The sequence below is a fragment of the Miscanthus floridulus genome, chromosome 7 (genome assembly GCF_019320115.1).
Source record: "Miscanthus floridulus cultivar M001 chromosome 7, ASM1932011v1, whole genome shotgun sequence".
Lineage (NCBI taxonomy): Eukaryota > Viridiplantae > Streptophyta > Magnoliopsida > Poales > Poaceae > Miscanthus > Miscanthus floridulus.
Genome location: NC_089586.1, coordinates 92,947,459 through 93,019,346, shown reverse-complemented (window position 1 = coordinate 93,019,346; position 71,888 = coordinate 92,947,459). Strand labels below are relative to the sequence as shown.

The window sequence follows — 71,888 nt, the reverse complement described above, 5'->3', positions numbered from 1 at the left end:
TCAAGTTCGACCGCATGCTAGAGGATCACAAGAAATTGCTATACCCAACTTGTGATGTGGGGCAGAAAAAGTTAGGTACCACATTGGAATTGCTGCAATGGATGACAAAGAATGGTGTATCTGACAAGGGATTCGCGGAGTTACTAAAAATCCAAAAGAAGATGCTTCCGAAGGATAACGAATTGCCCAGCACTACGTACGAAGCAAAACAGGTAGTCTGCCCTTTAGGATTAGAAATCCAGAAGATGCATGCATGTCCTAATGACTGCATCCTCTACCATGGCATGGAGTACAAGAAGTTGGATGCATGCCCTGTATGTCACGCGTCGCGGTATAAGATCAGGCAAGATGACCCTAGTGATGTTGAGGGCGAACGTCCTAAGAAGAAAATCCCTGCCAAGGTTATGTGGTATGCTCCTATAATACCACGCTTGAAACATCTTTTTAGAAACAGAGACCATGCAAAGTTGTTGCGATAGCACAAAGAAGACTGTAAGGTAGACAATATGTTGAGACACCCTGCTGATGGGTCCCAGTGGAGAGCAATCGATAGAGAATTCCCTGAGTTTGCAAGTGACGCAAGAAACTTAAGGTTTGCTTTAAGTACGGATGGTATGAATCCTTTCGGGGAGCAGAGCAGTAGTCATAGCACTTGGCCTGTTACTCTATGTATCTACAACCTTCCTCCCTGGTTATGCATGAAGCGTAAGTTTATTATGATGCTGGTGCTCATCCAAGGCCCAAAGCAACCTGGCAATGACATCGATGTGTACCTGAGGCCACTAGTTGAAGAACTTCTACTTTTGTGGAACAAGCCAGGTGTACGTGTGTGGGATGAGCACAAGCAGGAGCACTTTGACCTACGAGCATTGTTGTTCGTAACAATCAATGATTGGCTAGCTCTAAGTAATCTTTCAAGACAATCAAACAAGGGATATAATGCATGCACGCACTGTTTCGGTGACATGAAAGGTATATTCTTGAAAAGGTGTCACAAGGTCGTGTACCTTGGGCATCGATGATTTCTTCCTACAAATCACCTAGTAAGAAAGAAAGGCAAGCATTTTAAAGGTAAGGCAGACCACTAGACCAAGCCTCGCAACCGAACTGGTGAGGACATCGTCGATATGGTCAATGATGTGAAAGTAATATTTGGAAAGGGACCTGGCAGCCAACCTATTTCGAAGGACGCCAACGGTCACGCACCCATGTGGAAGAAGAAGTCCATATTTTGGGAGCTACCCTATTGGCAAGTCCTAGAGGTCCACAGCGCGATCGACGTGATGCACCTAATGAAGAATCTTTGTGTGAACCTGCTAGGCTTCATGGGCATGTATGGGAAGCCTAAGGACACAATTGAAGCACGACAGGACCTACGGTGTTTGAAAGAATGAGACAACCTGCATCCAGAGAAGACAGATGATGGATGCCAGTACTTAAGTCCTGCCAGCTACACTCTTAGCAAAGAAGAGAAGGACAGCTTGTTTGAATGCCTAGATAGCATTAAGGTACCATCTGGATTCTCCTCAAATATAAAGGGTATAATAAATATGCTAGAGAAGAAATTTGGACACTTAAAGTCCCATGACTGCCACGTGCTCATGACTCAATTGCTTCCAGTTGCATTAAGAGGAATTCTACCGCCAAATGTACGTCTAGCCACCGTGAAGCTATGTGCATTCCTCAATGCAATTTCTCAAAAGGCAATCGATCCAACGGATCTAGCGAAACTACAGAATGATGTGGTTCAATGTCTTGTTAGCTTTGAGTTGGTGTTCCCTCCTTCCTTCTTTGATATCATGACACACCTCCTAGTTCATCTGGTCAAGGAGATTACTATTCTCGGTCCTGTGTTCCTACACAACATGTTCCCCTTTGAGAGGTTTATGGGAATCCTAAAAAAATATGTTCACAACCGTGCTCAGCCAGAAGGAAGCATCACCAAGGGCTACGGAAAAGAGGAGGTCATTGAGTTCTGTGTTGACTTCATTCCCGATATTAACCCGATTGGTGTTCCTAAATCACGACACGAGGGGAGACTAAGTGGAAAGGGGACACTAGGGAAGAAAACATATATTGGTAAGGGTGATGATTATTTCAATAAAGCATGCTACACAGTTCGACAGAACTCCTCCTTGGTAGATCCGTATATCGAGATACACAAGAACCTCCTCCGATCTGAGTTCTTAGGGAAGTCTGAAGCATGGATTACGCGTCAGCATGTGGAAACTTTCAGCGACTGGTTGCAAAAAGAATATCAGGGTGACGAGAGTATTGATGAGGAGCTGTATTTGTTGGCTAGGCAACCATCATGGCATATCCTCACATACAAAGGGTACGAGATAAATGGGAATACATTTTACATAGTAGCACAAGATAAAAGGAGCACCAACCAGAACAGTGGTGTCCGCATAGATGCCACCGACCCTAGTGGGAACAAGCAAACATACTATAGCCGCATAGAGGAGATATGGGAACTAGACTATGCATCTCATTTTAAGGTACCTTTGTTCAAGTGCCAGTGGGTAAAGATGACTGGAGGCGGCATAGCAGTCGACAACCAATATGGAATGACAACAGTGGACCTCAATAATATTGGGTACAAAGGCGAACCGTTTGTCCTTGCGAAGGATGTGACTCAGGTGTTCTATGTCAAGGACATGTCTACAAAACCGAAGAGAGGGAAAAATGACAACCACCCAATCAATGATGAGCCAAAGCGCCACATAGTTCTTTCAGGAAAAAGAAACATCGTCGGAATCGAAGACAAGTCAGACATGTCAGAAGATTATGAAAAGGATGACCGAATTTCACCCTTCACAGTGAACAAAGACCCTAGCATCTAGCTAAACGATGAGGACACTCCATGGTTACAGCGCGATCATAACCAAGGGACATACGTCAAGAAGAAGTTCATTACTGTGCCCGCCTAATATATATATTGATGTTCAATAGTGTGTATTAGAGATATTATGTAATAATTGTGAATTTATGTTTGATGTTGAATTATGTCACGTTGAAATGATGTGAAAACAAATTTATGTTTGATGGTGGGATTATGTCACGTTCAAATGATGTGAAAACAAATTTCCAGTCGAAACACAAGAGTTTTTCTGAATTTAATTAAACACTATATTTTTGCATTATCGAAATAGTAATTTAAACACTATATTGTGTTTTAAAACTTGTTCAAAAAATTAAAACTTTAGGTCACATAATTTTCCTGTGTGCAATAAAGCAAAATATAATCTATATTTTTTAAAAATATTTTTATGTCTTTTATTTAATTTTCTATGCAATTAACTATCCTCTTATCATTTGTGTAAAAAGAAATATATTAAAATTCTAATGAATTGGCGGGCAGCGAAACTGCAGTTCGGCTGCCCGCCAAAAACCTTTAGTCCCGGGCGCCACCACCAGCCGGGACTAAAGGTTACCATTAGTCCCGGACGCCACCACCAGCCGGGACTAAAGGTGTGACCTTTAGTCCCGGGCGTTCACAGGACCCGGGACTAAAGGGCCTTTAGTCCCGGCTGGTGGTGGCGCCCGGGACTAAAGGTCCTCTCCCTTATATAGCCTCTGCGCCCACCCCGGCCCCTCTTCTTCCTCCTCCCCACTGCCGAGCCAAGCCCTAACAGACCGCCGCCGCTCGTCCGATCCGCCACCGACGCCGCACCTCGCGAGCGTCCGCACGCACACCGGTGCCCCACCGCCCGACGTCGCGCGCTCGCCGACGCACCGCCCCCTGACCACCCCAGCCCATCCCTGCTCCACCACGGGTCATCCCCGCCCTGGCCCCGCTCCGCCGCGGCCGTCCCCGCCCTGGCCCCGCTTCGGCGAGGCCGTCCCTGGCCCAGCCTCGCTCCGCCGCAGGGCAGTAGAGGAGAGAAGGGAGGTGGAGGAGAGAAGGGAGAAGGAAGAAGAAGGGAGGAGAAGGAGAAGGGAGAAGGAAGAAGGAGAAGGGAGGAGGAAGGAGAAGGGAGGAGGAGGAGCCTCGGTCACCGGCCACGCCCCTCGCCGCCTCGTCATCACCGCCTCCGGATGCCCATCACCGCCGACCCCTACGTACATCGATCGTCACCGCCAACCCCTACATACGTCGATATGTGTTTGTATGTGATATATGCAGAGGAATGCCTCGTTGTGTTGTATGCAGAGCAACGCCGCCTCGTTGTGTTGTATGCGGAGCAACGCCGCCTCGTTGTGTTGTATGCAGAGCAACGCCGCCTTGTTGTGTTGTATGCGGAGCAACGTCACCCCGTTGTTGTATATGCGGAGCAACGCCGCCCCGTTGTTGTATATGCGGAGCAACGCCGCCTCGTTGTGTTGTATGCGGAGCAACACCGTCGTTGTGTTGTATGCGGAGCAATGCCGCTTCGTTGTGTTGTATGCGGAGCAACACCGCCTCGTTGTGTTGTATGCGGAGCAACACCGCCTCGTTGTGTTGTATGCGGAGCAACGCCGCCTCGTTGTGTTGTATGTGGAGCAACGCCGCCTCGTTGTGTTGTATGCGGAGCAACGTCGCCCCGTTGTTGTATATGCGGAGCAACGCCGCCCTGTTGTTGTATATGCGGAGCAACGCCGCCCCGTTGTTGTATACCCTAGCGAGAACGACGATTCGCCCTAGCGAGAACGACGATTCGCCCTAGCGAGAACAACGAATTCGCCCTAGCGAGAACGACGATTCGCCCTAGCGAGAACGACGAATTCGCCCTAGCGAGAATGATGAATTCGCCCTAGCGAGAACAACGAATTCGCCCTGTCGTTCTCGCTAGAGCGAATTGTCGTTCTCGCTAGGGCGAATTCGTCGTTCTCGCTAGGGTGGATTCGTCGTTTATATGACTTCTTTACATATATGACTTGTTTATATATATGACTTGTTTACATATATGACTTGTTTACATATATGACTTGTTGACATATATGATTGTTTACATATATGAATTGTTTATATATATGACTTGTTTATATGACTTGTTTATATATGTGACTTAGATTTATTTTGTTTATGACTTATTGTACATATATGACTTGTTTACATATATGACTTGTTTATATATATGTGACTTAGATAAATTTGTATATGACTTATTGTATATATATGACTTGTTTATATATGTGACTTAAATTTTGTTAAATTTGTTAGATATGGCTGCCCCGGGAGACAACATGGAGGAAGAAATGATTTGAAGGAGCTAGTTTGATCGTGGGCTATGAAGAAGATGGCCACACAATTTTAGACTTGGAAGAAACACCTATACAACACATACATCAAGAAGAACGAAACGCCGAATTTCAATACTGCTACGGGCCCGATCTCGAAACAGAGGCCCTATTGGAATGATTTCGTAGAGTACAAGACATCAGCAGAGGGTGAGGCACGGGTGAGAAGGAACCAAAAGAATGCCCGAAAAAAGGTATACCACCATGACATGGGATCAAGTGGCTATGATACTGCCATTCCGAAGTGGCAAAAAATGGAAGCGAACATTATTGCCAAGGGGATCGAACCAGAATCAGCCAAGTGGCCCCTACGCTCGAAGAATTGGTTTTTCGGTCATGGGGGAAGACTCGACCCACAGACCGGCCTGGCAGTGTATGGGCAAAAACTCGAAACAGTAGCACACCGATTGGCTTTTGCTATAGAAGCTAAAGAGATTGGTGTGTTCAAGCCCAATAGAGAGAAGGATGAGCTGACGTATGCCATCGGGACTGCTGAACACACTGGCCGAACCAGAGGCTTAGGACGCAACACTCCATGGGTTCATGGTTTCCCTAATGATAGGGAAACCTACCGAAGCCGCCAGAGAAGCAAGGAGGAGCAAGCAGCACGGGTGACAATGTTGGAGGAAATGGTGCTTGAAGCAAAGGAGCGAGAAAAAGCAATGGAAGCAAGAATGCAGGAAGAAATTAGAAAGCAAGTGCAGATAACAATGAGTGCCCAAAGGTAGGCATCAGAGCTAGGAATGAATGTTAATATTAGCCCCCTGGTCAGTTGAAAAGCAGCTGCGCTTCCACTGAGCTGCCAAAGCAAGATGACGCGGCGCTGCGCTTCCCCATGGATGATGTCACTACTCCAATGACATCAATTGAGCTACATGTTCCAAGGGGGAATGACACAATCAAGGTCGCTGTCAGTGTTTTTACTCCTCCAGACCCTACCAAGACACCAAGAATCCATGGGGCACCAATACAACCTGGATATGCTAGGGTCGCAATGGATAAAGTGAACAAAGGTTATGAGGATCTAGCTCTTGACATTCCTGGAGGTGATGGAGAGAAGACTCTAGGAAAAGCAGAGAAGGCATATATACTATGGCGCAAGCGCTACATCATTATCCCTAGGGCGTCTGCTCCACCGCCAGCAGACATTAGGTGCGGACAAAAGTTAACAAAACAATTTTTTGATAATTTTCTATGGGCATGACTAATAATAAGCATTTACTTATATCTCATTATTTTTTGTACTCACAAAGCAGGGCCTCCGCCAACCAAAGTCCAGTTGTTGCTTCTCCCAACCATCATAGTGCTCAGGGCAATGATGACGCCTTCGAAGGCACTGCTGCATCCTCACCATCTCCAACTCCTCCGCCGCCTCCAAGGAAGTTCACAACTCCTCCACCGAGGTCTCCAACGCCTCCACCGCCTCCAAAGTCTGCACTACCTCCAAGGCGGTCTCCAACGCCTCCCCCGCCTCCAAGGAAGCCAGCCCCTAAGAGGTCCGCCCCGTAAACGAAGCCGTTGCCCTGCCCACCGGTAAAGAAGCAGAAAGCAAATACTCATCCAGTTATTCCCCAAAAACTATCTTATGAGAAAAGTGAACAGGAATTAAAGGATGCAGTACAAAAAGAAGTGATAGATTTCTTTGAAGGTGCAAAACAGGCACGACGAGCGAGGGAGAACCCGGAGCCATCATACTTCTTCCTACCTCCAGATCAGCTAAGAAAGAAGTTGGAACAAAAAAAACGGGATTCTCTTAAGAGCGCCACGAAACAACCGATATCGGACTATGACCGCTCTCTCACCAAGTCATATGAGGTGGTGCAAAAAAAGAAGAGAGTAGGGAAAGGTGTTGCACAACTCGTACAACAAACGCAACAATCAATCCCCCCCTTGTCGTTCCTAACGAATATGGTTCAAACTTAAACTTAGTGGTGGAGGTAGGCGGCTATGAGTCGTTTCTTCGGTTTTATGAGGAAACTGGTTTGAACCTTGCCGAAGTGCTCACTGAAGGACCATCTGCTCTGAAAGTGGATCCTTACAAGAAATTTGTACCAGGCCAGAGTCTATACAACCTAGAGAAATTAGGTGAACTGGGTACGCAAATGTACCTGCTAAACGGGTGGTACATGTCGGCGTCTGATGTGGGACAAATCTATCTTTCTGTCGGAATTAGAAACCACCATTACTTCTGTGGCAATGACATTATCTATGTCAAGCTTTCAGAATTACACCAACTATGCCACCTGGACTCTCTCGACAAAAGTCTCATTAGCTGCTATTGTCTGTAAGTGTGATTATTTTCTACTATATTCACAATTTCTTTATTATATCTTCACAATATATATATTCACAATTTTCATGTATGCAGATATGAGATGACAGAACTTAGAAAGAGAAAGGATAATGATGTTGGGTTCGTTGATTCGTATGTCGTATACAAACACCCTAACCCCCCGAAGGATTATAAGCCTCAACCTGAGAGAAATCTCATGAATTTCTTAGTGAACCAACACGACAAGAAGGAGATACTCTTCCCCTACAACTTCAAGTGAGTGTTATTATAAGTAATTAATGTCGATCATATATATGGGACATCAATATTTCCTTACTAGCTAGTTACCTCTCTCTCTCTCTCTCTCTCTCACACACACACACACACACACACACACACATATATATATATATATATATATATATATATATATATATATATATATATATATATATGTTTATGCAGCAATCACTGGATATTGATGGTCATCGATATGGCCAATAGTAGATTGAAAATCTTAGACTCGTTGAGAAAACCGCAAACGGAGTATCAAGACATGATAGATATTATACAAGGGTAATTAATTTAGTTTCTCTATAACAACATATATATATAATGGCGCCGATCTCTCAACAATTATTAAAGGTTAAATTATTTTTTTATTTTATTGGGAGCAGGGTTTGGAAAAGGTTCATTGAGGAACAAAAAATGAAACATTGCAAAGCGCCACTGGGTGTAATCGCACACAAAGTAAGTACTATAACTACACATTTATATTCAATTAACACCATATGATGATTTCAATTCACCCTAATTGATTTTTTTGTCGTAAAAGTGGGTTCTAAGGCAGGAGCAAGGTAACAACTACTGCGGATACTATGTTTACGAGTTCATCATGGCGTACTCAAAGAGAACTCCTGAAGAATAACTCAAAGTACGTATATAAATACTTTTTCCTTTATATTATTTCGATCGTATATTTACAATTTCTTTATTGCTCTCATTTGTATAAGTAATTACATGAGCAATAATACACATACATATATATATATATATTAATACTTTTTCCTTTAACTTTTATTGAAGACTGAATGGTTGAGGAAAAGAGTCATACGACTTGACCAACTTAAAGCAATTCGAGAGACTATAGCAGGATTTCTAAATGACCAGGTCATCAACCCCAATGGCGAGTTCTACAATGACCCGAATGAAACGTGGATGCCAAATCTGGAGGAGTGAATTGCTAAGGACATAAACAATTTATATATCAAACCTTTGTAATATATATATATATGTACATAAAATAATGTGTGTATATATATGATCATCATATATATTTGCATGTACACGTATATTCGTTTGTTATTTATGTACAAAGTGTGAACGAAAACTTACGTGTGCGAAGTACACATATATATTACTATTAGCAGCGTATTCGAAAATGTATTTTAATATCAAAACTAATCATTAAATGAAAAAATAAACCAAAAATAGAAACCAGAAAAAGGAAAAAAAAAGAGGGACATTTAGTCCTAGTTGGTGTTTCCAACCGGGACTAAAGGTCCTGCCCCATGGCGATCCCTGGCCAGGCCTGGAGGCCCCCTTTACTCCTGGTTGGTGTTTCCAACCGGGACTAAAGGTCCCCCTTTAGTCCCGGGCGTCAAGCCGGGACTAAAGGAGGGTACCTTTAGTCCTGGATTGGTGCTCCCGGTTGGGAAATCGGGACTAAAGGGGTTTCCCAACCGGGAGCAAAAAGCCTTGCTGCACCAGTGCCTACCACCAGTCATCTCCACACTGGGCCACCACGAGCACTCATGCAAGGAGCCGATACATCATGATAGGGGATAGGGGCTACCATGATTGGTTAGCGTATGGCTCCTCATTCACTTCTCCTTGATCTGTTGTGGTGGTAGCAGGAGGTCGCCCTCCCTCTCCCTTGGCAGCGGCAACAGAAGGTCACCCTTTGGATGGATCCTCCTCACCTCTCCTTCAAGCTGTTGTGGGGGCCTTGAAGCAAAACATATTGTTAGAATAATATCAAGAAAACATAAGAGCAGGGCACAATACAACTACGAATCGCCTGTAGTGCATTCTAATATAGTGATTTACCTACAATGGTTGCTCCTACTGCATCATCTGGTTGTCTGGCACAAGATCACATTGGCTTGATGGAGATAGTCTAGTATCTAACTCTTTGATGACTAGAATTCAACAAATTTACACATCAGATCAATTTAACGCACTGCACCAATGTGTAACTGCACTGGGCTCCTACAATTCACACATATATCCCTAAATTCATAACCAAATTATTCCAATGTTGACGTAACGCAAAGGTCGTAAATCTTGTTTGCCATCTCCTTTTCAACATTCTTGATGCTGGTGGAATATGGTAACTAGTGATGTTGTGCTTGGTGGATGGCTTCCAACTTGTGCAAAGGCTTGTGCGTGAGTAGCAGCAACTGCGCTAACGTGTGTCAGACCGAGAAGTTCCCCGGCGGTGAGTGCAAGGCGGAGGGCGCCATGCGCAAGTGCTTCTACAAGAAGATATGCTAGCCTTTGGGCCCTAGCGGTACGGTGGCGGATAGGCAGGCCGTCGGCATGTAATTCAAGCTAGCCAGCCACTGTTGTTAGTTATTGGTCCTATCCTACGTTGCTATTTTTGTTTACTACCATTTCTCTACTGGGCGTTGGCTACGTTGTTACGTTGTAGCGCGTCGCTGTTTCTTGTTGCTTCCTTTCTGTTCCCACAAATAAAACTCCGGGCCATGCATGTCCCGGGATATGATGATGCCTGCGCATGCGGAATGACACCTATCTCAATTCTCACCGCAGTTAATCCGCATCCGTGGGTAGTCAAGATGATGTTGTTGCATGTCACGTGTAAGCTCATGGTTTCAAAATGGATGTAATGCAACTGTCGTTGGTTCTTCCAAATCTGCTTTGGTGCTAGCTAGCTAGGGATCTCGATGATCAAGGGGTGTTTGGATGGACTAAACTGAAGTTTACTCCATATTTTGGTTCTTCCCCCGTGCCACGACTCCAACGCGCAGAGCTTGTCCAGGGATTGCTTCATCATGTCCTGAAAGCCCTCGAATTGTCAGGACAACTCCTCCAATGTAGTCATCACCTTCTCGAGTTTGGTCGGCTTCTGTGAAGGCGCCAGCACGAGCAGAACCTGGATTGAGCAAAAAAAAATTTGGATCTCTCAGAACCAAAGGCTCCTAATTCCAATTTGTTATGAACCTGGATGACTAAGTGGAATTGAGACTGAAATAGCAAGAACTTTTTTCCACGCGGGAACCACCCATTTCCATTACGATGAACAAAAACACAAAACCATTCAGAGAGATTACCGATAGTACCAGAACCAAGGGTTTGACGATGCAGAAAACCACGCAGGGTATCTAAGCATCGAAACATGATCAAGGACCTAACAGAAACAATGACCTATTCAGCAAGAGGGAACCTCTAACCTAAGGGAGAAACTAAAAATGCTAATCCAAGATCCCAGCTAGAACTATCCACAGGCAGCAAAAGCATCCTTGCTTAGACTATCCTGAACACCACCAGATAAGGTGCCAACTTCTCACATAGGATCATCTTCATGCTCTGAGCATTCACCGTCTTGGAGTAGAAGATGATTCACCTGTCTTGTAGTCATAGCAGCTACGACCTCCATAGCCACCCAGAGCATTGTGTTTGCCCCCTGCACCAGCTATTCTTGGTCTAGTTCTGCATAAAGACCTAAACAATAAGACATGAGTGCACAAGCATGGTAGATAATCTCAAGAGGATTTTTATTAGTTTCCTGTCAAAAACTGCTCTGTTTCTACATTTCCAAATTGCCCAACAAATGGCTGCAACCCCCATGGGTGGTATTTCTTTCCAAAAGGCAACCATTTCTCACACCATAACCAACACTATTGCAAGTTCATGGGAATGTTATGTGTGGCAAAGCATTTAGCTACAATACCCCAGATCACTTTGGCTACAGGACACTGGAAAAACATATGTGAAATGATTTCCTCACAGTCACAAAAAAAACACAATTCGGGTCGCCTTGCCATTTTCTTTTCTTTAAGTTATCTCTGGTTAAAATTGCATTGTTAGTCATTAGCCAAAGGAAAATTTGATTTTTTTAGGAATTGTACCTTTCCAAATTCTCTTATGACACGCCCTAGATGAAGATTTAGTAAGAGCATTGTAAAGAGACTTTACAGAGAACTTGCCACTTTTTCCTATCAACCAGATAACAGAATCATCATTCGTTGTTAATTGAAATTTCAAAGCATCCTGCCAAATAACATTCCATGCAATCCTAAGATCATCAAATAGCCATCTCCTAAAGGAGATCTGTGTACCCTTCAAGGTTTATGCAACAGGGATGTTCTTATTATCACACAGTTCAAACAGAATAGGAGCAATCACAGATAAAGGTTCCTTATACACCCATGGATCAAGCCAAAATTTAGTCATCATTCCATTACCAATAGAGACACTTCTCCCCTGTAAGTAAATGTGTTTGATTTTCAAAACGTCAGACCACATTGGAGAGTCATTAAGTTTATGTCCAACCTCATGAATTGATTGATTCTTCAAATATTTAAATTTCACTATCTCCTGCCAGAGGCCTATCTCCTTCTCTAGCTTCCACCACCATTTGCATAACAAACTAATATATATTTTTCTCAAATCCTCAATCCCCAAACCTCCATATTTCTTACTTTTACAAATAGTTTCCCATTTAACAAGATGATATTTCTTTTTTGTCCCACCACCTTGCCAGAAAAAGGATCTTCTAATTTTATCCATATTCTTAATGATAGTCTTAGGAAGTAGGTAGACAGACATGTGATACATAGGGGAATTGTTCAGACTAGCACTTATAAAGACATGTGATAGGGTCCACCCTTTCCAAACATCTAACCTTTTATTCCCTTTCCCAACTAAAGGAAGTCAATCAATCACTTTTAACCTACTTGGATTAACATGTACCCCTAGGTACTTAATTGGAAACAAGCCCACTTGGCAGTAAAAAATGTCAGCATACTGAGTCCCCCGACTTTCATCATCATTGATCATCAAGATTTCACTCATGTTGAAATTAATCTTCAAACCAGCAAGCATCTCAAATAGATATAAGAGTAACTTCATATGTATTGCTCCAGTCAGATCATGTTTCAAGAAAATAAAGGTATCGTCCACATACTGTAAAATAGCCACACCATTAGGGATGATATGACTAATTAGACCAGTTATCAGACCATATTCTTGAGCCCTATGCACCATTCTGGTTAAACAGTCCGCGACAAAATTGAATAGGATTGGCAATAATGGATCACCTTGCCTAACACCTTTAAAGCTTTTAATGTATGAACCAATTTTGTTGTTAACATTCACACTGACAGTCCCCCAGAAACCACTTTTTTTATCCACTCACACCATTTCTTATCAAAACCTCTTTTTTCTAGACAAGTAAACAATAGGTTCCAGTTTATCTTGTCATATGCCTTTTCAAAATCTATTTTCAAGATAACTCCTATTTCTTTCCTTCTTTTGGTCTCATGTAAAATTTCATGCAAGCACATCATACCAGAAACAATATTTCTTTTTTCATAAAGGCAATTTGGGTATTATGAATTAACTTGTCAGCAACAGCTTCCAGCCTGATAGTCAGAGTTTTAGTGATCAGTTTATACAGGCAATTCAATAAACAGATGGGTCGAAATTGTTGAATCTTACTAGCATCTTTCACTTTTGGTAACAGGGTTATAATGCCATAATTCATCCTGCTAACATCTACTTTATGGTTGTAAAAATCATCATACAGCTGAATAATATCCAATCTAACTATCTCCTAGCAACTTTGAAAAACTCAATGGGAATTTTATCAGGTCCAGCTGCTTTATTGTATCCATTTGCCACAAAGCTTCTTTGATTTCAGTTTCCGTAAAAGGCCTACATAAGATGCTGTTATCATTTGAAGAGACTTTTGGAGCATCCTCCTAGATAGAGGGATCCATTTGAACTTCATATTCAATGGGTGTGCCAAATAGCTCAGAATAATATTCAGTTGCATGTTCTAATAGTTTATCATCACCTTCAATTACCTGACCATCTTTTTCTAAACTAATAATATTATTTTTTTTCTTTTTCTCCCATTTGCACACTTATGAAAGTAGGAGGTGTTGTTGTCTCCTTTGAGAAGCCAAGTCTGGTGACTTCTTTCAAACCAATACATTTCTTCTTGTCCAAGACACTTAAGATTTTCACAAGACAACAAAGTTTTTCTATCCAATTGATCATTAGATAGTCCATTCCCTTCTTCAATAGCTTCTAGTTCCGCCAATTCATTTTTGATAAACTTTTCTTTTCTTTCTCAATTCACCTTGGAGGTTTTTCCTGAATCTTATCTAGAGCAGTTTTAGCTCTACACGGTTTGCTCCTTATCTTTTCTACCGGGACAAAAAAGTTAGGGTTTTGTGACCAGTTCAAGTCAAATTTAAACTGTATATGTGGCAAACCATCACACTTCCCAGATGTAACAATTAAAGGGTTATGATCAGATACTTCACTAAGTAGTCTTCTAACCACTACCTGAGGAAAAATGTCCTCCTATTCTTTGGTTACTAAAATTCTATCAAGTTTAACTAGAGTAGGGGGATCCTGGTTGTTTGACCATGTAAACATCCCACCATTCATATTCAACTCCCTTAAATCATAGAAATGAATCAGAGAGTTGAAAAGAGGTATGTACTCCATCCATGTTATTGTTTTTCTTCAGAATATATAATAATATTAAAATCACCACCAATTAGCAAAGCCTCATTGTTATTAGCACAAAAATGAGACAATTCAGAAAGAAAAACATTTTTATTCTCCTCATGAGCTGCTTCATATACCACAAGCAGATTCCATTTGATTTTTAACACTTTATCCCACATATTCAATTGGATCATAAATTCTCCTGTTTTGAAAGAACCCACGTCAAATCTTTCTAACAGAACACCAACTAAAATCCCACCTGATTTGCCTCTAGAAGAATTCTAAAGCCACAAATAATCTTGATTAACATCAAATTTTCTTAACAAAGAATCCTCACATTCAGCGATCATAGTTTCCTGTAAACCAATGAAGTGAAATTTGTGTTCAAGAATAAGATTCTTCTAGAAAGTAGAAACACCTCTCTTTTTTAGACCTCTGTAGTTCCAAATAAGCCCTTGAACTACCATTTTTTCTTTTGTTTTTTTTCTTTTATTTAGATTCACAGGAATACATTTATTCCTGGAATCTAACAAGCCAAGATATTCTTGGTCTTGCTTCCTCCCCCTTGGGGAGAATGTGAACTTCTTTTTAACTGACCTATCCTTAATCAATGATTTTTGAATCACAAATTCTTCTAATTTAGATTCCTCCTCATCAATTTCTTCAATTGTCAGAACTTCCTTATCAACAGCACATTCAACAATCTCACTAGGTTTTTCACTAACAGTTTGTTTATGATGTTTAGCATATAAACAATTTTCTAGCAGATTCTAGGTCCTTAAGCATATCAAAAGTTGCAAAATTATTCTCATGAACTAAAACACCCATACATTTAGCAAGATTGTTCAATTCAGCATTATCAATATCAGACAAAGACTAAGATGGTTTAATGGTACCTTCTAAAGACCTCTTTTTAGCTAAAGCTCCATTCTTCTCCATTGTAGTAAGATGAAAATCCTTCTTCAACCTTTCACTCCATCTCTCAGGCAAAACTTCCTTAGTCATTTCCTCTTCCACAACCATCTGCTCTTAATTAACCCCCTTTGTATTGAGGGGCACCAGAGCTTTCCCACATCCATCATCAGTCAAGACACATTCTTGAGAATTAATCAAGGCCTAATTAGTTGTGTCCTTCTCAATCTGAGATTCCTCTCTGTATTTGCCATCTTGTCCTCCATAAACATGAAGCTCTTCATGCTAAGTTCTTGTTCCTTGTTCCCCATGATCTGTGCAGAAGGATCAACACTCTCATCCACTTCCATTGCCCAAACCTGATGATTCTCTTTGTCTTCATTTTGCTGACTTCGATGCCCCACTTCAGTATAGGCACCAATCCTCCTTAACCTATCACTCAAGGATTCGCTCTCAGCATCAGAGTCATCAAAGTTGTCAAAGATATGAACTCTGTCGACTTGCATATCACTCTCTTTGGATAAGTAAGCCTGATTTGTCATACTTTCCTTGTTTTTCTCCTTGACTTGCCTTTGATCATCTTTGGGTTCTTTGCCAATCACATAGCTATTGAGATTCACCTTTGGAGGGGCAGAGTTAGAAGTTTGAATTAAGTGCATCTGTTGTTTGTTCTTGCTTGAGCTAGCTTCAGTAGTCTTGGGGCCACTCACATTAGAAGAACTGATCAAAGCAGAAGTTTTTGGCTGATCTTCAGCCTTGTATTTCTTGTGTGGAGGTTCCTTCTCACCAACCTTTACCCCACTTGAGAGAGTCCTCACAGTGTCATCTTCTTGTATCTCCCTCTCAAAGATGAAGTCATGGATGCACATCCCAAAGGTCCCTTCAGCAGTCTTGGGAACTTTAAGGACGTCTATGCATAATCAGCTCTGTACCTTGTCTTTTCATCAATCTCAACAACCTTCCCAACCAAGCCACCCACCTTGGCTATTGTCCTTATCGACCTCAGATCCCCATGAATATCCTTCACCCTAAACCAGGCTTGCTGAAGAACTCCTTTGGTAGCAATTCTGGATGACCACAACTCTACCTTTATCTGAGCATCAACAAAATTCATTGCAAGAGCTTTGAACTTCCCCCAATCACTCACCATCTTAGCATTAAGGGACCTCATCACAAATCTATTATCCCCCACCTATCTAGCATCCCACTTCTAGGAGTTGGATCCAACCAAATGCATAAATTGTTGCTCAATCTGTTTAGCAGTAGCATGACCTTGCAGAACATTGATAACACCAATACATTCCTTTTCCTCTGACACTCTAGGGTCAATACATTCTTCAATGAAAAAGAAGCTTTGATCCTCTACTTGCGGAGCACAAAGCTCGGGCCCTTGATTCACCTCTGGTTGGCTGTTCTGATCAACGATTTCTTCATTCACTTGGTTACCACCCATCTTATTAGCAGCTTGGTCCCATTTGGCCTTATCAGATTCTTGAGCAGATGGGACCTCTTTCGCGATCTCTTTCTTGCCTTCACCATATTGATTGCTCTTGCGGTCCCAGGTGTTGTGGCCTCTTCCACATGGATTGCCCCCACCCTGACCGCGCCCTTGCCCGCCTCCACTACAACCCCATCCATAGCCACCTCCCCATCCATACTCGCCTCTTCGCCCGCCACCTTGGTACATCTTCACACAAACTGTAGCCGCAGGTTCAGATCAAACCGCAGCTACAAATGACTTGGTGGGGGATCCACTCCACAAATGTCCAACGAACTTCGCGAGATTGGATTTGGGGATTGGATCAATATGTGGAGGTGGGGAATCGATCTTAGGGTTTGGCGACCCCTCGATTTGAATGTGAGCCGTCGGGGAGCTAGGGGGATGGGGAATAGGCTTGGGGAGGTCACCGGATCCATCGTCTCGAACCTCAGGCTCACCTCCACCCTCCATTGCTCGACGCGTGGCCCAGAATCAGGTGCCCGCCCTAGGATCTCTAGGACGTTCCTAACCTTGGGCAATAGACAAAACTAGGGTCTCTAACGGGTAGGCCCTTGAAGCACAAATCCTTTCAAAGCCTTCCTGCCCGCCTCCGCAGGTAGCAGAGGATCACGAGGACCGCCATTGGAGGCCCAATGAAAGCAGATCGGGATGGACTTCAACTTCCCCTCCTCTCTATTGATTGCTTCAATGGGATAGGAGTCCTTCTCAAAACCATGGGAGAATCCCTTCACCGAGGGATCCACCAGAAATCCGATGCTCTTCGTCTTCCATCGAGCCCTTGCGCTCTCCGCAATCGTCATGAAAGCTTGCGTGAAACCGGGCGAGACCTTGCCGACCGCCCCTGTCTTCTTCGGTTCTCAGCTCCGCGGAGACCACTGCCTCGGATCGGTCTTTGAACTCGGGGCGGAGGTCGACATAGGAGACTGGAGGGAGGAAGACGCCGGAGGCGGTGGTGTCATGGAAGAGGAGACGGTTATGGGCAACGTCTAACTGGTTTTGTGCCCATGCTGCTGCTTCCATGGCGGCGGGAGAAGCCAGAGATGATTCCGCGGTCAACTATTAACGCAAGAATCTAGCAGTAGCGTAGGTAATCTACCAAAATAGAAAGAACTTGGGAAAAACGGGTAGAAATCGCAGAAGACACCCGTGGGATTCAGACATTTTGGGGAATGGGTACGGCAGAGTTCTGTTCTTCGTACCTAATGACTAGGTGGTGGCTGCGCATGCTTATAACTGCATAGCATCGGCCGCTAAGAACATCTCCAATAGCCTTTCTAAATCTCACTCTATAAATCATCATTTGGAGAGTCATTTGCATAATAATCATTTTCTATATTTTTTTATTCTCCAACAGTTCTTCTATATCTTATGCACACTCTAGAGAGTCATTCTCATCTTCTATTTTTGGCTAGCGAAAAATACGGAATAGAAGATGGCTATATTTGAATAACCATTTATATCAGCTGTTGGAGGGTAGTTTTTCACCAAAATCTTTATTCCTAGCATTTAGAAAGGATATGGAGAGCCTCTTGAAGATGCTCTAAGCCGGTCATCGCTCCTAGCCTAGTTACAAGGCCAAGGCCCAGCTACTCGAAGTAGCCCATCTCATAACACTGTCCCGACTAAAATATATCTTAGCCAATTTTAGTTAGTGTTCGCCTAAACGGATTAAACGGCCATTTAAACGCCCAGTAAACGGTAAACGGTGGTAACTGTTTTGTTTAGGGGGTAAACAGAAATTAAATGGTTGACTGTTTAAATGGTCAAAAACGAGAAAAATAGCCTAAACGGAACGGAGATAAACAGCATTAAACGGGCTAAACAATTGTTTAAACGGCCATTTAGACGAACACGAGGTAAATCTAGTTCTTGTATGGTTAAATTTGTATACTTGAATTTATTATATTTATAAATGTGTACACTTGATATGTTACATGCATAAATATCTATATTTGGTTCTTTTCACACGCATAAATATATATACATACCAAAATAATTGATTTTTACTCGGATAAATATGTATAAATGCTAAAATACTTGATTTTTTACGTGTACATATATAATTATATGTATTTTTTAAAGTACAAAACCGTTTAGACCGTTTAACTTCGTTTAAACACTGTGTAAATAGCCTAAACGCTAAACGAAGGGCGACCGTGTAAAGACTGTTTACCGTTTAGGAAAACATTGGGATTTTAGTAACTTCGAAAATACCCTACCAGCACTTTTCAAGAAAAAGTCATCATCTATCAAGGTCAGGGGCATGTTTTTTTTTTGTTGAGGTCGTCCCTAGTTACGCTAGAGAGAGAGAGAGGGGGAGAGAGATTGCCTCATGTCTATTTTGTTACTGCTCAAATTAAGCATCGACTAATCTAAGCTCGACGCCAATGCTGTTCATATAAATTAAATTCGGTGCTCCTGTGTTCCAATCAATGTACAATATCCACGAGAATTCCTCCACACCCACTTGTATTGTCGCCCTGGAGGTTCAGCCGTTCCTGGTGAAACAAGAGAAAGATGGCAGTGTCTCCCGGAGCGGTGCTCTTCTTATTTCTCCTCGCCGCAGCAGGTGATTAGCTTATGCCTTATGGTGTCAGGCGTTAATTGCTCATTAGCCATCCATAATCTTACTCGTACCAGGCAGATTGATTGGTCACCACGGACCTGTTCTTGGTGATTAATCTGTACATTGCAAAATCTACAAAATGAGACAAATGAAATGTGATCACTGATCAATATGGTGCGTGCAGAGATGGCAACCATTGATGCCAAAATGGGAGTAGTCAAGCAGACCTTGCTAAAGGACAAACTGAAAACGAAGGAGGAGGAGGAAAAAAGCAAGGGGAAGGAAGAGAGCCAGTGCGTATCGCAGAGTCTCCAGTTCAAGGGCTTCTGCCTCAATAGCGACAAATGCGCCGAGGTGTGCAAGAAGGAGAACTTTGACGATGGCGAGTGCAAGCTTGGCCAGTCCAACCGCAAGTGCTTCTGCAAGAAGCCATGCTAGTTCATCGGTCTCTTGCTAATTGTTGATATGTGCTCCACTAATTTGTGGGCCTTATAGCTCTCGAGAAACAAAATCACCTTTGATAAATCCCGATCATCAAAACCGTTTTTGCACTTCTGATTTAGCAAGTTATGTACTGGTTTTGGGGCTCCGATTGGAAGGAGCTGCTGATTTTGGCTTGCCCGAACTAAGAGTCAATAGCTATGCAATTCTTTTGCCTCCTATAAATGGACATCAATATTATTATGATTTGTTAATGATGTCGAACTCTATTTCGTGATGTCTTTTAATTTTTTTTTTGTGGGTACGGTGAGTTACTATGACTACCTTCTTTGTAACGTTGGACTCCTCTCTTTGATGAGATTAAAGCCCAAATGATATAAATTATAAAAAAAAACTATTATCCAATGCATTCGTGCTATACCTTGCCCTGGAGACCCATTTGCAGAAAGGGTTCTCTTTTGGGTCTTGTTATTGAAAAAGATAAAAAATAGGTATTGAACCCTTTACCTGTAGCGCTACCCAAACGTAGAATGGGTCTTGTATTTTGGGTAGCAGTTGTTGTTGACACAAGGTGTAAGAATCATGTGTCATGATCTTTTCTTTTTCATTTTGGTGATTTAGATGAAATATCGCAAAGTCTAACGCGCTACCCGTCGCGCTCGGCGCCGAGCGCGCGACACCAGGCTGCAACGGGCCGGCCCAGCAGACCGCGCGCCCCCGTCCCTCGATCCAACCCGCTGCGGAATTCGCTCGCCGGCCGCCCCCGAGGCACCGACGCCGAGCTTGTTGCCAGGCGAGCGACCCACCCACCCCCGTGCTTGTCATCCATGTGCTACCACCACCACTGCGCTCGCCGGCTGCTAGTCGTCCTTGCGCCCATCGGCCACCAGCCTGCTGCTGCACGTGCTCCGGATCCAGGACCGCCGCGTCAGGTGGCAGACGTGCAGCGCCGCAGGTGGTCGAGGTCGCCACCTTCCAGCTCGCCTCCACCTCATCCTCACCGCCCTCCAGCTTGCCTCGGACGGCCGTATCGGTGCCTCCGTGTGCGGGTTCGCCGCGCTGCGCCGCCACGCCCGCACGAAGAGGTCCCACTCGCAGTGGGAATTGCTGTGTTATTATTCCGCCTTCCAACTGAATCATCTAAGACAGGTCTTTGTTCGTCCCATCTCTCAACTTCTGCGCCAGCTTCAGTATCAACATCCATATAGTCAACTGAATCAATACATGAAGCAGGCACCTCGCATTGCTCTGCAAAGGAATGTTCTGAAGATGCTTCGCTTGTGGATTTGCCAAATTGCACAGAGCTTATCCTAATAGGACCAGGCGACCCACGCGCCTTGATCTGTGCTGGTATACGCTGTAGTCTGCAGGATTTCATTTGAAAATTGAAATTTCTTAGCATGCAGCAAGTTACATAAAAATGAAAATTTCATTTCAGTCCTATTGTTGTGGCAAGTTACTCAATTGCTATTGGCATTACCTTGCGTTATGATTTCAGAGCTCTATTTTATTTTTCATTTTGTCTTCTTTAGTTTTTAGTTATTATTTGTCAATTTCATTTACATTATTTTTGTTGTCACTTTTTGTCAATCAATGGTTTTCCAATGTGTATTCTATATCTCTTGATATATTCATTGCAATTCTGGTAAATTAGTGAGTCCTGTCAGCCAGCTTGTAGTGAGACCTGAAATCTGATCATAGCCAATTCAATTTTAACTCATTTGCTCTTTCCACTATTAAGTGTGAGCAATGAAGGTATAACTAGGTCTGAATAGGTTCTTTTCTTTCGATTGATGAACTACATTTTTCATTTTACTTGTTATCTGTATTGGATGCTTTTAGTTATTTGTTTCAGGTTACACCATTGAATTCTTGTGCAAGGATAGGATTTTCACCAACTTAGTTAGCAGTTGTTTCCATATTATTGTGATGATGTTTAACTGAGCTGTCTGTAATAAGATAGTGCAGTTTGAACTTTATACTGATTACCATCTTTATTTCTTTGCCAGACTGATTGGGAAGGTGGATACTTCCCTCTAACACTTCATTTCAGTGAGGATTACCCCAGCAAGCCTCCCAAGTGCAAGTTCCCTCAGGGTTTCTTCCTCCCAAATGTCTATCCTTCTGGAATAGTCTGCCTTTCAATCCTTAACGAGGACAGCTTAAGCTTTGCAACCATTTTCATAGCCCTGTGTGATGCTATACTGATTTCATGGCCTTACTGTTCCAAAAAAAATTCAGTCAGGGTTGGAGACCAGCTATTACTGTTATGCAGGTTTTCATCGGTATCCAGGACTTGCTAGATCAGCCAAATCCTGCTGACCCTGCTCAAACAGATGGCTATCACCTTTTTATCCAGGTTAGTCAAAATTGATGGACCACAACAAAGATATTGTTTGCCCAAAACCTTACTCCTTTTAGTTTTGAAGTTCAGATAGCCAATCACGTTTGTAACATTTTATTTGGCTTTGCAGGATCCTACAGACTATAAGAGGCGTGTTAGACTGCAAGCGAAGCAGTATCCGGCATTGGTCTGAGAACTTCGCCCTATTTTATTGTGATTTCAGTTCCAAATTTCAGTTTTTATTTTTAGTTTTTAATTTTAGCTAGCAATTTCAGTTTTTAATTTCATTTTGTAATTTCAATTTGTAATTTCAGTTTTTATTGGTCCGAGCTCCTCCCGCTTCCGTGGCTGTGCCGCCGGCCGCCAGCGTTCCGTGGCCGCGCCGCCCGCCACCGGAGCACGCAGACCGCCATGGCCCACCACGGGAGCTCGCAGGACCTCCGTCGCAGGACCGTGAGACGCCCGCCCCAGCCATGGACGAGCCTCCAGCCGCCCACCGAAGCTCGCCCCGCTTATGTATTCTACTAGTTGAGTGCCCATGCGTTGCTACGGGAACAAAAAAAAAATAGAACAAGGCAATACAACTAAGAGGCTCAAACGAAATTGTCAAAATGATAGATTATTAGATTAGTATGTGATTAGGTTTCAAAAGCTCAAGAGATTTCAATGTAGCTACTTTTGAAATGGAACAAATAGTTGACTTAGGATGCATAAAACCATAGCAGTGGTGATCACAAAGAGATTCTCTACTCAGTTCAAGAAAAACCAAATTGGTTTAGTGCTTCTCTACTCAGTTCAAGAAAAACCAAATTGGTTTAGTGCTCAACTTAACTTGCTTCGACCACCAAGCAAAATGCTTGTGGGAGGTTGAGGAAACCACTGTCGGCTGCAAAGTGCAAATATATTTGCCATAATTTGTTGGTAGGAGAGACACCAGATGAATGTTACTGAAAAGAGAGAGCTCACATGAAATCAACCCAGCACATCTTTTGCTTAAGCAATGCTCTGAAATTCGGTTTGGTTGAAAAAATAACATCAATATATCCATTTTTTCTGGCCAATTATGCGAAGCAACTAAATGGGCACAACCTCAGTATATATGACAAAATCTCCATATATTATAGTCTATAAAAGAGCAAACATTATGTAAGGGCAATTTTTTGACTCATATTATCTAGGAAATACCAGCCCTGCACATCTTATCACCCTTCACCACCTTGCCCCATCCTACAACTTCATCTTCAATTTGCCAAAAGCACGGCCGAGGTCCCATAGTTGTGGTCTACAGTACTCTTCAAGGTTTACCAAATTAGGTTCCTTTCTTGCAGTCTGCCCACTATGAATAGAGAGATTGAATTGTTGAAATTATCACATTAAGATAGGAAATTCAAGTTTGCAAAAAAACAATTATGCATGTATGTTAATAATGTAGTACAGAACTACTTTCCCAATGCCTTATTATTTGAGAATTTCCACACCGAATATATCAAAGACCTATCATTACTCTGACAAGTGGCAACTTAATTATTAAAGGAAAGAAAAATAAAATTTCTATTAAAAGAAAAAGTAGCTTATACGAAATGATTTTACCTTTTAAATAGTCGCTGTTTCTTGTTGCTTCCTTTCTGTTCCCGCGAATAAAACTCCGGGCCATGCATGTCCCGGGATATGACTATGCCTGAGCGTGCGGAATGACATCTATCTCAATTCTCACTTTAGTTAATCTGCATCCGTGGGTAGTCAAGACGATGTTGCTACATGTCACGTGTAAGCTCATGGTTTCAAAATGGATGTAATGCAACTGTCGTTGGTTCTTCCAAATCTGCTCTGGTGCTAGCTAGCTAGGGATCACGATGATCAAGGGGTGTTTGGATGGACTAAACTGAAGTTTACTCCATATTTTGGTTATTCCCCTGTGCCACGACTCCAACACGCAGAGCTTGTCCAGGGATTGCTTCATCATGTCCTGAAAGCCCTCGAACTGCTTGGACAACTCCTCCAATGTAGTCATCACCTTCTCGTGTTTGGTCGGCTTCTATGAACCAAAGGCTCCTAATTCCAATTTGTTATGAACCTAGATGACTGAGTGGAATTGAGACTGAAATAGCAAGGACTTTTTTTCGATGCGGGAACCACCCATTTCCATTACGATGAACGGAAATACAAAACCATTCAGAGAGATTACAGATAGTACCAGAACCAAGGGTTTGACGATGCAGAAAACCACGCAGGGTATTTAAGCATCGAAACATGATCAAGGACCTAACAGAAACCATGACCTATTCAGCAAAAGGGAACCTCTAACCGAAGGGAGAATTTAAAAAGGCTAATCCATGATCCCAGCTAGAACTATCCACAGGCAGCAAAAGCATCCTTGCTTAGACTATCCTGAACACCACCAGATAAGGCGCCAACTTCTCACATAGGATCATCTTCATGCTCTGAGCATTCACCGTCTTGGAGTAGCAGATGATTCACCTGTCTTGTAGTCATAGCAGCTACGACCTCCTTAGCCACCCAAAGCATTGTGTTTGCCCCCTGCACCAGCTATTCTTGGTCTAGTTCTGCATAAAGACCTAAACAATATGACATGAGTGCACAAGCGTGGTAGATAATCTCAAGAGGATTTTTTATTAGTTTCCTGCCAAAAACTGCTCTGTTTCTACATTTCCAAATTGCCCAACAAATGGCTGCATCCCCCATGGGTGGTATTTCTTTCCAAAAGGCAACCATTTCTCACACCATAACCAACACTATTGCAAGTTCATGGGAATGTTATGTGTGGCAAAGCATTTAGCTATAATACCCCAGATCACTTTGGCTACAGGACACTGGAAAAACAGATGTGAAATAATTTCCTCACGGTCACAAAAAAAAACACAATTTGGGTCACCTTGCCACTTTCTTTTCTTTAAGTTATCTCTGGTTAAAATTGCATTGTTAGTCATTAGCCAAAGGAAAATTTGATTTTTTTTTGGAATTTTACCTTTCCAAATTCTCTTATGACAGGCCTTAGATGAAGATTTAGTAAGAGCATTGTAAACCGACTTTACAGCGAACTTGCCACTTTTTCCTGTCAACCAGATAACAGAATCATCATTAGTTGTTAATTGAAATTTCAAAGCATCCTGCCAAATAATATTCCATGCAATCCTAAGATCATCAAACTGCCATCTCCTAAAGTGGATCTGTGTACCCTTTAAGGTTTATGCAACAGGGATGTTCTTATTATCACACAGTTCAAACAGAATAGGAGCAATAACAGATACAGGTTCCTTATACACCCATGGATCAAGCCAAAATTTAGTCATCATTCCATTACCAATAGAGACACTTCTCCCCTGTAAGTAAATGTGTTTGATTTTCAAAACGTCAGAGCACATTGGAGAGTCATTAAGTTTATCTCCAACCTCATGAATTGATTGATTCTTCAAATATTTAAATTTCACTATCTCCTGCCAGAGGCCTTTCTCCTTCTCTAGCTTCCACCACCATTTGCGTAACAAACTAATATTCATTTTTCTCAAATCCTTAATCCCCAAACCTCCATATTTCTAACTTTTACAAATAGTTTCCCATTTAACAAGATGATATTTCTTTTTTGCCCCACCACCTTGCCAGAAAAAAGATCTTCTAATTTTATCCATATTCTTAATGATAGTCTTAGGAAGTAGGTAGACAGACATGTGATACATAGGGGAATTGTTCAGACTAGCACTTATAAGACATGTGATAGGGTCCACCCTTTCCAAACATCTAACCTTTTATTCCCTTTCTCAACTAAAGGAAGTCAATCAATCACTTTTAACCTACTTGGATTAACATGTACCCCTAGGTACTTAATTGGAAACAAGCCCACTTGGCAGTTAAAAATGTCAGCATACTGAGTCCCCCGACTTTCATCATCGTTGATCATCAAGATTTCACTCATGTTGAAATTAATCTTCAAACCAGCAAGCATCTCAAATAGATATAAGAGTAACTTCATATGTATTGCTCCAGTCAGATCATGTTTCAAGAAAATAATGGTATCGTCCGCATACTGTAAAATAGCCACACCATTAGGGATGATATGACTAATTAGACCAGTTATCAGACCATATTCTTGAGCCTTATGTACCATTCTGGTTAAACCGTCCACGACAAAATTGAATATGTTTGGCAATAATGGATCACCTTGCCTAACACCTTTAAAGATTTTAATGTATGAACCAATTTTGTTGTTAACATTCACACTGACAGTCCCCTAGAAATCACTTTTTTTATCCACTCACACCATTTCTTATCAAAACCTCTTTTTTCTAGACAAGTAAACAATAGGTTCCAGTTTATCTTGTCATATGCCTTTTCAAAATCTATTTTCAAGATAACTCATATTTCTTTCCTTCTTTTGGTCTCATGTAAAATTTCATGCAAGCACATTATCCCAGACACAATATTTCTTTTTTCATCAAGGCAATTTGGGTATTATGAATTAACTTATCAGCAACAGCTTCCAGCCTGATAGTCAGAGTTTTAGTGATCAGTTTATACAGGCAATTCAATAAACAGATGGGTCGAAATTGTTGAATCTTACTAGCATCTTTCACTTTTGGTAACAGGGTTATAATGCCATAATTCATCCTGCTAACATCTACTTTATGGTAGTAAAAATCATCATACAACTGAATAATATCCAATCTAACTATCTCCCAGCAACTTTGAAAAAACTCAATGGGAATTTTATCAGGTCCAGCTGCTTTATTGTATCCATTTGCCACAAAGCTTCTTTGATTTCAGTTTCCGTAAAAGGCCTACATAAGATGATGTTATCATTTGAAGAGACTTTTGGAGCATCCTCCCAGATAGAGGGATCCATTTGAACTTCATATTCAATGGGTGTGCCAAATTGCTCAGAATAATATTCAGTTGCATGTTCTAATAGTTTATCATCACCTTCAATTACCTGGCCATCTTTTTCTAAACTAATAATCTTATTTTTTTCTCTTTCTCCCATTTGCACACTTAAGAAACTAGGAGGTGTTGTTGTCTCCTTTGAGAAGCCAAGTCTGGTGACTTCTTTCAAACCAATACATTTCTTCTTGTTCAAGACACTTAAGATTTTCACATAACAACCAAGTTTTTCTATCCAATTGATCATTAGACAACCCATTCCCTTCTTCAATAGCTTCTAGTTCCGCCAATTTTTTTTGATAAACTTTTCTTTTCTTTCTCAATTCACCTTGGAGGTTTTTGCTGAATCTTATCTAGAGCAGTTTTAGCTCTACACGGTTTGCTCCATATCTTTTCTACCAGAACAAAAAAGTTAGGGTTTTGTAACCAATTCGAGTCAAATTTAAACTATATATGTGGCAAACCATCACACTTCCCAGATGTAACCACTACCCGAGGAAAAATGTCCTCCTATTCTTTGGTTACTAAAATTCTGTCAAGTTTAACCAGAGTTGGGGGATCCTAATTGTTTGACCATGTAAACATCCCACCATTCATGTTCAACTCCCTTAACTCATAGAAATGAATCAAAGAGTTGAAAAGAGGTATGTACTCCATCCATGTTATTTTTTTTTCTTCAAAATATCTAATAATATTAAAATCGACACCAATTAGCAAAGCCTCAACGTTATTAGCACAAAAATGAGACAATTCAGAAAGAAAAACATTTTTATTCTCCTCATGAGCTGCTTCATATACCACAAGCCGATTCCATTTGATTTTTAACACTTTATCCCACATTCAATTGGGTCTTAAATTCTCCTTTTTTGAAAGAACCCATGTCAATTCTTTCTAACAGAACACCAACTAAAATCCCACCTGATTTGCCTCTAGAAGAATTCTAAAGCCACAAATAATCTTGATTAACATCAAATTTTCTTAACAAAGAATCCTCACATTCAACAATCATAGTTTCCTGTAAACCAATGAAGTGAAATTTATGTTCAAGAATAAGATTCTTCAAGAAAGTAGAAACACCTCTCTTTTTCAGACCTCTGCAGTTCCAAATAAGCCCTTGAACTACCATTTTTTCTTTTGTTTTCTTCTTTTATTTAGATTCAAAGGAATACATTTATTCCTAGAATCTAACAAGCCAAGATATTCTTGGTCTTGCTTCCTCCCCCTTGGGGAGAATGTGAACTTCTTTTTAACTGACCTATCCTTAATCAATGATTTTTGAATCACAAATTCTTCTAATTTAGATTCCTCCTCATGAATTTCTTCAATTGTCAGAACTTCCTTATCAACAGCACATTCAACAATATCACTAGGTTTTTCACTAACAGTTTGTTTATGATGTTTAGCATATAAACAATTTCTAGCAGATTCTAGGTCCTTAAGCATATCAAAAGTTGCAAAATTATTCTCATGAACTAAAACACCCGTACATTTAGCAAGATTGTTCAATTCAGCATTATCAATATCAGACAAAGACTAAGTTGGTTTAATGGTACCTTCTAAAGACCTCTTTTTAGTTAAAGCTTCATTCTTCTCCATTGTAGTAAGATGAAAATCCTTCTTCAACCTTTCACTCCTTCTCTCAGGCAAAACTTCCTTAGTTATTTCCTCTTCCATAGCCATCTGCTCTTAATTAACCCCCTTTGTATTGAGGGGCACCAGAGCTTTCCCACATCCATCATCAGTCAAGACACTTTCTTGAGAATTAATCAAGGCCTGATTAGCTGTGTCCTTCTCGATCTGAGATTCCTCTCTGTATTTGCCATCTTGTCCTCCATAAACATGAAGCTCTTCATGCTAAATTCTTGTTCCTTGTTCCCCATGATCTATGCAGAAGGATCAACACTCTCATCCACTTCCATTGCCCAAACCTGATGATTCTCTTTGTCTTCATTTTGCTGACTTTGTTGCCCCACTTCAGTATAGGCACCAATCCTCCTTAACCTATCACTCAAGGATTCACTTTCAGCATCAGAGTCATCAAAGTTGTCAGGGATATGAACTCCGTCAACTTGCATATCTCTCTCTTTGGATAAGTAAGCCTGATTTGTCATACTTTCCTTGTTTTCTCCTTGACTTGCCTTTGATCATCTTTGGGTTCTTTGCCAATCACACAGCTATTGAGATTCACCTTTGGAGGGGCAGAGTTAGAAGTCTGAATTGAGTGCATCTGTTGTTTGTTCTTGCTTGAGCTAGCTTCAGTAGTCTTGGGGCCACTCATATTAGAAGAACTGATCAAAGCAGAAGTTTTTGGCTGATCTTCAGCCTTGTATTTCTTATGTGGAGGTTCCTTCTCACCAACCTTTACCCCACTTGAGAGAGTCCTCACAATTTCATCTTCTTGTATCTCCCTCTCAAAGATGAAGTCATGGATGCACATCCCAAAGGTCCCTTCAGCAGTCTTGGGAACTTTAAGGTCGTCTATGCATAATCAACTCTGTACCTAGTATTTTCATCAATCTCAACAACCTTCCCAACCAAGCCACCCACCTTGGCTATTGTCCTTATCGACCTCAGATCCCCAGGAATATCCTTCACCCTAAACCAGGCTTGCTGAAGAACTCCTTTGGCACCAATTCTGGATGACCACAACTCTACCTTTATCTGAGCATCAACAAAATTCATTGCAAGAGCTTTGAATTTCACCCAATCACTCACCATCTTAGCATTAGGGGACCTCATCACAAATCTATTATCCCCCACCTGTCTAGCATCCCACTTCTAGGAGTTGGATCCAACCAAATGCATAAATTGTTGCTCAATCTGTTTGGCAGTAGCTTGACCTTGCAGAACATTGATAACACTGATACATTCCTTTTCCTTTGACACTCTGGGGACAATACATTCTTCAATGAAAAAGAAGCTTTGATCCTCTACTTGCGGAGCACAAAGCTCGGGCCCTTGATTTACCTCTGGTTGGCTGTTCTGATCAACGATTTCTTCATTCACTTGGTTACCACCCATCTTATTAGCAGCTTGGTCCCATTTGGCCTTATCAGATTCTTGAGCAGACTGGACTGTCACACCCAATTTTATGGATAAAATTGATTGCATAAAACTCATGTGTGCCTAGGGATTAGTCACACACATAAGTTGACAAATTACAAAAAGTATCATCATGGTGTATCTTACATCATGATTAATACCATCACATAGTCTTACACAACACAGCGGAAAATAAAAAGGTAGCTCTCTCGTGGTAGCTCCAACACAGGGATGGTCAACTGGTTGACCACAAGCCTAAAAGTCCTCTAGAAACTCCTCATATCCGTTGACATCTGTTACCCATCCAGGATTTTTATCCAAATATTGAAAGTAGACAAGCGTAAGTACTTCCTGTACTTAGCAAGATAACATGGGGTTATGAAAGCTCAAAAAGGATGACTCTGGTTTACTGCGGTTAGCACTTTTAGTAAGTCAAGATTTTATTATCAACTATTATCAAGTTATGCTTAAGCCCCAATTAAACCCACATGATCAGATATCAAAATCAATTGAATCATATTATCATCGTAGAACATCATAAATGAACAACAATAAATAACCATTTATTCTGTGAGTTTTCTAGGCCGCTCGTGACCCTAAGCACGGCTATTATAACAATTTGTAACACTCTGTAGAGGTTGTGCACATTCACCGTAAGTCGTTTTTCCCATATGCCCGGGTTAATTACTCCCATAACACTTTCAAGGTGAGCGGGCGGGGTACACGATGAAGCCTTTTCATAGGTTTCTCTAACAAGTTAGGGCCGCTAGGTTTTCTCAACAGGCAGATGTAGGAACCCCCCTTTCCTATGGCACATTTCCATCGTGGCTATACACATAGGAACAGAGGCAGTCCTATATCCAACGTGGCAAGCCCCTTTTGCGCCATAAAGGTAACCTCTAACAAGCTAGAAAAGGTCCTATTACTGAGCTAAAGTCAGAGCCATGTGACCCTCATGGTTGCACTGTCAGTCCCAGCTTTTACCGACAGATAAGTCCTTATGGAGGGCCAAGAGCATCATGATCAAAAGTCATTTGCTCCTTCGCCCTATAATTCAGTTGTTTAAAAGCAAATTTTACCTTTTCGTTCTATAGAACCATTATTCATTATTTGGATCATGTACAGTTACATTGAGCGCTAGCAAACTACCCATATGCATATAACCCGTAGGAGACAAGGAAACAGGATACTCAATCACTAGGATGTCCTTACGGGTATAAAAATTGGACACATGCAAACGAGAAATTAATAAATGGTGAATAGGACATCAAGGCAGATCCCATGCTATACTTGCCTTGCTCAATGAACTCAGGCTGCTTCTGCTGGTCGTCAAAGAACTCTTGGTCTCCAACGTTCTCCTCACCATCTGAACTCGACCACAAAGCAACATACAAGCATTCCAAAGGCATTCATGCAAAGCAAACAATTGTAGGATTAGAACAGTACACCAGGGCATAAAAACAAGATAAAAAGGTTCTTAAAAAGAATCTACGTCTTTCTACGATCACATAGACGCGAAGTTCAAGAAAAACGGAGCTAAAACACGAAAGTTATGAATTAAACGGGGTTTCCTATAGCAACTTATTTAATTAAATCTAACCTCAAAATTTAAATGTTGCAAACATGTTTGACAGTGGTATTAACATGTAGAGAACTTAATTACGAACCTAACAAAATTTGAACGGGTCGATTCGGAGCTAAAACGATGATTTTATAAGCAAAACAATGCAGTGGCATTTCTGTAAATAGAATGAACTATTTTTGAATTTAAATAAAATTAAATCTGGGATATTTAAACCGGCCGAGGACTGCGGGTTCAAATTGGCAAAACTTGTGGGTCTCTTTAGCAAAATGGCCCGCGAAGGGGTATCGGCCATCCTGGGCCATTGGATCAAAGATGGACGGCTCGGATTAGGAGAAAGGGGAAGAGAGAGAAAACCGGCGGACGAAAACAGTGCCAGCACGGTGGGGCTCCATGGCCGACGGTGAGGAGGTCGTCGGCGAACGGGAAACAAGGACTTCGGGCCATGGTTCGACGAACCGAGGGAGCCAGGGGAGAGAGGAGATGAAGGCGACCTCGCCCAGGCCGAGAACGCGGCCGGAGGACGCGGTCAGCGAGGTGGTCGCCATGGCCGACGACACGAAGGTCCAAGGCGCACGTGAAATGGGACCTAGAGGCCATGAAACACGAAATTAAAGGCATGGGGAGAAGGAGGGGAACAAGGGGGTCTCACCGTGGATGAAAACGAAGACGAAGGCGGCTCGGGGACGGCGGTTTTCGAGCTCGGCGGATCCCGGCGCTTCTCTATGCAATGGTTGCGGCTTCCGTGCGCTCGGGCGAGTGCGAGAGTGGTGCAGGGGAGGCGGCGACGGGGTCTGAGCTCCCCTTTATAGAGGCTAGGGCGTGGGGGAGGCGCTCCCACGACACGAGGTGGGCGCGGGCGGCGGTTGCACCATGACCGCGCGAGACGCAGGAGGTGGGCGATGACGTTGATGGGTGGACCCGGCGGTCAGCGACAGGGAGGAGTGAGGGGCGCGGCAACGGTTGCCTGCTCGAGTGGGCCGGCCTAGGAAGAAAAATGGAAGAAGGGGAAGGAAGGGAGGCGAGCGGGCCGGCGGGGGAAATGGGCTAGCAGGCCAAAAATGAGGAAGGGAGGGGGAGGGAAAAGAATTTCCTTTTCTTTTTCCAAATTAAATTTCCAAATTCATTTCCAAATGGTTTTTGAATCTTTTTGAGTTTAAATCAAAACCACTCAACATATTAAATAAAATGCTGCAGCATGAGTGCAGCAACATGTATCTATCCTTATGATTGATTTTAATTTCACAAAATTATTATTTTCCTATATTTTAATGTACACATAATTGCATAAATAAATCAAATTTAACTATTTTTAAAAAATGAAAATTTTAGGGTGTTACAGGGACCTCTTTCGCGATCTCTTTCTTGCCTTCACCATATTGATTGCTCTTGCGGTCCTAGGTGTTGTGGCCTCTTCCACCTGGACCGCCCCCACCCTGACCGCGCCCTTGCCCGCCTCCACCGCCACTCCATCCATAGACACCTCCCCATCCATACCCACCTCTTCGCCCGCCGCCTTGGTACATCTTCACACAAACTATAGACGCAGGTTTAGATCAAACCGCAGCTACAAACGACTTGGTGGGGGATCCACTCCACAAATGTCCAACGAACTTCGCGAGATTGGATTTGGGGATTGGATCAAGATGTGGAGGTAGGGAATCGATCTTAGGGTTTGGTGACGCCTCGATTTGAATGTGAGCCGTCAGGGTGCCAGGGGGATGGGGAATAGGCTTGGGGAGGTCACTGGATCCATCGTCTCTCACCTCAGGCTCACCTCCGCCCCCTAATGCTCGACGCATGGCCTAGAATCAGGTGCTCGCCCTAGGATCTCTAGGACGTTCCTAACCTTGGGCAATAGATGAAACCAAGGTCTCTAACGGGTAGGCCCTTGAAGCACAAATCCTTTCAAAGCCTTCCTGCCCGCCTCCGCATGTAGCATTGGATCACGAGGACCGCCATTGGAGGCCCAATGCAAGCAGATCGGGATGGACTTCAACTTCCCCTCCTCTCTATTGATTGCTTCAATGGGATAGGAGTCCTTCTCAAAACCATGGGAGAATCCCTTCGCCGAGGGATCCACCAGAAATTCGATGCTCTTCGTCTTCCATCGAGCCCTTGCACTCTCCGCAATCGTCAGGAAAGCTTGCGCGAAACCGAGCGAGACCTTGCCGACCGCCCCGTCTTCTTTGGTTCTCAGCTCCATGGAGACCACTGCCTCGGATCGGTCTCTGAACTCGGGGCGGAGGTCGACATAGGAGACTGGAGGGAGGAAGACGCCAGAGGCGGCAGCATCATGGAAGAGGAGACGGTTATGGGCAATGTCTAACAGGTTTTGTGCGTGTGCTGCTGCTTCCACGGCGGTGGGAGAAGCCAAAGATGATTCCGCGGTCGACTATTAACGCAAGAATCTAGCAGTAGCGCATGTAATCTACCGAAATAGCAAGAACTTGGGAAAAACGGATAGAAATCGCGGCAGACATCCGTGGGATTCAGACATTTTGGGGAACGGGTACGACAGAGTTCTGTTCTTCGTACCTAATGACTAGGTGGTGGCTGCGCATGCTTATAACTGCATAACACCGGCCGCTAAGAGCAATTCCAATAGCATTTCTAAATCTCACTCTCTAAATCATCATTTGGAGAGTCATTTGCATAATAATTGTTTTCTATATTTTTTTATTCTCCAACAGTTCTTCTATATCTGATGCACACTCTAGAGAACCATTCTCATCTTCTATTTTTGGCTAGCGAAAAATACGGAATAGAAGATGTCTATATTTGAATAACCATTTAGATCAGCTATTGGAGGGTAGTTTTTCACCAAAATCTCTATTCCTAGCATTTAGAAAGGATATGGAGAGCCTCTTGAAGATGCTCTAAGCCAGCCATCGCTCCTAGCCTAGTTACAAGGCCAAGGCCCAGCTACTCGAAGTAGCCCATCTCATAACACTGTCCCGACTAAAATATATCTTAGCCAATTTTAGTCAGTGTTCGCCTAAACGGATTAAACGGCCATTTAAACGGCCAGTAAACGGTAAACGGTGGTAACTGTTTTGTTTAGGGGACAAACGGAAATTAAACGGTTGAGTTTAAATGGTCAAAAACGAGAAAAAACGACCTAAACGGAACAGAGATAAACAACATTAAATGGGCTAAACAATTGTTTAAACGACCATTTAGGCGAAAATGAGGTAAATCTAGTTCAGTTTGTATGGATAAATTTGTATACTTAAGTTTATTATATTTATAAATGTGTACACTTGATATGTTACATGCATAAATATCTATATTTGGTTCTTTTCACATGCATAAATATATATACATACCAAAATAATTGATTTTTACTCGCATAAATATGTATAAATGCTAGAATACTTGATTTTTTACATGCACATATATAATTATATGTATTTTTTTAAGTACAAAACCGTTTAGACCGTTTAACTTCGTTTAAACACCATGTAAACAACCTAAACGTTAAACGAAGGACGACCGTGTAAAGACCGTTTACCGTTTAGAAAAACATTGGGATTTTAGTAACTTTGAAAATACCCTACCAGCACTTTTCATGAAGAAGTCATCATCTATCAAGGTCAGGGGCATATTTTTTTTTGTTGAGGTCGTCCCTAGTTACGCTGGAGAGAGAGGGGGGGGGGGAGAGAGATTGCCTATGTCTATTTTGTTACCGCCCAAATTAAGCATCGACTAATCTAAGCTCGACACCAATGCTGTTCATATAAATTAAATTCGGTGCTCCTGTGTTCCAATCAATGTACAGTATCCACGAGAATTCCTCCACACCCACTTGTATTGTCGCCCTGCAGGTTCAGCCGTTCCTGGTGAAACAAGAGAAAGATGGCAGTGTCTCCCGGAGCGGTGCTCTTCTTATTTCTCCTCGCCGCAGCAGGTGATTAGCTTATGCCTTATGGTGTCAGGCGTTAATTGCTCATTAGTCATCCATAATCTTACTCGTACTGGGCAGATTGATTGGTCACCACGGACCTGTTCTTGGTGATTAATCTGTACGTTGCAAAATCTGCAAAATGGGACAAATGAAATGTGATCACTGATCAATATGGTGCATGCAGAGATGGCAATCATTGATGCCAAAATGGGAGTAGTCAAGCAGACCTTGCTAAAGGACAAACTGAAAGCGAAGGAGGAGGAGGAAAAAAGCAAGGGGAAGGAAGAGAGCCGGTGCGTATCGCAGAGTCTCCAGTTCAAGGGCTTCTGCCTCAATAGCGACAAATGCGCCGAGGTGTGCAAGAAGGAGAGCTTTGACAATGGCGAGTGCAAGATTGGCCTGTCCAACCGCAAGTGCTTCTGCAAGAAGCCATGCTAGTTCATTGGTCTCTTGCTAATTGTTGATATGTGCACCACTAATTTGTGGGCCTTATAGCTCTCGAGAAACAAAATCACCTTTGATAAATCCCGATCATCAAAACCGTTTTTGCACTTCTTATTTAGCCGGTTATGTATTGGTTTTGGGGCTCCGATTGGAAGGAGCTGCTTATTTTGGCTTGCCCGAACTAAGAGTCAATAGCTATGCAATTCTTTTGCCTCCTATAAATGGACATCTATATTATTATGATTTGTTAATGATGTCGAACTCTATTTCGTGATGTCTTTTAATTTTTTTGTGGGTACGGTGAGTTACTGTAATAGCTATGACTACCTTCTTTGTAACGTTGGACTCCTCTCTTTGATGAGATTAAAGCCCAAATGATATCCATTATAAAAAAAACTATTATCCAATGCATTCGTGCTATACCTTACCATAACCAGTACTAGGAGATAAGCGAGGCCCCTTTTGTAGTGACATGGGCAAGATAGCAGTGGGCTAGTGGATCATGTGCACACGGACATACTTTTGGGCCGAACACTACCCAAAAAATGCCCCGTGGGCCAAAACCGGTAGGCAAAGTCCCAAAAACTATCGAGAATGATTTCCTATGATTAGTGATTGTCAGGGATACGTTCAGTTAATCATACATATATAATCATCGTTAGAAGTCATACATTCCTTGACTGGATCAAGCTATGAAGATACTATTTCCTAAGGCATACATGAAGCTACTATCTTAATTGCAAAACAAAGTCGACAGGAACCTAAGCTGGAATGCTTTATTGGAGGGCTGTGCGACTGGGGCCGTGATTTCTAGGGACCCCAAAAACTACAGGCCATCACGTAATATATAAATATATTTAATATCTTGTGCCGACTCTTTCGGGTCTTCAACAGGAGCAGGAGACCCAAACTTAAAATAGATCTCTAATATAATAGTTATAGGCTCTAATAGAGTATCTATATGGAAGACCGATTTTAGATGTCAGGAGAGGTATAATCCAAATTTGAGTATCCTCTATCCTGGAGACCTATTTGCAGAAAGGGTTCTCTTTTGGGTCTTGTTATTGGAGAAGATAAAAAATAGGTATTGAACCCTTTACTTGTAGCGCTATCCAAACGTAGAATGAGTCTTGTATTTTGGGTAGCGGTTGTTGTAGGCAGTGTAAGCTGTAAGAATCATGTGCCATGATCTTTTCTTTTTCGTTTTGGTGATTTAGATGAAATATCGCAAAAGTCTAACGCGCTACTCGTCGCGCTCGGCGCCGAGCGCGCGACACCAGGCTGCAACGGGCCGGCCCAGGAGACCGCGCGCCCCCGTCCGTCGATCCAACCCACTACGGAATTCGCTCGCCGGCCGCCCCCGAGGCACCGACGCCGTGCTTGTCAGCCGTGTGCTACCACCACCACTGCGCTCGCCGGCTGCTAGTCATCCTTGCGCTCGTCGGCCACCAGCCTGCTGCTGCACGTGCTCCGGATCCAGGACCGCCGCGTCAGGTGGCAGACGTGCAGCGCCGCAGGTGGTCGAGGTCGCCACCTTCCAGCTCGCCTCCACCTCGTCCTCACCGCCCTCCAGCTCGCCTCGTACGGCCATATCGGTGCCTCCGTGTGTGGGTTCGCCGCGCTGCGCCGCCATGCCCGCACGAAGAGGTCCCATTCGCAGTGGGAATAGTTGTGTTATTATTCCGCCTTCCAACTGAATCATCTAAGACAGGTCTTTGTTCGTCCCATCTCTCAACTTCTGCGCCAGCTTCAGTATCAACATCCATATAGTCAACTGAATCAATACATGAAGCAGGCACCTCGCATTGCTCTGCAAAGGAATGTTCTGAAGATGCTTCGCTTGTGGATTTGCCAAATTGCACAGAGCTTATCCTAATAAGACAGGTCTTTGATGTGTGCTGGTAAACGCTCTAGTGTGCAGGATTTCATTTGAAAATTGAAATTTCTTAGCATGTTGCAAGTTAGATAAAAATGAAATTTTCATTTCCGTCCTGTTGTTGTGGCAAGTTACTCAATTGCTTTTGGCATTACCTTGCGTTATGATTTCAGAGCTCTATTTTAGTTTTCATTTTGTCTTCTTTAGTTTTTAGTTATTATTTGTCAATTTCATTTCCATTATTTTTGTTGTCACTTTTTGTCAATCAATGGTTTTCCAATGTGTATTCTATATCTCTTGATATATTCATTGCAATTCTGGTAAATTAGTGAGTCCTGTCAGCCAGCTTGTAGTGAGACCTGAAATCTGATCATAGCCAATTCAATTTTGATTCATTTGCTCTTTCCACTATTAAGTGTGAGCAATGAAGGTATAACTAGGTCTGAATAGGTTCTTTTCTTTCGATTGATGAACTACATTTTTCGTTTTAGTTGTTATCTGTATTGGATGCTTTTAGTTATTTGTTTCGGGTTACACCATTGAATTCTTGTGCAAGGATAGGATTTACACCAACTTAGTTAGCAGTTGTTTCCATATTATTGTGATGATGTTTAACTGAGCTGTCTGTAATAAGATAGTGCAGTTTGAACTTTTAACTGATTCCCATCTTTATTTCTTTGCCAGACTGATTGGGAAGGTGGATACTTCCCTCTAACACTTCATTTCAGTGAGGATTACCGCAGCAAGCCTCCCAAGTGCAAGTTCCCTCAGGGTTTCTTCCTCCCAAATGTCTATCCTTCTGGAATAGTCTGCCTTTCAATCCTTAACGAGGACAGCGTAAGCTTTGCAACCATTTTCGTAGCCCTGTGTGATGCTATACTGATTTCATGGCCTTACTGTTCCAAAAAAAAAATTCTGTCAAGGTTGGAGACCAGCTATTACTGTTATGCAGGTTTTCATCGGTATCCAGGACTTGCTAGATCAGCCAAATCCTGCTGACCCTGCAACAGATGGCTATCACCTTTTTATCCAGGTTAGTCAAAATTGATGGACCACAACAAAGATATTGTTTGCCCAAAACCTTACTCCTTTTAGTTTTGAAGTTCAAATAGCCAATCACGTTTGTAACATTTTATTTGGCTTTGCAGGATCCTACAGAATATAAGAGGCGTGTTAGACTGCAAGCGAAGCAGTATCCGGCATTGGTCTGAGAACTTCGCCCTATTTTATTGTGATTTCAGTTCCAAATTTCAGTTTTATTTTTAGTTTTTAATTTTACGTAGCAATTTCAGTTATTAATTTCATTTTGTAATTTCAATTTGTAATTTCAGTTTTTATTGGTCCGAGCTCCTCCCGCCTCCATGGCTGTGCCGCCGGCCGCCAGCGTTCCGTGGCCGCGCCGCCCGCCGCCGGAGCACGCAGACCGCCATGGCCCGCCGCGGGAGCTCGCTGGACCGTGAGACGCCCGCCCCAGCCTTGGACGAGCCTCCAGCCGCCCACTGAAGCTCACCCCGCTTATGTATTCTACTAGTTGAGTGCCCATGTATTGCTACGGGAACAAAAAAAAAAATAGAACAAGGCAATACAACTAAGAGGCTCAAACGAAATTGTCAAAATGATAGATTATTAGATTAGTATGTGATTAGGTTTCAAAAGCTCAAGAGATTTCTATGTAGCTACTTTTGAAATGGAACAGATAGTTGACTTAGGATGCATAAAACCATAGCAGTGATGATCACAAAGAGATTCTCTACTCAGTTCAAGAAAAACCAAATTGGTTTTGGTGCTCAACTTAACTTGCTTCGACCACCAAGCAAAATGCTTGTGGGAGGCTGAGGAAACCACTGTCTGCTGCAAAGTGCAAATGTATTTGCCATAATTTGTTGGTAGGAGAGACACCAGATGAATGTTACTGAAAAGAGAGCTCACATGAAATCAACCCAGCACATCTTTTGCTTAAGCAATGCTTTGAAATTCGGTTTGGTTGAAAAAATAACATCAATATATCAATTTTTTTCTGGCCAATTATGCTAAGCAACTAAATGGGCACAACCTCAGTATATATGACAAAATCTCCTTATATTATAGTCTATAAAAGAGCAAACATTATGTAAGGGCAATTTTTTGACTCATATTATCTAGGAAATACCAGCCTTGCACATCTTATCACCCTTCAGAACCTTGCCCCATCTACAACTTCCAGCCTGTTCGTTTCGGCTGAAACGATCGTGGATTATAAGCCAAAAGTACTGCTGGCTGGTTTGGTGTGAGATAAAAATATTGTTCTGGCTTATAATCCACGATCGTTTACGACCAAGCGAACAGGTTGGTCATCTTCAATTTGCCAAAAGCACGGCCGAGGTCCCATAATTTGCCAAATGCAACGAACAAATTAGGCATTGATACTTTCTGATGAACCGTCACATAAATATTGGAAGTTTTGCTTCTGGGTCTATATGCCATTATCTAATTGAACACACCAGGATCAGAGATGCGGTGAGTAACCAGTGAGATTGCTATGACGCCTACAAATTTCACCATAGGGAATGTTTATATTTGCTTTGTTTAGCTGCAAAGCCAACAACCAGTTGGGCGTAGCTGCAAATTCAGAACCCTGCCGCCAGTCTCCTCCACACTGGGCCATAGCATGATAGGGGATAGGGGCTGCCATGATTGGTCAGCGTATGGCTTCTCATTTACTTCTCCATGATCTGTTGTGGTGGCAGCAGGAGGTCGCCCTCCCACTCCCTTGGCAGCGGCAGCTGAAGGTCACCCTTTGGATGGATCCTCCTTACCTCTCCTTCAAGCTGTTGTGGGGGTCTTGATGCAAAACATATTGTTAGAATAATATCAAGAAAACATAAGAGCAGGGCACAATACAACTACGAATCGCCTGCAGTGCATTCTAATATAGTGATTTACCCGCAATGGTTGCTCCTACTGCATCATCTGGTTGTCTGGCACAAGATCACATTGGCTTGATGGAGGCAGTCTAGTATCTGACTCTTTAATGACTGGAATTCAACAAATTTACGCATCAGATCAATTTAACGCACTGCACCAATGTGTAACTGCACTGGGCTCCTACATTTCACACATATATCCCTAAATTCATAACCAAATTATTCCAATGTCGACGTAACGCAAAGGTCGCAAATCTTGTTTGCCATCTCCTTTTCGTCATTCTTGATGCTAGTGGAATATGGTAACTGGTGCTGTTGTGCTTGGTGGACGGCTTCCAACTTGTGCAAAGGCTTGTGCATGAGTAGCAGCAACTGCGCTAACGTGTGCCAGACCGAGAAGTTCCCCGGCGGCGAGTGCAAGGCGGAGGCCGCCACCTGCAAGTGCTTCTGCAAGAAGATATGCTAGCCTTTGGGCCTTGGCGGTACGGTGGTGGATAGGCAGGTCGTCGGCATGTAATTCAAGCTAGCCAGTCACTGTTGTTAGTTATTGGTCCTCTCCTGCATTGCTGTTTTTGTTTACTACCATTTCTTTACTAGGCGCAGGCTGCGTTGTTACATTGTAGCGCGTCGCTGTTTCTTGTTGCTTCCTTTCTATGACGATGCCTGAGCGTGCGGAATGACATCTATCTCAATTCTCACTGTAGTTAATCTCCATCCGTGGGTAGTCAAGACGATGCTGCTGCATGTCACGTGTAAGCTCATGGTTTCAAAATGGATGTAATGCAACTGTCGTTGGTTCTTCCAAATCTGCTTTGGTGCTAGCTAGCTAGGGATCGCGATGATCAAGGGGTGTTTGGATGGACTAAACTGAAGTTTACTCCATATTTTGGTTATTCCCCTGTGCCACGACTCCAACGCGCATAGCTTGTCCAGGGATTGCTTCATCATGTCCTGCAAGCCCTCGAACTGCCTGGACAACTCCTCCAATGTAGTCATCACATTCTCGTGTTTGGTCAGCTTCTGTGAAGGCGCCGGCACGAGCAGAACCCGGATTGAGCAAAAAAAAATTTTGGATCTCTCAGAACCAAAGGCTCCTAATTCCAATTTGTTATGAACCTGGATGACTGAGTGGAATTGAGACTGAAATAGCAAGAACTTTTTTTCCACGCGGGAACCACCCATTTCCATTACGATGAACGAAAATACAAAACTATTCAGAGAGATTACAGATAGTACCAGAACCAAGGGTTTGACGATGCAGAAAACCACGCAGGGTATCTAAGCATTGAAACATGATCAAGTACCTAACAGAAACTATGACCTATTCAGCAAAAGGGAACCTCTAACCTAAGGGAGAAACTAAAAAGGCTAATCCATGATCCCAGCTAGAACTGTCCACAGGCAGCAAAAGCATCCTTGCTTAGACTATCCTGAACACCACCAGATAAGGCACCAACTTCTCACATAGGATCATCTTCATGCTCTGAGCATTCACCGTCTTGGAGTAGCAGATGATTCACCTGTCTTGTAGTCATAGCAGCTACGACCTCCTTAGCCACCCAGAGCATTGTGTTTGCCCCCTGCACCAGCTATTCTTGGTCTAGTTTTGCATAAAGACCTAAACAATATGACATGAGTGCACAAGCGCGGTAGATAATCTCAAGAGGATTTTTATTAGTTTCCTGTCAAAAACTGCTCTGTTTCTACATTTCCAAATTGCCCAACAAATGGCTGCAACCCTCATGGGTGGTATTTCTTTCCAAAAGGCAACCATTTCTCACACCATAACCAACACTATTGCAGGTTCAGGGGTATGTTATGTGTGGCAAAGCATTTAGCTACAATACCCCAGATCACTTTGGCTACAGGACACTGGAAAAACAGATGTGAAATGATTTCCTCACGGTCACAAAAAAAACACAATTCGGGTCACCTTGCCACTTTCTTTTCTTTAAGTTATCTCTGGTTAAAATTGCATTGTAAGTCATTAGCCAAAGGAAAATTTGATTTTTTCAGGAATTTTACCTTTCCAAATTCTCTTATGACAGGCCCTAGATGAAGATTTAGTAAGAGCATTGTAAACCGACGTTACAGAGAACTTGCCACTTTTTCCTATCAACCAGATAACAGAATCATCATCAGTTGTTAATTGAAATTTCAAAGCATCCTGCCAAATAACATTCCATGCAATCCTAAGATCATCAAACAGCCATCTCCTAAAGGAGATCTGGGTACCCTTCAAGGTTTATGCAACAGGGATGTTCTTATTATCACACAGTTCAAACAGAATAGGAGCAATCACAGATAAAGGTTCCTTATACACCCATGGATCAAGCCAAAATTTAGTCATCATTCCATTACCAATAGAGACACTTCTCCCCTGTAAGTAAATGTGTTTGATTTTCAAAACGTCAGACCACATTGGAGAGTCATTAAGTTTATGTCCAACCTCATGAATTGATTGATTCTTCAAATATTTAAATTTCACTATCTCCTGCCAGAGGCCTTCCTCCTTCTCTAGCTTCCACCACCATTTGCATAACAAACTAATATTCATTTTTCTCAAATCCTTAATCCCCAAACCTCCATATTTCTTTTACAAATAGTTTCCCATTTAACAAGATGATATTTCTTTTTTGTCCCACCACCTTGCCAGAAAAATTATCTTCTAATTTTATCCATATTCTTAATGATAGTCTTAGGAAGTAGGTAGCCAGACATGTGATACATAGGGGAATTGTTCAGACTAGCACTTATAAGAGTGGCTCTGCCAGCCATAGATAGGGTCCACCCTTTCCAAACATCTAACCTTTTATTCCCTTTCTCAACTAAAAGAAGTCAATCAATCACTTTAACCTACTTGGATTAACAGGTACCCCTAGGTACTTAATTGGAAACAAGCCCACTTGGCAGTTAAAAATGTCAGCATACTGAGTCCCCCGACTTTCATCATCGTTGATCATCAAGATTTCACTCATGTTGAAATTAATCTTCAAACCAGCAAGCATCTCAAATAGATATAAGAGTAACTTCATATGTATTGCTCCAGTCAGATCATGTTTCAAGAAAATAATGGTATCGTCCGCATACTGTAAAATAGCCACACCATTAGGGATGATATGACTAATTAGACCAGTTATCAGACCATATTCTTGAGCCTTATGTACCATTCTGGTTAAAGAGTCCGCGACAAAATTGAATAGGATTGGCAATAATGGATCACCTTGCCTAACACCTTTAAAGCTTTAAATGTATGAACCAATTTTGTTGTTAACATTCACACTGACAGTCCCCTAGAAATCACTTTTTTATCCACTCACACCATTTCTTATCAAAACCTCTTTTTTCTAGACAAGTAAACAATAGGTTCCAGTTTATCTTGTCATATGCCTTTTCAAAATCTATTTTCAAGATAACTCCTATTTCTTTCCTTCTTTTGGTCTCATGTAAAATTTCATGCAAGCACATTATCCTAGACACAATATTTCTTTTTTCATAAAGGCAATTTGGGTATTATGAATTAACTTATCAGCAACAGCTTCCAGCCTGATAGTCAGAGTTTTAGTGATCAGTTTATACAGGAAATTCAATAAACAGATGGGTCGAAATTGTTGAATCTTACTAGCATCTTTCACTTTTGGTAACATGGTTATAATGCCATAATTCATCCTGCTAACATCTACTTTATGGTTGTAAAAATCATCATACAGCTGAATAATATCCAATCTAACTATCTCCCAGCAACTTTGAAAAAACTCAATGGGAATTTTATCAGGTCTAGCTGCTTTATTGTATCCATTTGCCACAAAGCTTCTTTGATTTCAGTTTCCGTAAAAGGCCTACATAAGATGCTGTTATCATTTGAAGCGACTTTTGGAGCATCCTCCAAGATAGAGGGATCCATTTGAACTTCATATTCAATGGGTGTGCCAAATAGCTCAGAATAATATTCAGTTGCATGTTCTAATAGTTTATCATCACCTTCAATTACCTGACCATCTTTTTCTAAACTAATAATATTATTTTTTCTCTTTCTCCCATTTGCGCACTTATGAAAGTAGGAGGTGTTGTTGTCTCCTTTGAGAAGCCAAGTCTTGTGACTTCTTTCAAACCAATACATTTCTTCTTGTTCAAGACACTTAAGATTTTCACATAACAACCAAGTTTTTCTATCCAGTTGATCATTAGACAGCCCATTCCCTTCTTCAATAGCTTCTAGTTCCGCCAATTCATTTTGATAAACTTTTCTTTTCTTTCTCAATTCACCTTGGAGGTTTTTGCTGAATCTTATCTAGAGCAGTTTTAGCTCTACACGGTTTGCTCCATATCTTTTCTACCAGAACAAAAAAGTCTGGGTTTTGTAACCAGTTCAAGTCATATTTAAACTGTATATGTGGCAAACCATCACACTTCCCAGATGTAACAATCAAAGGGTTATGATTAGATACTTCACTAAGTAGTCTTCTAACCACTGCCTGAGGAAAAATGCCCTCCTATTCTTTGGTTACTAAAATTCTGTCAAGTTTAACCAGAGTAGGGGGATCCTGATTGTTTGACCATGTAAACATCCCACCATTCATGTTCAACTCCCTTAACTCATAGAAATGAATCAAAGAGTTGAAAAGAGGTATGTACTCCATCCATGTTATTTTTTTCTTTAGAATATCTAATAATATTAAAATCGCCACCAATTAGCAAAGCCTCATCATTATTAGCACAAAAATGAGACAATTTAGAAAAGAAAAACATTTTTATTCTCCTCATGAGCTGCTCCATATACCATAAGCAGATTCCATTTGATTTTTAACACTTTATCCCACATATTCAATTGGATCATAAATTCTCCTTTTTTGAAAGAACCCACGCCAAATCTTTCTAACAGAACACCAACTAAAATCCCACCTGATTTGCCTCTAGAAGAATTCTAAAGCCACAAATAATATTAATTAACATCAAATTTTCTTAACAAAGAATCCTCACATTCAGCAATCATAGTTTCCTGTAAACCAATGAAGTGAAATTTGTGTTCAAGAATAAGATTCTTCAAGAAAGTAGAAACACCTCCCTTTTTCAGACCTCTGTAGTTCCAAATAAGCCCTTGAACTACCATTTTTTCTTTTGTTTTATTATTTTATTTAGATTCACAGGAATACATTTATTCCTGGAATCTAACAAGCCAAGATCTACCTGGTCTTGCTTCCTCCCCCTTGGGGAGAATGTGAACTTCTTTTTAACTGACCTATCCTTAATTAATGATTTTTGAATCACAAATTCTTCTAATTCAGATTCCTCATCATCAATTTCTTCAATTGTCAGAACTTCCTTATCAACAGCACATTCAACAATGTCACTAGGTTTTTCACTAACAGTTTGTTTCTGATGTTTAGCATATAAACAATTTCTAGCAGATTCCAGGTCCTTAAGCATGTCAAAAGTAGAAAAATTATTCTCATGAACTAAAACACCCATACATTTAGCAAGATTGTTCAATTCAACATTATTAATATCAGACAAAGACTAAGACGGTTTAATGGTACCTTCTAAAGACCTCTTTTTAGCTAAAGCTTCATTCTTCTCCATTGTAGTAAGATGAACATCCTTCTTCAACCTTTCACTCCTTCTCTCAGGCAAAACTTCCTTAGTTATTTCCTCTTCCACAGCCATGTACTCTTAATTAACCCCCTTTGTATTCAGGGGCACCAGAGCTTCCCCACATCCATCATCAGTCAAGACACATTCTTGAGAATTAATCAAGGCCTTATTAGCTGTGTCCTTCTCAATCTGAGATTCCTCTCTGTATTTGTCATCTTGTCCTCCATAAACATGAAGCTCTTCAAGCTAAGTTTTTGTTCCTTGTTCCCCATGATTTGTGCAGAAGGATCAACACTCTCATCCACTTCCATTGCCCAAACCCGATGATTCTCTTTGTCTTTATTTTGCTGACTTCGTTGCCCCACTTTAGTATAGGCACCACTCCTCTTTAACCTATCACTCAAGGATTCACTTTTAGCATCACAGTCATCAAAGTTGTCAGGGATATGAACTCTGTCAACTTTCATATCACTCTCTTTGGATAAGTTAGCCTGATTTGTCATACTTTCCTTGTTTTTCTCCTTGACTTGCCTTTGATCATCTTTGGGTTCTTTGCCAATCACACAGCTATTGGGATTCACCTTTGGAGGGGCAGAGTTAGAAGTCTGTACTGAGTGCATCTATTGTTTGTTCTTGCTTGAGCTAGCTTCAGTAGTCTTGGGGCCACTCACATTAGAAGAACTGATCAAAGCAGAAGTTTTTGGGTGATCTTGAGCCTCGTATTTCTTATGTGGAGGTTCCTTCTCACCAACCTTTATCCCACTTGAGAGAGTCCTCACAGTGTCATCTTCTTGTATCTCCCTCTCAAAGATGAAGTCATGGATGCACATCCCCAAGGTCCCTTCAGCAGTCTTGCGAACTTTAAGGACGTCTCTGCATAATCAGCTCTGTACCTAGTCTTTTCATCAATCTCAACAACATTCCCAACCAAGCCACCCACCTAGGCTATTGTCCTTATCGACCTCAGATCCCCAGGAATATCCTTCACCCAAAACCAGGCTTGCTGAAGAACTCCTTTGGCACCAATTCTGGATGGCCACTGCTCTACCTTTATCTGAGCATCAACAAAATTCATGGCAAGAGCTTTGAACTTCCCCCAATCACTCACCATCTTAGCATTAGGGGACCTCATCACAAATCTATTATCCCCCACCTGTCTAGCATTCCACTTCCAGGAGTTGGATCCAACCAAATGCATAAATTGTTGCTCAATCTGTTTAGCAGTAGCATGACCTTGCAGAACATTGATAACACCAATACATTCCTTTACCCTTTGACACTCTGGGGTCAATACATTCTTCAATGAAAAAGAAGCTTTGATCCTCTACTTGCTTAGCACAAAGCTCAGGCCCTTGATTCACCTCTAGTTGGCTGTTTTGATCAACGATTTCTTCATTCACTTGGTTACCACCCATCTTGTTAGCAGCTTGGTCCCATTTGGCCTTATCAGATTCTTGAGCAGACGGGACCACTTTCACGATCTATTTCTTGCCTTCATCATCTTGATTGCTCTTGCGGTCCCAGGTGTTGCGGCCTCTTCCACCTGGATCGCCCCCAGCCTAACCGTGCCCTTGCCCGCCTCCAATACCACCCCATCCATAGCCACCTCCCCATCCATACCCGCCTCTTCGCCCACCGCCTTGGTACATCTTCATACGAACTGTAGCCACAGGTTCAGATCAAACCGCAGCTACAAACGACTTGGTGGGGGATCCACTCCACAAATGTCCAACGAACTTCGCGAGATTGGATTTGGGGATTGGATCAAGATGTGGAGGTGGGGATTCGATCTTAGGGTTTGCCGACCCCTAGATTTGAAAGTGAGGCATCAGAGTGCCAATGGGATGGGGAATAGGCTTGGTGAGGTCATCGGATCCGTCGTCTCTAACCTCAGGCTCACCTCCCCCCCAATGCTCGACGCGTGGCCTAGAATAAGGTGCCCACCCGAGGATCTCTGGGACGATCCTAACCTTGGGCAATAGATGAAACCAGGGTCTCTGACGGGTAGGCCCTTGAAGCACAAATCCTTTCAAAGCCTTCCTGCCCGCCTCCGCAGGTAGCAGAGGATCGCTAGGACCGCCATTGGAGGCGCGATGCGACCAGATCGGGATGGATTTCAACTTCACCTCCTCTCTATTGATTGCTTCAACGGGATAGGAGTCCTTCTCAAAACCATGGGAGAATCCCTTCGCCGAGGGATCCACCAGAAATCTGACACTCTTCGTCTTCCATCGAGCCCTTGCGCTCTCCGTAATCGTCAGGAAAGCTTGCGCGAAACCGAGCGAGACCTTGCCGATCGCCCCTGTCTTCTTTGGTTCTTAGCTCTGCGGAGACCACTGCCTCGAATCGGTCTCCGAACTTGGGGCGGAGGTCGATAGAGGAGACTGGAGGGAGGAAGACGCCGGAGGCGGCGACATCATGGAAGAGGAGACGGTTACGGGCGATGTCTAACTGGTTTTGTGCGCGTGCTGCTGCTTTCGCGGCGGCGGGAGAAGCTAGAGATGATTCCGCGGTCGACTATTAATGCAAGAATCTAGCAGTAGCGCAGGTAATCTACCGAAATAGCAAGAACTTGGGAAGAACGGATAGAAATCATGGCTGACACCCGTGGGATTCAGACAGTTTGGGGAACGGGTACGGCAGAGTTCCGTTCTTCGTACCTAATGACTAGGAGGTGGCTGCGCATGCTTATAACTACATAGCACCGGCCGCTAAGAGCATCCTCAATAGCCTTTCTAAATCTCACTCTCTAAATCATCATTTGGAGAGTCATTTGCATAATAGTCGTTTTCTATATTTTTTCATTCTCCAACAGTTCTTCTATATCTCACGCATACTCTAGAGAGCCATTCTCGTCTTCTATTTTTGGCTAGCGAAAAATATGGAATAAAAGATGACTATATTTGAATAACCATTTAGATAAGCTGTTGGAGGGTAGTTTTTTTTCACAAAAATCTCTATTCCTAGCATTTAGAAAGGATATGGAGAGCCTCTCGAAGATGCTCTAAGCCAGCCATCGCTCCTAGCCTAGTTACAAGGCCAAGGCCCAGCTACTCGAAGTAGCCCATCTCATAACACTATCCCGACTAAAATATATCTTAGCCAATTTTAGTCGGTGTTCGCCTAAACGGATTAAACGGCCGTTTAAACGGCCAGTAAATGGTAAATGGTGGTAAACTGTTTTGTTTAGGGGGTAAACGGAAATTAAACGGTTGACTGTTTAAATGGTCAAAAACGAGAAAAAACGGCCTAAATAGCCTAAACGGAATGGAGATAAACAACATTAAACGAGCTAAATAGCTGTTTAAACAACAATTTAGGCGAACACGAGGTAAATCTAGTTCAGTTTTGTATGGATAACTTTGTATACTTAAGTTTATTATATTTATAAATGTGTACACTTGATATGTTACATGCATAAATATCTATATTTGGTTCTTTTCACAAGCATAAATATATATACATACCAAAATAATTGATTTTTACTCGGATAAATATGTATAAATGCTAGAATACTTTATTTTTTACATGCACATATATAATTATATGTATTTTTTTAAGTATAAAACCGTTTAGACCGTTTAACTTCGTTTAAACACCGTGTAAACAGCATAAACGTTAAACGAAGGGTGACCATGTAAAGACCGTTTACCGTTTAGTAAAACATTGGGATTTTAGTAACTTTGAAAATACCCTACCAGCACTTTTCATGAAAAAGTCATCATCTATCAAGGTCAGCGGCATGTTTTTTTTGTTGAGGTCGTCCCTAGTTATGTTAGAGAGAGAGAGGGGGGAGAGAGATTGCCTCATGTCTATTTTGTTACTGCCCAAAATAAGCATCGACTAATCTAAGCTCGACGCCAACGCTGTTCATATAAATTAAATTTGGTGCTCCTGTGTTCCAATCAATGTACAGTATCCACGAGAATTCCTCCACACCCACTTGTATTGTCGCCCTGCAGGTTCAGCCGTTCCTGGTGAAACAAGAGAAAGATGGCAGTGTCTCCCGGAGCGGTGCTCTTCTTATTTCTCCTCGCCGCAGCAGGTGATTAGCTTATGCCTTATGGTGTCAGGCGTTAATTGCTCATTAGCCATCCATAATCTTACTCGTACCAGGCAGATTGATTGGTCACCACGGACCTGTTCTTGGTGATTAATCTGTACGTTGCAAAATCTACAAAATGGGACAAATGAAATGTGATCACTGATCAATATGGTGCATGCAGAGATGGCAACCATTGATGCCAAAATGGGAGTAGTCAAGCAGACCTTGCTAAAGGACAAACTGAAAGCGAAGGAGGAGGAGGAAAAAAGCAAGGGGAAGGAAGAGAGCCAGTGCGTATCGCAGAGTCTCCAGTTCAAGGGCTTCTGCCTCAATAGCGACAAATGCGCCGAGGTGTGCAAGAAGGAGAACTTTGACGATGGCGAGTGCAAGCTTGGCCAGTCCAACCGCAAGTGCTTCTGCAAGAAGCCATGCTAGTTCATCGGTCTCTTGCTAATTCTTGATATGTGCTCCACTAATTTGTGGGCCTTATAGCTCTCGAGAAACAAAATCACCTTTGATAAATCCCGATCATCAAAACCGTTTTTGCACTTCTTATTTAGCCGGTTATGTACTGGTTTTGGGGCTCCGATTGGAAGGAGCTGCTGATTTTGGCTTGCCCGAACTAAGAGTCAATAGCTATGCAATTCTTTTGCCTCCTATAAATGGACATCTATATTATTATGATTTGTTAATGATGTCCAACTCTATTTCGTGATGTCTTTTAATTTTTTTTTGTGGGTACGATGAGTTACTGTAATAGCTATGACTACCTTCTTTGTAACGTTGGACTCCTATCTTTGATGAGATTAAAGCCCAAATGATATAAATTATAAAAAAACTATTATCCAATGCATTCGTGCTATACCTTGCCCTGGAGACCCATTTGCAGAAAGGGTTCTCTTTTGGGTCTTGTTATTAGAGAAGATAAAAAATGGGTATTGAACCCTTTACCTGTAGCGCTACCCAAACGTGGAATGGGTCTTGTATTTTGGGTAGCGGTTGTTGTAGACACTATAAGGTGTAAAAATCATGTGCCATCACTACTACAGGAATCAATTTGCGCAGCGTGGCCAAAATAGGCTCCGTGGCGGGCACCTCTTTTGCCCGCCACGGTTAACCGGTGGCCGGCCAGCGAGGCCGGCCACCGAGGCGCCCGCTGCGGGAAAAGGGTTTACCGCGGCGGGCCACCTTACTTGCCCGCCGCAGGAAATCATTATTTACCGCGGCGGGCGGTATGAATCGCCCGCCGCGGTTAATTTGATTTACCGTGGCGGGCTCTTTAAACTGCCCGCCGCGGTAAAGAGTTGATTTACCGAGGCGGGCGCTTTATCTTGCCCGCCGCGGTAAAGCCTATTTTCCACGGCGGGCATATTATAAGGTCCGCCACGGTAAAAGGCCGAGGCCCAGTTGGCCCAGCAAGGCCCGATTTCTGCCATTGAGTATAAAAGCTAGAGCTAGGGTTTGGGACTCTCATCTCACTCTTTCTCTCGTTCTCATCTCCCTCCCCGTAGCCCAGGTCCTCTTCTCTCACTCCCCCTCCCCATCCCCATCCCCTCTACTCTCTCACTGCTCCTCCGCCCCATCCCCCGCAGGAGCGGTGCAGAGGAGGCCACGTCGGCGCGCGGCAACGAGGAGGTCGTGGTGGAGCAGGCGGTTGCGGTGCGGCGCGCGACTGGGCGGCGCGCGACGGCCGGCCGGACGACGGCGCGCACGGGGCCGCGACAGCTGGGCGCGACGGCGGCGACCTCGTCCAAGGGCGACCAAGGCGTCCCGGCGGCGGATCGACGACGACAGCCTCCTCCAAGGCTGGATCGAGGTCTCCCAGCGACGGATCGAGGCTCCCGGCGGCGCATCGACGACGACAGCCTCCTACAAGGCCGGATCGAGGTGTCCCGGTGATGGATCGAGGCTCCCGACGGCGGATCGAGGCATCCCGGCGGCGGATCGACAACGACAGCCTCCTCCATGGCCTCACGGCGGATCCAGCGCCCTCGTCGTCCACGGCGCGGGTCCGGCCTCCTCTTCGTCCACAGCCGCGGATCCGGTCGATCTGCGCTCCCTGGCCGTAGATCCGGCGAGGTCGTCCTCCTTGGCCACGGATCCGGCGAGGATGACCTCTTCGGCGGCGGATACGGCGAGGAGGAGACCTCGGTGGCGGATCCAGCGAGGTGCGGTGGCGCTGGTATTGGGCTGGGAACGGGCTCGTCGGTGGGCTCGAGAATGGGCTCGCCGACGGGTTCCTAGGTTGTTTTTTGTTTTTTTTAAACTATTAACCGCGACGGGCATCCTAAAGAGCTCGCCGCGGGAAATCGATTAACCGCAGCGGGCAAAGCGGCCCGCCGCGGGAAGGCCATGATTTACCGTGACCTTTAAGCGATGGCGGACACGTTTGCCCGCTGCAGGAAAGCAAATTCGCCCGCCGCGAAAAACGTTTCTATAGTAGTGCATGATCTTTTCTTTTTTGTTTTGGTGATTTAGATGAAATATCGCAGTCTAACGCGCTACCCCTCGCGCTCGGCGCTGAGCGCGCGACACCAGGCTGCAATGGGCCGGCCCAGCAGACCGCGCGCCCCCGTCCCTCGATCCAACCCGCTGCGGAATTCGCTCGCCGGCCGCCCCCGAGGCACCGACGCCGAGCTTGTTGCCAGGCGAGCGACCCACCCACCCCCGTGCTTGCCAGCCATGTGCTACCACCACCACTACGCTCGCCGGCTGCTAGTCATCCTTGCGCCCGTCGGCCACCAGCATGCTGCTGCACGTGCTCCGGATCTAGGACCGCCGCGTCAGGTGCCAGACGTGCAGCGCCGCAGGTGGTCGAGGTCGCCACCTTCCAGCTCGCCTCCACCTCGTCCTCACCGCCCTCCAGCTCGCCTTGGACGGCCGAATCGGTGCCTCCGTGTGCAGGTTCGCCGCGCTGCGCCGCCATGCCCGCACGAAGAGGTCCCATTGGCAGTGGGAATTGCTGTGTTATTATTCCGCCTTCCAACTGAATCATCTAAGACAGGTCTTTGTTCGTCCCATCTCTCAACTTCTGCGCCAGCTTCAGTAAACATCCATATAGTCAACTGAATCAATACATGAAGCAGGCACCTCGCATTGCTCTGCAAAGGAATGTTCTGAAGATGCTTCGCTTGTGGATTTGCCAAATTGCACAGAGCTTATCCTAATAGGACCAGGCGACCCACGCGCCTTGATCTGTGCTGGTATATGCTGTAGTCTGCAGGATTTCATTTGAAAATTGAAATTTCTTAGCATGTAGCAAGTTACATAAAAATGAAAATTTCATTTCAGTCCTGTTGTTGTGGCAAGTTACTCAATTGCTATTGGCATTAGGTTGCGTTATGATTTCAAAGCTCTATTTTAGTTTTCATTTTGTCTTCTTTAGTTTTTAGTTATTATTTGTCAATTTCATTTCCATTATTTTTGTTGTCACTTTTTGTCAATCAATGGTTTTCCAATGTGTATTCTATATCTCTTGATATATTCATTGCAATTCTGGTAAATTAGTGAGTCCTGTCAGCCAGCTTGTAGTGAGACCTGAAATCTGATCATAGCCAATTCAATTTTGACTCATTTGCTCTTTCCACTATTAAGTGTGAGCAATGAAGGTATAACTAGGTCTGAATAGGTTCTTTTCTTTCGATTGATGAACTACATTTTTCATTTTACTTGTTATCTGTATTGGATGCTTTTAGTTATTTGTTTCAGGTTACACCATTGAATTGTTGTGCAAGGATAGGATTTTCACCAACTTAGTTAGCAGTTGTTTCCATATTATTGTGATGATGTTTAACTGAGCTGTCTGTAATAAGATAGTGCAGTTTAAACTTTATACTGATTCCCATCTTTATTTCTTTGCCAGACTGATTGGGAAGGTGGATACTTCCCTCTAACACTTCATTTCAGTGAGGATTACCCCAGCAAGCCTCCCAAGTGCAAGTTCCCTCAGGGTTTCTTCCTCCCAAATGTCTATCCTTCTGGAATAGTCTGCCTTTCAATCCTTAACGAGGACAGCGTAAGCTTTGCAACCATTTTCGTAGCCCTGTGTGATGCTATACTGATTTTGATGGCCTTACTGTTCCAAAAAAAAATTCTGTCAGGGTTGGAGACCAGCTATTACTGTTATGCAGGTTTTCATCGGTATCCAGGACTTGCTAGATCAGCCAAATCCTGCTGACCCTGCTCAAACAGATGGCTATCACCTTTTTATCCAGGTTAGTCAAAATTGATGGACCACAACAAAGATATTGTTTGCCCAAAACCTTACTCCTTTTAGTTTTGAAGTTCAGATAGCCAATCACGTTTGTAACATTTTATTTGGCTTTGCAGGATCCTACAGACTATAAGAGGCGTGTTAGACTGCAAGCGAAGCAGTATCCAGCATTGGTCTGAGAACGTCGCCCTATTTTATTGTGATTTCAGTTCCAAATTTCAGTTTTTATTTTTAGTTTTTAATTTTAGCTAGCAATTTCAGTTATTAATTTCATTTTGTAATTTCAATTTGTAATTTCAGTTTTTATTGGTCCGAGCTCCTCCCGCCTCCGTGGCTGTGCCGCCGGCCGCCAGCGTTCCGTGGCCGCGCCGCCCGCCGCCGGAGCACGCAGAACGCCATGGCCTGCCACGGGAGCTCGCAGGATCTCCGTCGCAGGACCGTGAGACGCCCGCCCCAGCCATGGATGAGCCTCCAGCCGCCCACCGAAGCTCGCCCCGCTTATGTATTCTCCTAGTTGAGTTCCCATGCGTTGCTACGGGAACAAAAAAAAGAACAAGGCAATATAACTAAGAGGCTCAAACGAAATTGTCAAAATGATAGATTATTAGATTAGTATGTGATTAGGTTTCAAAAGCTCAAGAGATTTCTATGTAGCTACTTTTGAAATGGAACAGATAGCTGACTTAGGATGCATAAAACCATAGCAGTGGTGATCACAAAGAGATTCTCTACTCAGTTCAAGAAAAACCAAATTGGTTTAGTGCTTCTCTACTCAGTTCAAGAAAAACCAAATTGGTTTAGTGCTCAACTTAACTTGCTTCGACCACCAAGCAAAATGCTTGTGGGAGGCTGAGGAAACCACTGTCGGCTGCAAAGTGCAAATATATTTGCCATAATTTGTTGGTAGGAGAGACACCAGATGAATGTTACTGAAAAGAGAGAGCTCACCTGAAATCAACCCAGCACATCTTTTGCTTAAGCAATGCTCTGAAATTCGGTTTGGTTGAAAAAACAACATCAATATATCCATTTTTTCAGGCCAATTATGCTAAGCAACTAAATGGGCACAACCTTAGTCTATATGTCAAAATCTCCTTATATTATAGTCTATAAAAGAGCAAACATTATGTAAGGGCAATTTTTTGACTCATATTATCTAGGAAATACCAGCCCTGCACATCTTATCACCCTTCAGCACCTTGCCCCATCCTACAACGGCCGAGGTCCCATAGTTGTGGTCTACAGTACCCTTCAATGTTGACCAAATCAGGTTCCTTTCTTGCAGTCTGCCCACTATAAATAGAGAGATTGAATTGTTGCAATTATCACATTAAGATAGGAAATTCAAGTATGCAAAAAAAAAAAAAACAATTATGCATGTATGTTAATAATGTAGTACAAAACTACTTTCCCAATGCCTTATTATTTGAGAATTTCCACACCGAATATATCAAAGACCTATCATTACTCTGACAAGTGGCAACTTAATTATTAAAGGAAAGGAAAACAAAATTTCTATTAAAAGAAAGAAAAGCTTATACGAAATGATTTTACCTTTTAAATAGTCGAGATTATGTAGTGCTACAGAAACCTCATGCCATACACACAGGAACTATGATGTTCAGAAATACACATGCAAAAATGCCATTAGGATTTGGCCTTCAAGAATCATTAAGCATCTAATTGACCCAATTACCCATTGTTGCTGTGAAGCCTTGGACTTATGTTTCGTAAAAGTGAGACAATAGATCCATCAGCACTCATCAACCAAATTTTGAGGCCGAAGACTTTTTATGAAGGCACTAAATGAACAGGCTCCTAAATCCAGAAGTGTGTATAGCGCAATTCCATAAGTATGATGGAAAAAAGAAGAATTGAGTATGGAATTACTCAAATTTATCAGTACTCAAACTTGGCACTAATTTATGGAAAGTAAAGATCCTCCTCCATCTAAAAACAGCAAATAGTTGCGTAAAAAAAACATCAAAGAGAGAGGAATCATAGTGTCTTGTATATGTGTGGCTCCTCATAACACTTCATCTGGTAAACCAATTAAGAATTTTCAAGCAACAGATATGCATAAACCACAAGCACGAGACCAAATTAGAAACTTTTCTTTTTACCAAAGAAAGAAGCACAACTGACATAAACCACAAAAAAGTTCTAATGTAAGATTTTTGATTCTCCGTGAACTGAACTTTGCCAATATGAACTGTGCTAACAATCTGCATGGCCTGAACTTCAACTGTGCCTAACATAGATGCCAAGCAAAAACTCCATTTTGGGTTGTATCCTTTTCTATGCAGATCACCTGGAAGCCAAACCAGTAGAGTCCTAATGAGCAGCAATTGGACTTCATTTCCTATTTATTTCTGACCCTACAAAAATCCTACATAATATCATGTGGTCAAGTACTTACGGTCTTCCAAAGCAAAGGCACTCAACAATGAGGTGGATCGTCCTCATGAGTAGTTGCTTATATTTCTAAGGATGAGAGTTGTATTATTGACCATATGGTGTTCAATTTATATTTCTACTTGAAATGGAAAAATGGTTTGGTTGCAACAAAAAAAGAGTGGAATTGTTGCTTGTCACTGTTTTAACTATAAAGAGGCAACAAACGAATTAGGCATTGATACTTTCTGATGAACTGTCACACAAATATTGGAAGTTTTGCTTCTGTGTCTATATGCCATTATCTAATTGAACACACCAGGATCAGAGATGCGGTGAGTAACCAGTGAGATTGCTATGACGCCTACAAATTTCACCATAGGGAATGTTTAAATTTGCTTTGTTTACTTACAAAGCCAACAACCAGTTGGGCGTAGCTGCAAATTCAGAACCCTGCCGCCAGTCATCTCCACACTGGGCCGCCACGAGCACTCATGCAAGGAGCTGATCCAGCATGATAGGGTATAGGGGCTGCCATGATTGGTTACCGTATGGCTCCTCATTCACTTCTCCTTGATCTGTTGTGGTGGCAGCAGGAGGTCGCCCTCCCTCTCCCTTGGCAGCGGCAGCTGAAGGTCACCCTTTGGATGGATCCTCCTCACCTCTCCTTCAAGCTGTTGTGGGGGCCTTGAAGCGAAACATATTGTTAGAATAATATCAAGAAAACATAAGAGCAGGGCACAATACAACTACGAATCGCCTGTAGTGCATTCTAATATAGTGATTTAGCTGCAATGGTTGCTCCTACTGCATCATCTGGTTGTCTGGCACAAGATCACATTGGCTTGATGGAGATAGTCTAGTATCTGACTCTTTGATGACTGGAATTCAACAATTTTACGCATCAGATCAATTTAACGCACTGCACCAATGTGTAACTACACTGGGCTCTTACAATTCACACATATATCCCTAAATTCATAACCAAATTATTCCAATGTTGACGTAACGCAAAGGTCGTAAATCTTGTTTGCCATCTCCTTTTCGACATTCTTGATGCTGGTGGAATATGGTAACTGGTGTTGTTGTGCTTGGTGGACGGCTTCCAACTTGTGCAAAGGCTTGTGCATGAGTAGCAGCAACTACGCTAATGTGTGCCAGACCAAGAAGTTCCCCGGCGGCGAGTGCAAGGCGGAGGGCGCCACGCGCAAGTGCTTCTGCAAGAAGATATGCTAGCCTTTGGGCCCTAGTGGTACGTTGGCGGATAGGCAGGTCGTCGGCATGTAATTCAACTGTTGTTAGTTATTGGTCCTCTCCTGCGTTGTTGTTTTTGTTTACTACCATTTCTCTACTGGGCGCTAGCTGCGCTGTTACGTTGTAGCGCCTCACTATTTCTTGTTGCTTCCTTTCTGTTCCCACAAATAAAACTTCAGGCCATGCATGTCCCGGGATATGATGATGCCTGCGCGTGCGGAATGACACCTATCTCAATTCTCACCGCAGTTAATCCGCATCCGTGGGTAGTCAAGACGACGTTGTTGCATGTCACGTGTAAGCTCATGGTTTCAAAATGGATGTAATGCAACTGTTGTTGGTTCTTCCAAATCTGCTCTGGTGCTAGCTAGCTAGGGATCGCGATGATCAAAGGGTGTTTGGATGGACTAAACTAAAGTTTACTCCATATTTTGGTTATTCCCCCGTGCCACGACTCCAACGCGCATAGCTTGTCTAGGGATTGCTTCATCATGTCCTGAAAGCCCTCGAATTGCCTGGACAACTCCTCCAATGTAGTCATCACCTTCTCGTGTTTGGTCGGCTTCTGTGAAGGCGCCAGCACGAGCAGAACCTGGATTGAGCAAAAAAGTTTTTGGATCTCTCAGAACCAAAGGCTCCTAATTCCAATTTGTTATGAACCTGGATGACTGAGTGGAATTGAGACTAAAATAGCAAGAACTTTTTTCCACGCGGGAACCACCCATTTCCATTACGATGAACAGAAATACAAAACCATTCAGAGAGATTACAGATAGTACCAGAACCAAGGGTTTGACGATGCAGAAAACCACGCAGGGTATCTAAGCATCGAAACATGATCAAGGACCTAACAGAAACCATTACCTATTCAGCAAAAGGGAACCTCTAACCTAAGGGAGAAACTAAAAAGGCTAATCCATGATCCCAGCTACCACAGGCAGCAAAAGCATCCTTGCTTAGACTATCCTGAACACCACCAGATAAGGCGCCAACTTCTCACATAGGATCATCTTCATGCTCTGAGCATTCACCGTCTTGGAGTAGCAGATGATTCACCTGTCTTGTAGTCATAGCAGCTACGGCCTCCATAGCCACCCAGAGCATTGTGTTTGCCCCCTGCACCAGCTATTCTTGGTCTAGTTCTGCATACAGACCTAAACAATATGACATGAGTGCACAAGCGTGGTAGATAATCTCAAGAGCATTTTTTATTAGTTTCCTGTCAAAAACTGCTCTGTTTCTACATTTCCAAATTGCCCAACAAATGGCTGGAAACCCCATGGGTGGTATTTCTTTCCAAAAGGCAACCATTTCTCACACCATAACCAACACTATTGCAAGTTCATGGGAATGTTATGTGTGGCAAAGCATTTAGCTACAATACCCCAGATCACTTTGGCTACAGGACATTGGAAAAACATATGTGAAACGATTTCCTCACGGTCACAAAAAAAACACAATTTGGGGCACCTTGCCACTTTCTTTTCTTTAAGTTATCTCTGGTTAAAATTGCAATATTAGTCATTAGCCAAAGGAAAATTTGATTTTTTTTAGGAATTTTACCTTTCCAAATTCTCTTGTGACAGGCCCTAGATGAAGATTTAGTAAGAGCATTGTAAACCGACTTAACAGAGAACTTGCCACTTTTTCCTATCAACCAGATAATAGAATCATCATTAGTTGTTAATTGAAATTTCAAAGCATCCTGCCAAATAACATTCCATGCAATCCTAAGATCATCAAATAGCCATCTCCTAAAGGAGATCTGTGTACCCTTCAAGGTTTATGCAACAGGGATGTTCTTATTATCACATAGTTCAACACAGAATAGGAGCAATCACAGATAAAGGTTCCTTATACACCCATGGATCAAGCCAAAATTTAGTCATCATTCCATTACCAATAGAGACACTTCTCCCCTGTAAGTAAATGTGTTTGATTTTCAAAACGTCATACCACATTGGAGAGTCATTAAGTTTATGTCCAACCTCATGAATTGATTGATTCTTCAAATATTTAAATTTCACTATCTCCTGGCAGAGGCCTTCCTCCTTCTCTAGCTTCCACCACCATTTGCATAACAAACTAATATTCATTTTTCTCAAATCCTTAATCCCCAAACCTCCATATTTCTTACTTTTACAAATAGTTTCCCATTTAACAAGATGATATTTCTTTTTTGTCCCACCACCTTGCCAGAAAAATGATAGTCTTAGGAAGTAGGTAGACAGACATGTAATACATAGGGGAATTGTTCAGACTAGCACTTATAAGAGTGGCTCTGCCAGCCATAGATAGGGTCCACCCTTTCCAAACATCTAACCTTTTATTCCCTTTCTCAACTAAAGGAAGTCAATCAATCACTTTTAACCTACTTGGATTAACAGGTACCCCTAGGTACTTAATTGGAAACAAGCCCACTTGGCAGTTAAAAATGTCAGCATACTGAGTCCCCCAACTTTCATCATCGTTGATCATCAAGATTTCACTCATGTTGAAATTAATCTTCAAACCAGCAAGCATCTCAAATAGATATAAGAGTAACTTCATATGTATTGCTCCACTCAGATCATGTTTCAAGAAAATAATGGTATTGTCCGCATACTGTAAAATAGCCACACCATTAGGGATGATATGACTAATTAGACCAGTTATCAGACCATATTCTTGAGCCTTATGCACCATTCTAGTTAAACAGTCCACGACAAAATTGAATAGGATTGGCAATAATGGATCACCTTGCCTAACACCTTTAAAGCTTTTAGTGTATGAACCAATTTTGTTGGTAACATTCACACTAACAGGACACCCCCCAGAAACCACTTTTTTTATCCACTCACACCATTTCTTATCAAAACCTCTTTTTTCCAGACAAGTAAACAACAGATTCCAGTTTATCTTGTCATATGCCTTTTCAAAATCTATTTTCAAGATAACTCCTATTACTTTCCTTCTTTTGGTCTCATGTAAAATTTCATGCAAGCACATTATCCCAGGCACAATATTTCTTTTTTTTCATAAAGGCAATTTGGGTACTATGAATTAACTTATCAGCAACAGCTTCCAGCCTGATAGTCAGAGTTTTAGTGATCAGTTTATACAGGCAATTCAATAAATAGATGGGTCGAAATTGTTGAATCTTACTAGTATCTTTCACTTTTGGTAACATGGTTATAATGCCATAATTCATCCTGCTAACATCTACTTTATGGTTGTAAAAATCATCATGCAGCTGAATAATATCCAATCTAACTATCTCCCAGCAACTTTGAAAAAACTCAATGGGAATTTTATCAGGTCTAGCTGCTTTATTGTATCCATTTGCCACAAAGCTTCTTTGATTTCAGTTTCCGTAAAAGGCCTACATAAGATGCTGTTATCATTTGAAGAGACTTTTGGAGCATCCTCCCAGATAGAGGGATCCATTTGAACTTCATATTCAATGGGTGTGCCAAATAGCTCAGAATAATATTCAGTTGCATGTTCTAATAGTTTATCATCACCTTCAATTACCTGACCATCTTTTTCTAAACTAATAATATTATTTTTTTCTCTTTCTCCCATTTGCACACTTATGAAAGTAGGAGGTGTTGTTGTCTCTTTTGAGAAGCCAAGTCTGGTGACTTCTTTCAAACCAATACATTTCTTCTTGTTCAAGACACTTAAGATTTTCACATAACAGCCAAGTTTTTCTATCCAATTGATCATTAGACAGCCCATTCCCTTCTTCAATAGCTTCTAGTTCCGCGAATTCGTTTTGATAAACTTTTCTTTTCTTTCTCAATTCACCTTGGAGGTTTTTGCTTAATCTTATCTAGAGCAATTTTAGCTCTACATGGTTTGCTCCATATCTTTACTACCAGAACAAAAAAGTCTGGGTTTTGTAACCAGTTCAAGTCAAATTTAAACTGTATATGTGACAAACTATCGACAAAAGATGTTCGGCAGTCCCCCAAGGGGTATCCTACGATGGTAGATTTATCGTAGAGGTGAGCGAGATCAGGAGCGAGATGGTAATACAAGCACCAAGATACAAGATTTAGACAGGTTCGGCCGTCAGTATGATGTAATACCTATATCCTGTGTTCTGATGTATTGCATATGTATCGATCGTGTCCACTAGGGGACCCCTGCCTCTCCTTATATACTCTGGAGGGCTAGGGTTACAAGGAAAGTAGGCTATTTCGTACTATACAATATCTTGCGGTGCACGCTGAGTTGCGCCGTGCACGCCTTGATCTTGTGGGTTGGGCCATCTCTGATGGTGCGGCCCATGTCTTGTCTTGTGGATACCGGGGGCCATACCCCCATAGCTAGTCCCTGAGCCTAATAGTAGGTGACGTAGTCATGTGGTGCCAGGGTCAGAAAGTAGAAGACCAGCCGAGCAGGTAGTCAGTCCCCGGGCGTAGCCTCGAGATGAGAACAAGCACATTCACCACAAGGTGAAGTGTGCCCACTTAGTCCCTGAACCTACTGGAAGATGAAGAATGAATCTTGTAGCAGGGTCAAAGAAAAAGAAGTCTGAAAGCTTTGCCAACGTCATCCGACATGCACGCATCAAGACCCCAGACGTGCTGCCCAAGATCAGCACCCTGATCCGAACAGCATGGAGCAGCTTGATAGCACACCGATGAGACGAAGCAAGATCCGACCACCAAGGGAGCACCGAGGAGTCCCCGGCGTCACTGGCGATATCCGAGCACCGAATAGCGAGGAGTCCCCGACGTCGTTGGTGATGTCCGAGCACCGAGGAGCGAGGAGTCCCGGCGTCGCTGGCGATGACCGAGCACCGAGGAGAGAGGAGTCCCCGGCGTCGCTGGCAATGACTGAGCACCAAGGAGCGAGGAGTCCCCGGTGTCGCTAGCGATGACCGAGCACCGAGGAGCGAGGAGTTCCCGACGTTGCTGGCGATGACCGAGCACCGAGGAGCGAGGAGTCCCCGGCGTCGCTAGCGATGACCGAGCACCGAGGAGCGAGGAGTCCCCGGCGTCGCTGGCGACGACCGAGCACCGAGGAGCGAGGAGTCCCCGGCATCGCTGGCGATGTCCGAGCACCAAGGAGGGAGGAGTCCCTGGCGTCGCTGGCGATGACCGAGCACTGAGGAGCGAGGAGTCCCCGGCGTCACTGGCGACGACCGAGCACCGAGGAGCGAGGAGTCCCCGGCGTCGCTGGCGATGTCCAAGCACCGAGGTGCGAGGAGTCCCAACATCGCTAGCGATGTCTGCAAGGTGAAGTGTGCCCACTTAGTCTTCGAGCATGAAGAATCTGAGCGCCGAGGAGTACCCGGCATAGCTGATGACGAAGCACGCGCGACGAATAGTCTAGTCAACTGGTCGGCAACAAAGTAAGCATTGAGTAAAAGCGACAGGCGAACAGTTCGATCAACTGGTCGGCGATGAAGTCGATGAACCTAGTGGTCTGACCAGTTGATCGGTGGAGAAGTCCACGCACTAGGTGATCCGATCACCTAGACGATGATCCTGCAATACAAATATGTAGAACGGGTAGTACATGATGTAAAAATATATGAACTCTGGAGAAAAGTAACATATGTAGCTTGGCGATCAGTTGGAGCAAAGATGTATTTATATTTAATATAAACCGCCCGACCAGTTAGTGTGTAGCTGAGTCTCCAGCCCTAGCTAGCCCATAGTCCATAACATCGAGCGCGGAGCCCGTGCACGTGTAGGAGGAATAGGCATCACTAAGGAGCCACTGCCGACCACCCACAACGCAGAGGGCAGACGCTCGTGCACGTGTAGGGAGGAGCCAGAGACAGGGTCGTCTCTAGAGGCATCCGAGCATCAACATGACTGTTCAGGGGTTTGAAAAATCGTTTGGAGAGCAAACATGGAGAAAACAGCTCGGGAAAACATTATGGCGATATACGGAGATTGGAGAATATTTAGGAAAATATAAAAGCGTGACTTAGTTTTAGACAGAATGTCTGGTCGGCGACGTATGGCATTATCTGGTCAGCGTTGACGGCGAGCACCTAGCGGGCGGTGAGTTGTTGGTGAAGGCGACCTTGGAGGTGCTTTTGAGATCAGATCTGACATCGCGGGGGCTTGTATAGCCAGCGATGAATCATCGTCGTGGACCGACATGGATCTCCACGAGATTGTTGATGAGAACGCGTTGTTGATTTGAGGTCCATCTGGCTCGCCATGGATCAAGCGCACACCCCTACCTGCGCGCGCCAACTGTCGACAAAAGATGCTCGGCAGTCCACCGAGGGGTATCCCACGATGGTAGATTTGTCGTAGAGGTGAGCGAGATCAGGAGCGAGATGGTAATACAAGCACCAAGACACAAGATTTAGACAGGTTCAGCCGTCAATATGACGTAATACCTACATCCTATGTTCTGATGTATTGCATTGAGATGTATCGATCGTGTCCACTAGGGGACCCCTGCCTTTCCTTATATACTCTGGAGGGGTAGGGTTACAAGGAAAGTAGCCTATTTGATACTATACAATATCTTGCGGTGCATGCCGAGCAACGCCGTGCACGCCTTGATCTTATGGGGTGGGCCACCTCTGATGGTGCGGCCCATGTCTTGTCTTGTGGATACCGGGGGCCATACCCCCGCACAAACCATCACATTTCCCAGATGTAACAATCAAAGGGTTATGATCAGATACTTCACTAAGCAGTCTTCTAACCACTGCCTGAGGAAAAATGTCCTCCTATTCTTTGGTTACTAAAATTCGGTCAAGTTTAACTAGAGTAGGGAGATCCTGATTGTTTGACCCTGTAAACATCCCACCATTCATGTTCAACTCCCTTAACTCATAGAAATTAATCAAAGAGTTGAAAAGAGGTATGTACTCCATCCATGTTATTTTTTTCTTTAGAATATCTAATAATATTAAAATCGCCACCAATTAGCAAAGCCTCATCATTATTAGCACAAAAATGAGACAATTCAGAAAGAAAAACATTTTTGTTCTCCTCATGAGCTGCTCCATATACCACAAGCTGATTCCATTTGATTTTTAACACTTTATCCCACAGATTCAATTGGATCATAAATTCTCCTTTTTTGAAAGAACCCACATCAAATCTTTCTAACAGAACACCAACTAAAATCCCACCTGATTTGCCTCTAGAAGAATTCTAAACCACAAATAATCTTGATTAACATCAAATTTTCTTAACAAAGAATCCTCATATGCAGCAATCATAGTTTCCTGTAAACCAATGAAGTGAAATTTGTGTTCAAGAATAAGATTCTTCAAGAAAGTAGAAACACCTCTCTTTTTCACACCTCTGCAGTTCCAAATAAGCCCTTGAACTACCATTTTTTCTTTTATTTAGATTCACAGGAATACATTTATTCCGGGAATCTAACAAGCCAAGATCTTCCTGGTCTTGCTTCCTCCCCCTTGGGGAGAATGTGAACTTTTTAACTGACCTATCCATAATCACTGATTTTTGAATCACAAATTCTTCTAATTCAGATTCCTCCTCATCAATTTCTTCAATTGTCAGAACTTCCTTATCAACAGCACATTCAACAATCTCACTAGGTTTTTCACTAAAAGTTTGTTTCTGATGTTTAGCATATAAACAATTTCTAGCAGATTCTAGGTCCTTAAGCATATCAAAAGTAGCAAAATTATTCTCATGAACTAAAACACCCATACATTTAGCAAGATTGTTCAATTCAACATTATCAATATCAGACAAAGACTAAGATGGTTTAATGGTACCTTCTAAAGACCTCTTTTTAGCTAAAGCTTCATTCTTCTCCATTGTAGTAAGATGAACATCCTTCTTCAACCTTTCACTCCTTCTCTCAGGCAAAACTTCCTTAGTTATTTCCTCTTCCACAACCATCTGCTCTTAATTAACCCCCTTTGTATTGAGGGGCACCAGAGCTTTCCCACATGATTAGCTGTGTCCTTCTCAATCTGAGATTCCTCTCTGTATTTGCCATCTTGTCCTCCATAAACATGAAGCTCTTCATGCTAAGTTCTTGTTCCTTGTTCCCCATGATCTGTGCAGAAGGATCAGCACTCTCATCCACTTCCATTGCCCAAACCTGATGATTCTCTTTGTCTTCATTTTGCTGACTTCATTGCTGCACTTTAGTATAGGCACCAATCCCCTCCTTAACCTATCACTCAAAGATTCACTTTCAGCATCAGAGTCATCAAAGTTGTCATGAATATGAACTCTGTCAACTTGCATATCACTCTCTTTGGATACGTTAGCCTGATTTGTCATACTTTCCTTGTTTTTCTCCTTGACTTGCCTTTGATCATCTTTGGGTCTTTGCCAATCACACGGCTATTGGGATTCACCTATGGAGGGGCAGAGTTAGAAGTATGAACTGAGTGCATTTGTTGTTTGTTCTTGCTTGAGCTAGCTTCAGTAGTCTTGGGGCCACTCACATTAGAAGAACTTATCAAAGCAGAAGTTTTTGGCTGATCTTCAACCTTGTATTTCTTGTGTGGAGGTTCCTTCTCACCAACCTTTACCCCACTTGAGAGAGTCCTCACAGTGTAATCTTCTTGTATCTCCCTCTCAAAGATGAAGTCATGGATGCACATCCCCAAGGTTCCTTCAGCAGTCTTGGGAACTTTAAGGATGTCTCTGCATAATCAGCTCTGTACCTAGTCTTTTCATCAATCTCAACAACCTTCCCAACCAAGCCACCCACCTTGGCTATTGTCCTTATCAACCTCAGATCCCTAGGAATATGCTTCACCCTAAACCAGGCTTGCTGAAGAACTACTTTGGCACCAATTCTGGATGACCACTGCTCTACCTTTATCTGAGCATCAACAAAATTCATTGCAAGAGCTTTGAACTTCCCCCAATCACTCACCATCTTAGCATTAGGGGACCTCATCACAAATCTATTATCCCCCACCTGTCTAGCATTCCACTTGTAAGAGTTGGATCCAACCAAATACATAAATTGTTGCTCAATCTGTTTGGCAGTAGCATGACCTTGCAGAACATTGACAAACACCAATACATTCCTTTTTCCTTTGACACTCTGGGGTCAATACATTCTTCAATGAAAAAGAAGCTTTGATCCTCTACTTGCACAGCGCAAAGCTCAGGCCCTTGATTCACCTCTGGTTGGCTATTCTGATCAACGATTTCTTCATTCACTTGGTTACCACCCATCTTGTTAGCAGCTTGGTCCCATTTGGCCTTATCAGATTCTTGAGCAGACGGGACCTCTTTCGCGATCTCTTTCTTGCCTTCACCATCTTGATTGCTCTTGCAGTCCCTGGTGTTGCGACCTCTTCCACCTGGACTGCCCCCACCCTGACCGCGCCCTTGCCCGCCTCCACCGCCACCCCATCCATAGCCACCTCCCGATCCATACCCGCCTCTTTGCTCGCCGCCTTGGTACATCTTCACATGAATTGTAGCTGTAGGTTCAGATCAAACCATAGCTACAAACGACTTGGTGGGGGATCTACTCCACAAATGGCCAACGAACTTCGCGAGATTGGATTTGGGGATTGGATCAAGATGTGGAGGTGGGGAATCAATCTTAGGGTTTGGCAACCCCTTGATTTGAAAGTGAGGCATCGAGGTGCCAGGGGGATGGGGAATAGGCTTGGGGAGGTGACCGGATCCGTCGTCTCTAACCTCAGGCTCACCCCCCCTCAATGCTCGATGCGTGGCCCAGAATCAGGTGCCCATCCTAGGATCTCTGGGATGATCCTAACCTTGGGCAATAGACGAAACCAGGGTCTCTGACGGGTAGGCCCTTGAAGCACAAATCCTTTCAAAGCCTTCCTGCTCGCCTCCGCGGGTCGCATTGGATCACTAGGACCGCCATTGGAGGCCCAATGCAAGCAGATAGGGATGGACTTCAACTTCACCTCCTCTATATTGATTGCTTCAATGGGATAGGAATCCTTCTCAAAACCATGGGTGAATCCCTTCGCCGAGGGATCCATCGGAAATCCAACGTTCTTCGTCTTCGATCGAGCCCTTGCGCTCTCCGCAATCGTCAGGAAAGCTTGTGCGAAACCGAGCGAGACCTTGCCGACCGCCCCCGTCTTCTTCGGTTCTTAGCTCCGCAGAGACCACCGCCTCGGATCGGTCTCCGAACTCGGGGGCTGAGGTCGATAGAGGAGATCGGAGGGAGGAACACGCTGGAGGCAGCGGCGTCACGGAAGAGGAGACGGTTACTGGCGACGTCTAATTGGTTTGCGCACGTGCTGCTACTTCCGCGGCGACAGGAGGAGCCGGAGATGATTCCACGATCGACTATTAATGCAAGAATCTAGCAGTAGCGCAGGTAATCTAGCGAAATAGAAAGAACTTGGAAGAACGGATAGAAATCGCGGCTGACACCTGCGGGATTCAGACAGTTTGGGGAACGGGTACGACAGAGTTCCGTTCTTCGTACCTAATGACTAGGCGGTGGTTGCGCATGCTTATAACTACATAGCACCGGCCGCTAAGAGCATCTCTAATAGCCTTTCTAAATCTCACTCTCTAAATCATCATTTGGAGAGTCATTTGCATAATAATCATTTTCTACATTTTTTTTATTCTCCAACAGTTCTTCTATATCTCATGCATACTCTAGAGAGCCATTCTCGTCTTCTATTTTTGGCTAGCGAAAAATACGGAATAGAAGATGGCTATATTTGAATAACCATTTAGATAAGCTGTTGGAGGGTAGTTTTTCACCAAAATCTCTATTCCTAGCATTTAGGAAGTATATGGAGAGCCTCTTGAAGATGCTCTAAGCCAGCCATCGCTCCTAGCCTAGTTACAAGGCCAAGGCCCAACTACTCGAAGTAGCCCATCTCATAACATTGTCCTGACTAAAATATATCTTAGCCAATTTTAGTAACTTTGAAAATACCGTACCAGCACTTCCATGAAAAAGTCATCATCTATCAAGCTCAGGGGCATGTTTTTTTTGTTGAGGTCGTCCCTAGTTACGTTAGAGAGAGAGAGGGGGGGGGGAGAGATTGCCTCATGTCTATTTTGTTACTTCCCAAATTAAGCATCGACTAATCTAAGCTCGACGCCAACGCTGTTCATATAAATTAAATTCGGTGCTCCTGTGTTCCAATCAATGTACAGCATCCACGAGAATTCCTCCACGCCCACTTATATTGTCGCCATCAAAGTTTTCAACCATTGATCAATATGGTGCATGCAGAGATGGCAAGCATTGATGCCAAAATGGGAGTAGTCAAGCAGACCTTGCTAAAGGACAAACTGAAAGCGAAGGAGGAGGAGGAAAAAAGCAAGGGGAAGGAAGAGAGCCGGTGCGTATCGCAGAGTCTCCAGTTCAAGGGCTTCTGCCTCAATAGCGGCAAATGCGCCGAGGTGTGCAAGGAGAGCTTTGACAATGGCGAGTGCAAGCTTGGCCAGTCCAACCGCAAGTGCTTCTGCAAGAAGCCATGCCAGTTCATTGGTCTCTTGCTAATTGTTGATATGTGCTCCACTAATTTGTGGGCCTTATAGCTCTCGAGAAACAAAATCACCTTTGATAAATCCCGATCATCAAAACCGTTTTTGCACTTCTTATTTAGCCGGTTATGTACTGGTTTTGGGGCTCCGATTGGAAGGAGCTGCTGATTTTGGCTTGCCCGAACTAAGAGTCCATAGCTATGCAATTCTTTTGCCTCCTATAAATGGACATCTATATTATTATGATTTGTTAATGATGTCGAACTCTATTTCGTGATGTCTTTTAATTTTTTTTTGTGGGTACGGTGAGTTACTATGACTACCTTCTTTGTAACGTTGGACTCCTCTCTTTGATGAGATTAAATCCCAAATGATATAAATTACAAAAAAAAACTATTATCCAATGCATTCGTGCTATACCTTGCCCTGGAGACCCATTTGCAGAAAGGGTTCTCTTTTGGGTCTTGTTATTGGAAAAGATAAAAAATATGTATCGAACCCTTTACCTGTAGCGTTACCCAAATGTGGAATAGGTCTTATATTTTGGGTAGCGGTTGTTGTAGACACTGTAAGGTGTAAGAATCATGTGTCATGATCTTTTCTTTTTCATTTTGGTGATTTAGATGAAATATCGCAAAGTCTAACGCGCTACCCGTCGCGCTCGGCGCCGAGCGCGCGACACCAGGCTGCAACGGGCCGGCCCAGCAGACCGCGCGCCCCCGTCCCTCGATCCAACCCGCTGCGGAATTCGCTCGCCGGCCGCCCCCGAGGCACCGACGCCGAGCTTGTTGCCAGGCGAGCGACCCACCCACCCCCGTGCTTGTCAGCCATGTGCTACCACCACCACTGCGCTCGCCGGCTGCTAGTCGTCCTTGCGCCCGTCGGCCACCAGCCTGCTGCTGCACGTGCTCCGGATCCAGGACCGCCGCGTCAGGTGGCAGACGTGCAGCGCCGCAGGTGGTCGAGGTCGCCACCTTCCAGCTCGCCTCCACCTCATCCTCACCGCCCTCCAGCTTGCCTCGGACGGCCGTATCGGTGCCTCCGTGTGCGGGTTCGCCGCGCTGCGCCGCCACGCCCGCACGAAGAGGTCCCACTCGCAGTGGGAATTGCTGTGTTATTATTCCGCCTTCCAACTGAATCATCTAAGACAGGTCTTTGTTCGTCCCATCTCTCAACTTCTGCGCCAGCTTCAGTATCAACATCCATATAGTCAACTGAATCAATACATGAAGCAGGCACCTCGCATTGCTCTGCAAAGGAATGTTCTGAAGATGCTTCGCTTGTGGATTTGCCAAATTGCACAGAGCTTATCCTAATAGGACCAGGCGACCCACGCGCCTTGATCTGTGCTGGTATATGCTGTAGTCTGCAGGATTTCATTTGAAAATTGAAATTTCTTAGCATGTAGCAAGTTACATAAAAATGAAAATTTCATTTCAGTCCTGTTGTTGTGGCAAGTTACTCAATTGCTATTGGCATTACCTTGCGTTATGATTTCAGAGCTCTATTTTAGTTTTCATTTTGTCTTCTTTAGTTTTTAGTTATTATTTGTCAATTTCATTTCCATTATTTTTGTTGTCACTTTTTGTCAATCAATGGTTTTCCAATGTGTATTCTATATCTCTTGATATATTCATTGCAATTCTGGTAAATTAGTGAGTCCTGTCAGCCAGCTTGTAGTGAGACCTGAAATCTGATCATAGCCAATTCAATTTTGACCCATTTGCTCTTTCCACTATTAAGTGTGAGCAGTGAAGGTATAACTAGGTCTGAATAGGTTCTTTTCTTTTGATTGATGAACTACATTTTTCGTTTTACTTGTTATCTGTATTGGTTGCTTTTAGTTATTTGTTTCAGGTTACACCATTGAATTCTTGTGCAAGGATAGGATTTTCACCAACTTAGTTAGCAGTTGTTTCCATATTATTGTGATGATGTTTAACTGAGCTGTCTGTAATAAGATAGTGCAGTTTAAACTTTATACTGATTCCCATCTTTATTTCTTTGGCAGTCTGATTGGGAAGGTGGATACTTCCCTCTAACACTTCATTTCAGTGAGGATTACCCCAGCAAGCCTCCCAAGTGCAAGTTCCCTCAGGGTTTCTTCCTCCCAAATGTCTATCCTTCTGGAATAGTCTGCCTTTCAATCCTTAACGAGGACAGCGTAAGCTTTGCAACCATTTTCGTAGCCCTGTGTGATGCTATACTGATTTCATGGCCTTACTGTGCCAAAAAAAATTCTGTCAGGGTTGGAGACCAGCTATTACTGTTATGCAGGTTTTCATCGGTATCCAGGACTTGCTAG

General features: G+C 43.1%; 4 protein-coding genes across 10 annotated transcripts in view; all 4 read left to right on the top strand.

Annotated features, from left to right (window-relative positions):
• The first annotated feature begins 20,390 nt into the window (after positions 1-20,390).
• On the top strand, positions 20,391-39,517 carry LOC136467322 (SUMO-conjugating enzyme SCE1-like). 6 transcript variants are annotated; one of them, XM_066465976.1, is made up of 6 exons: positions 37,242-37,606; positions 37,691-37,796; positions 38,456-38,608; positions 38,695-38,804; positions 38,920-38,976; positions 39,103-39,517. In XM_066465976.1, the coding sequence occupies exons 4-6, from the start codon at positions 38,718-38,720 to the stop codon at positions 39,229-39,231; spliced, it is 273 nt and encodes a 90-aa protein (XP_066322073.1). In that variant the 5' UTR covers positions 37,242-37,606; positions 37,691-37,796; positions 38,456-38,608; positions 38,695-38,717; the 3' UTR covers positions 39,232-39,517. The 6 variants fall into 6 exon arrangements, with proteins under 6 accessions (XP_066322070.1, XP_066322075.1, XP_066322071.1 ...); XM_066465973.1 differs by lacking the exons at positions 37,242-37,606; positions 37,691-37,796; positions 38,456-38,608; positions 38,695-38,804 and adding exons at positions 20,391-20,832; positions 20,917-21,033; positions 21,693-22,042; XM_066465975.1 differs by having other exon boundaries at positions 38,456-38,804.
• On the top strand, positions 35,336-36,099 carry LOC136467326 (defensin-like protein CAL1). The gene is made up of 2 exons (XM_066465981.1): positions 35,336-35,454; positions 35,636-36,099. Exons 1-2 carry the CDS (start codon positions 35,403-35,405, stop codon positions 35,887-35,889), a joined length of 306 nt encoding a protein of 101 aa, XP_066322078.1. The 5' UTR covers positions 35,336-35,402; the 3' UTR covers positions 35,890-36,099.
• Positions 39,518-50,188: 10,671 nt separating the features above from the next.
• On the top strand, positions 50,189-50,963 carry LOC136467324 (defensin-like protein CAL1). Its single transcript, XM_066465980.1, has 2 exons — positions 50,189-50,311; positions 50,493-50,963. The coding sequence occupies exons 1-2, from the start codon at positions 50,260-50,262 to the stop codon at positions 50,744-50,746; spliced, it is 306 nt and encodes a 101-aa protein (XP_066322077.1). The 5' UTR covers positions 50,189-50,259; the 3' UTR covers positions 50,747-50,963.
• Positions 50,964-70,263: 19,300 nt separating this feature from the next.
• LOC136467321 (uncharacterized) overlaps positions 70,264-71,888 on the top strand; it is a 2,307-nt gene continuing 682 nt past the window's right edge. Inside the window, exons 1-4 of one of the 2 annotated variants that reach the window (XM_066465971.1) lie at positions 70,264-70,734; positions 70,819-70,935; positions 71,595-71,747; positions 71,831-71,888. The exon at positions 71,831-71,888 is cut by the window's right edge and continues 56 nt beyond it. In XM_066465971.1, coding sequence (XP_066322068.1) covers positions 71,855-71,888 — 34 coding nt within the window. In that variant the 5' untranslated portion in view covers positions 70,264-70,734; positions 70,819-70,935; positions 71,595-71,747; positions 71,831-71,854. Of the gene's footprint in view, positions 70,735-70,756; positions 70,936-71,594; positions 71,748-71,830 lie in introns of those variants that run through there. The other variant, XM_066465972.1, reaches the window with a different exon arrangement.

Bases quoted from the DNA above. Each gene is read 5' to 3' on its own strand.
- LOC136467322 (XM_066465973.1), top strand. From the start codon at position 21,896: ATGGCCTTACTGTTCCAAAAAAAATTCAGTCAGGGTTGGAGACCAGCT. The intron at 22,043-38,919 runs GTTAGTCAAAAT...TTGGCTTTGCAG, and splicing joins GCTATCACCTTTTTATCCAG to GATCCTACAGAATATAAGAG. The intron at 38,977-39,102 runs GTCTGAGAACTT...TTGTAATTTCAG, and splicing joins CGAAGCAGTATCCGGCATTG to TTTTTATTGGTCCGAGCTCC.
- LOC136467326 (XM_066465981.1), top strand. From the start codon at position 35,403: ATGGCAGTGTCTCCCGGAGCGGTGCTCTTCTTATTTCTCCTCGCCGCA. The intron at 35,455-35,635 runs GTGATTAGCTTA...TGGTGCATGCAG, and splicing joins ATTTCTCCTCGCCGCAGCAG to AGATGGCAATCATTGATGCC.
- LOC136467324 (XM_066465980.1), top strand. From the start codon at position 50,260: ATGGCAGTGTCTCCCGGAGCGGTGCTCTTCTTATTTCTCCTCGCCGCA. The intron at 50,312-50,492 runs GTGATTAGCTTA...TGGTGCATGCAG, and splicing joins ATTTCTCCTCGCCGCAGCAG to AGATGGCAACCATTGATGCC.